General features: G+C 39.3%; 2 protein-coding genes across 19 annotated transcripts; one reads left to right on the top strand and one right to left on the bottom strand.

Moving 5' to 3' along the window:
• The first annotated feature begins 680 nt into the window (after window positions 1-680).
• LOC130420272 (uncharacterized) lies at window positions 681-19,286 on the top strand. 3 transcript variants are annotated; one of them, XM_056747436.1, is made up of 18 exons: window positions 681-758; window positions 12,003-12,115; window positions 12,304-12,421; window positions 12,498-12,563; window positions 12,775-12,843; window positions 13,184-13,531; window positions 13,597-13,698; window positions 14,311-14,543; window positions 14,627-14,805; window positions 14,885-14,978; window positions 15,066-15,416; window positions 15,513-15,630; window positions 15,768-15,859; window positions 16,002-16,119; window positions 16,608-16,712; window positions 18,041-18,199; window positions 18,566-18,748; window positions 18,894-19,286. In XM_056747436.1, the coding sequence occupies exons 2-18, from the start codon at window positions 12,056-12,058 to the stop codon at window positions 19,103-19,105; spliced, it is 2,607 nt and encodes an 868-aa protein (XP_056603414.1). In that variant the 5' UTR covers window positions 681-758; window positions 12,003-12,055; the 3' UTR covers window positions 19,106-19,286. The 3 variants fall into 3 exon arrangements, with proteins under 3 accessions (XP_056603414.1, XP_056603413.1, XP_056603415.1); XM_056747435.1 differs by having other exon boundaries at window positions 683-758; window positions 13,160-13,531; XM_056747437.1 differs by lacking the exon at window positions 681-758 and having other exon boundaries at window positions 12,296-12,421; window positions 13,160-13,531.
• Window positions 19,287-21,323: 2,037 nt separating this feature from the next.
• Window positions 21,324-54,166, bottom strand: LOC130420480 (proteoglycan 4-like). Of its 16 annotated transcripts, none has more exons than XM_056747776.1 (18): window positions 53,922-54,166; window positions 52,760-52,907; window positions 44,216-44,322; window positions 38,815-38,860; window positions 33,372-33,646; window positions 30,592-30,651; window positions 30,435-30,469; window positions 30,288-30,357; window positions 30,161-30,214; window positions 29,743-29,861; window positions 27,946-28,157; window positions 26,925-27,081; window positions 24,992-25,780; window positions 24,861-24,896; window positions 23,383-23,426; window positions 23,081-23,227; window positions 22,664-22,747; window positions 21,324-22,216 (listed from the first exon to the last, which is right to left on the bottom strand). In XM_056747776.1, the coding sequence occupies exons 11-16, from the start codon at window positions 28,153-28,155 to the stop codon at window positions 23,084-23,086; spliced, it is 1,380 nt and encodes a 459-aa protein (XP_056603754.1). In that variant the 5' UTR covers window positions 28,156-28,157; window positions 29,743-29,861; window positions 30,161-30,214; window positions 30,288-30,357; window positions 30,435-30,469; window positions 30,592-30,651; window positions 33,372-33,646; window positions 38,815-38,860; window positions 44,216-44,322; window positions 52,760-52,907; window positions 53,922-54,166; the 3' UTR covers window positions 21,324-22,216; window positions 22,664-22,747; window positions 23,081-23,083. The 16 variants fall into 16 exon arrangements, with proteins under 16 accessions (XP_056603754.1, XP_056603751.1, XP_056603756.1 ...); XM_056747773.1 differs by having other exon boundaries at window positions 39,414-44,322; XM_056747778.1 differs by lacking the exon at window positions 33,372-33,646 and having other exon boundaries at window positions 30,288-30,325; window positions 39,414-44,322.
• Window positions 54,167-72,089: the final 17,923 nt, after the last annotated feature.

Below are 72,089 nucleotides of genomic sequence, written 5' to 3' on the forward strand. Positions count from 1 at the left end.
TTGTGCGTTGCATTGCAAGGATGTCCTGTTGGCTTTCAACCAGACTTTTGTGCGATAGTCTGTGGACAAAGTATATAAGAAAATACTGTAGCTTTTAAAGTTGAGCTATTTTGCATTTGAATATTTAAATTTGATGACGTTTTCAAATTCTGAAAGTACCAGTTTGATTCATTTAACTATAAAATATACATATTTTCACCAAGGGAGGCTGGGGACATTTACATTTATTCACTTGGCAGATGCTTTTATCCAAAGCGACTAATATTGAGAAAAAACAACAAGAGATTTGTCAAAGCAAAGCAATATTCATAAGAAGTGCCAGTAATACAAAGTTTCAGATACAACATGCCAATGGACCCACCTGAGGGTCAGAGGTCCACTCCATAACTATAATCTAATAGAATCCTGTGTGAAGCCGTATGGATGTTTGCCTCAAACAACTACTTAAGCTTACTTTTTGTGTGAGTTCTGTGGCTCATTCAAGAGAAGATCTGATACTGTTGTGGAATGAAAACAAAATGTTATATGTGATACAAAAGCAGGCTTAAGTTTCAAACTACAATGCAAATTAACCAACCTGGTCTCATGGGTAAGACGTACCTCTGCACACTTTTTGCAGCGCCACTAAATACGTTCTAGCAGGTACATATTTCTACAGTTTTACGACACGAAAGTCCACTGGGGGCGCTAAAGAGAAGACCTCTGTGTGACACATCGATGACGGTCGACTCCACATACAACACGATTGACAGTCAGAGGTATGTACAGTATATCACATTATCCTAATGCTGTCTGCGTTATTTTAGTGAAATTGTAAAGTGTCACGTTGTTTTACGGAAACATGTTTGCTCTAATGGTAACTAAACTGTAACGTTAGAATCATGTGACTGCTCGTGACGCCAGTAGGACAGTTAAGTGAAGCTAACGCATGAGTAATTTAGCTAGCGTTAGCCACCGCCGACAATTAAAGTTTTTTTTTTACAATTACCGTTACGAATTCTGCGGTATATTTAGTAGCTATGTGGCTTGTTATCCGGTAAGCTTAATAAAGCTTTTGGCGACCTTTGTAAATATAAATAGATCGTTTTATAATTCAGTTTATTGTTCGCAGTGGTGGACAGTAATGACGTTTTTATCTTTTTACTCCGCTATATTACATAAAGCATATCGTTACTCCTTATTTGGAAATAAAGAAATCACGATGTGCCCCTCATGAAAGAAATGATTATTTTTAACGAACCGGGTAAATCGGTTCGCAAATCACGCCAAATGATTCATCTACGATTGTATGAACTACTCAATGATTCAAATGAGCCGTTCATAGCGAGTCTTCAGTGAACTGAATTCACGTGCGCGCTATAAGTAAGTTACTCATGTCCAGTTTAAGGATAATCTTTGTAACTGAAAATCACACTTAGGTCAAAACCTACAGTTGTTGGTGTAGTCTTAATCTGCAGACATCGTTGAATGTGGACACATCGAAGTCAATTTGAAATGTTTACGTGAAAAGACGAAATATTATAGTAACAGAAGTTAAAAAGTAATTTAAAACGCATGCATCATTCATCGTTCCAGTTGATGTGGTATTATAATGTTATGCATTTATCCATGCGTGACCCCTGTTTTTAACTTGTTTTTCAACACATTACATACGTGACAAGCACTAAGCCGAAATAACTTATTTATTTATTTATATGAAAATGTTTCTGAAAGAATGTAAACTTCTTATGTCCCCTTGTCTAACAATATTCTACGGTTGAAGAGTCTAGTCGACGGAACACACAGAGTTTCTGGATCCAGGAGACAAAGTTTGACACAGACACAAGTGCTTGTTCAATCAGAGTCCAATGTTTATTGTTTTAGGACTAATACTTATAATTTTCTCTTAGGAGGCGTCATATAAAACCACCAAAACAGTGGAAAATCACCAGACTTTCTGTTTAGTCTTATTCCTCCTGAACAATCAGATATGATCGTATTTAATATTACAATAATAAACAATCATCCATAGGCATCATTAGGAACCTTGATATGGAGAACAACAGATACTTATATCAACATAAGACAGCATGACATGATAGAACTTTCAACGAGGTTAAACAACAAGAATGAAAGGCACATCTTATATGAATAGAAGCTAATATTAATAGGAATTAATAGGAATGAATACATATGATACATGAACTTTGTATTAAACACAGATGCAATATTTGTAGAGGACAGGACGAAATCCAGATTCTCACAATGGCCACTTTCAGACCAACGGTCTTACAAGCAGTCCTGTGTCCCTTTAAAGAACAAATATATATAGAGTAGTACAAAAGGTTAATCAAAAGCTTAATACAAATTTTTTAATAAAAGGATAGTTGCATTTGCGTATTTTTATGTGGTTTTCTGGTTTGCAAGCTGCTCTTTGAGGTAAAAGATCAATCGGACTGATTTGTAATAAAAACATAACAACACCAATCACCCTCAATAAAAACGAAAACATAAACATAATTATATCTACTCTTCATCATCTACCGTGCCAATCTCAATTACCGAATCGTCAAGCCCATTATCTCCTTCCATTACATTGTCACGTCCATCAACATGTCTTGGTTCTTCTATCACCGGTATTGGTTCTGGTTCTTACTCCTGTGTTTGAACACAATCATTATCATCCTCGTCCGTATCGCTGTTATGATCAAATATGGATCCCCAAGTTTGATTCTGATCTTTCGGACGATAACCTTTAGATGTGCGTCTAACCAGCATAGCCTGGTTGACGTCAGTCGTTCTTTTTGCTAACATCATTCGATCGGTTCCTTTGGTTGTAAAGGAAGTAACAGATCTTTTAACACATCCCACCACACACTGCAACATGCATGGCAAAAATAATAACAAGGCTAAGATGGTCATCACAACTGGAATTACTGTACCGGTTATCCAATATCCCCATCCCCCGGATAGGCTGTCCAACCATTGAAACCATGTTGCATCTACCGGTGTGGGTTCACGAACTGATTCTCTCATGTGCTTCACAACGTCGGTGATATTGTCTGCATAATCTGGAATTGAAAAACAACAAGATACTCCTAGCATTTTGCACACTCCTCCTTTCTCTGCTGTTAATATATCCAAAGCAAGTCTATGTTGCACGACAGCAACTCTCATTTTCTTTAATTCGTTAGAGATTAAGTTTAAAGTTTGTGCTGTGTCATTTTCCAAAGAAAGAACTTGCCATGCCAGACCATTAATTTTATTCAGAGCAACCGTAGTACCGGTTCCTGTAAACAAACCTGCTAGGGACCATCCCACGTTCTCCCAAGGAGTAGTCCATGGATCACTAGTCTTATGGCCTGCATAATAATTTGGCAGTTTTACTTCCCTTTTATGTCTATTCAAAGATGTGGCCAGATTTGTCTTTTCCATTATGCTAGCTTCTGTGGACAAAATCGCAGCATAACAACAACCTTTCCATTCCCCTGCATCTAAATGGTAATATGCAGTTTCACCACAAACCCACACCATTCCTGGTGAACTATCTAAGTGTGAGAATGGACATTCAAATCCCTCAGTAGTTTTATTGAGATATTGTATGGTGCAATTATGATGTCTGTTATTTGATTGAGACAAAGTAATTTCATTTCTACAATCGGACATTCCTACTATATGTCTGCCTGATTTGGAACACACACATAATTCTGCGGGACGAGCATTTACATAAAATGCAGGACCTTGAAAAGGTTCTCCTGTATACGAACAGTTATAGTCTCGCATTACGGATGTTGGTGGTCTTCCTTCTCGAATATTCAGAGTCATTTGTACAATTAAAGACATTTGTTTTGGCATATTGCAATCACCCTTATCATTTACTAGCATGTCTGCTGTAAGCTCCTGCGTTCTCCACATTGAGTGGAGCTGTATACATACCCATCATTAGGATAATTTCAATGATTCAATTTGGCCCTCAATGCACCTCAGGGGAAGCTACGGAGTCAGCACTGTTGGCTCAATGGCCCTCCTATCTTCTTGCTTTGGGTGGCCCCTACCTCACAAAAGGTAGTTCTGTCCTCAGCTTAGTCAGTGCTTTCTCTACCCTGAGATGTATTAAGGTGAATCCCCTGTTGAGATTCTATGTTAAATTGGAGCTTGCCTGCTCTCCTGAAGAACACAGATTCAGTCTGGAAGCGTGTATCCACTGTGGCTAGTAGTCCGTCAGAACTCCTGTCCGTGTTACGGCAATCACAGTTGCTGGTCCGTGGTACTTTGGTTCTCCAACCTTTGTTGGCTTCAGATTCCTCACAAAGACCTTTTGTCCTGGAACAAAGTTATGAGTAGGCTGCTCTGAGGGAAGAGCAAGGCACAAAGAAACATCAGCACATATAGAATTTAACTTTTCGACTAGGGAAGTCACATAGTCCTCCTGGATCACCTTCAGATCACCTAAAGAAGAAATACCAGACCGGCCTTTGACCCACGGGGTCGGGAAAGGTCTACCCATTAGTATTTAGAACGGTTACAATTTTGTCGTGGAAGATGGGGTCATTCTTATTTCTGCCAAGACTGCGGGCAATAAATCAAGCCCCTTTCTTCCTGTATCGAGTACAGCTTTTGTTAGTCGTGTTTTCAGTGTTCGATTACATCTCTCCACGACTGCTGCACTTTGCGGAATATTAAAATGCCAATCAACAGACAATGTTTTTGCTAAGAGCTGTGTTACCTTTGACGTGAAACTCGTCCCGTTATCCGATTCCAATCTGGCCGGTACTCCCCACCTGGGCACAATCTCCTTCGTTTAGATTTTTACCACTGTTTTAGCATCTTCCTTTGCGCATGGAATGCTTCAGGCCACTTTGAGAATCGATCCACAATTACCAAAAGATATTTTAAGTTACCTATTGGCGGCATGTGCGTAAAATCAATTTGTAAATGTTGAAAAGGAGCTTCCGGATGTGTCAATGCATCATGCTTAGCTGATTTGTGCGGATTTACCTGAGCACATGTTAAGCATGCATCCAAAACAAGCTTTGCTGTTCTATGAACATCGGCTATACAGTACAATTGATTAATTGCTTGAACTACTTTTGCACAACTGGTGTGAGATAACCCATGGTAATGTCTAATTAGGATGATTAACCCTAATTTCGGTAGTGCTATTCTACCCTGTTCATCTCTTATGATCCCTTCCTTATCAGGAGTGCAAACATTTTTTCTCCAATGCTCTAAGTCTCCCTGTGTTGTTTGACTTTGCAGGAATTTCATATCAATGTCAGATACATTCGTTATGTGCACCGTCATTGCTACCTTTGATTCATTTTTTGGATGAAATGGTGATTTAATCTGAGCTTGGGCTGCTGCCTTTGCGGCTTCATCAGCCCTTCTGTTGCCTATAGTCTGTTCATCCTCCCCCGAAGCGTGACCCTTGACCTTTACTATGGCCACTTCGAGCGGAAGCTGAACTGCTTCAGTCAACTGTCCTATCAGATTTGCATGTGCTATTGGCTTTCCATCAGCAGTTTTAAAACTTCTCGCTTCCCACATTCTGGCATAATGGTGAAGAACACTCCAAGCATACCGAGAATCGGTGAGAATTGTTACTCTCTTTCCTGTCATCAGCTCACAGGCCCGTATTAATGCTATCAACTCTGCAGCTGAATTGAAATCTAGAGCAAAAGCTTCTTTTACCTCTCCTGACTCGGAAACCACAGCATAGCCACAGAGGTAGACCCCGTCAGATGGCTTTGAACAAGAACCATCAACATAAATGTGTTCTCCCCCCTCTAGGGGCGATTCCAACAGATCGAACCTAGAAGAGTAAGAGGTGGTCAGTTCAAAGATGCAATCATGTTCAACATTAAAATCTGCCATGTCTACCATACCCAAAATACCCAGCAAAGCAGGATTAACGTTTGCTGTTGGTTGAATGCTAAGATTTTTTGTTGCCAGCAGAGTAGCCTCGTAACCTGAGCGTCGTTGCGCTGTCATGTGTTGTGTTTGCATGTTGTGTAAAATTACACCTACCTGATGGGATGCATATAGTATTAAAGGGTGTGACAGCACAGTTTTCTCAGCCATCTGTACAATCAGAGCACATGCCGCTACAGCACGAAGACATGCTGGCATACCTGTGACTATGTTATCTAACTTTTTAGACAGATATGCAACTGGCCTATCTGTTGAGCCATGAAGTTGCAATAAGACCCCTAAGGCGGCACCCGCTGTCTCCCTCACATGCAAGTAAAAAGGCTTTGTGTAGTCCGGCAGGCCCAATGCTGGTGCCGTCGTGATGGCTGCTTTCAAAGCATTGAAATGTTCATCAGCTTCCGCAGTCCACTCCAATGATGTGTTTGGCGGAGCTTTGTGATCTATCAGACCCCTCAGGTGCCTATCGTGAATCGCACAGTCAGGTATCCACTGTCTACAATAGTTAATTAGTCCCAGAAAGCTTTGTAGCTCCTTTATTGTTCGTGGGGACTTAACCTTTCTGATCAGCTGGACCCTATCTGTAGATATTGCTCTGAGACCCTGCATCAACACATGTCCCAGATAGGTTACCTTGGATTGAACCCATTGCAGTTTCTCTTTCGAGGCTTTAAAACCTGTTTCGGCAAGAACATTGCAAACAATTATAGATGCTTTTTCACAGTCCTCCTCCGTCTCCCCCGACACGAGTATGTCATCTGCAAACTGAAGCACACACACGGTTGAAGGCAAATCAGTCATTTTGGCCAAAGTTCTGTGCACTGCTGCAGAAAAGACAGCGGGTGAGTCTACATAGCCCTGAGCAAGGCGTTTCCATGAATATTGCTGCCCCTTAAATGTAAAAGCTAACAAAGGCTGAGTATCTGGGTGTACAGGTACAGAGAAAAAGGCTGCACACAAATCAATTACTGTAAAATACTTGTGCGAATGTGGCACTGAATTCATAACAGTCAAAACATCAGACACAATTGGTGCGAGTGGTATGATTAACTGATTAACTGCTCTTAAATCTTGAGTTAATCTCCAAGTTTTCCCATCCGCTTTCAAAACAGGATTAATTGGTGTGTTATATGGTGAGTGTGTTTGTTCGAGGACACCCTGCTTGACAAAGTTTTCAATCACATGTTGAATGCCTTGTTCCTTATCTTTAGACAAAGGGTATTGTTTAATGTAGACAGGTTTGTTTGTTTTAAGTTTAGCCCGATGAGGACCCATGTCAATGAAACCAGTTTCATCCCTGAACTGAGACCATAACTCAACTCAACTCAACTTTATTTATATAGCGCTTTTTACAATTTTCATTGTTACAAAGCAGCTGTACATGAGACACATTTAATACAAGTATGAATTCTAAAGCAGCCCCCCCGGCCAGGCAGATAGTGCAAAACAATATGCAAACGGTGGTGAGGAACCCAAAACTCCCATCGAGAAAAAAAACCTCAGGGGAACCCAGGCCCAACCAGGGGATTCCAGTTCCCCTCTGGCAAAAGCTGCTGCCTCTGCACAAGCTCATCAGTGCTTGCACAACAAGGCTTAATAAAAATATAAAAATTAAAGATTATCATTAACAATCTAATAGCATTTGAAATGTTGTAGAAAAAAACAAAGTTGTCGCGTCCTTTATCCAGCTCTATCCTCTTAGCACTTGTCAGGTCACCGCTTCCCATTCTCAGCTCTGCCATCAGGTCTGGGCATGAACTGCATCCTGCGGTAACCTTGGAACAAAGAGACAAGACTGGCTGAGAGTAGAGTACTGTTCTGCACTCTTTGATGCAACAAGTACATCATTTGTTGTTGGATGTGTTCCTGGTTCCGGTTGATCTAAATAATGCAGCCTAAATCCTCTGAGGATTAATATTATGGAGGTGTAGTGTATGCAAGATTAAAAAGATGAGTCTTTAGTCTAGATTTAAACTGACAGAGTGTGTCTGCCTCCCGGACCGTGCAGGGAAGAATATTCCAAAGTTTAGGCGCTAGATAAGAAAAGGATCTACCACCTGCACTTGATTTTGAAATTCTAGGTATTACCAACTGACAGGACCCCTTAGAGCGTAATGTACGTGGTGGTCTGTAATACAATAGAAGTTCATTCAAATACTGCGGCGCTAGACCATGTAGGGCTTTATAGGTAATAAGCAAGATCTTAAAGTTAATGCGATGCTTTATAGGTAACCAGTGCATAACAAAGGGTTAATCATGGTGTCCGCCCCTATAGATATGCTGCTACCGGAGGGAGTTACCCTTGAGCCGCTTATCAGTCCACTCGTAGGCAGAGGATCGACGGATGCCTGTTAACTAGACAGAAAGGAAAAACAACCTTGTGATCAGTAAACTTAATGTCCATGCCTAATTTATGCATCATATCACGACCTAAAAGATTTAGTGGAGCACCTGGAATAATTGTGGATTTGTGGAAAAATGGTTTAAGACCATTGGCCTCCACATTACTCGAAAATGTTAGGGTTATCTCACATAAATTAGAACCGACATCTCTCTGTGAGTATCCCTATGCTTGATTTGAATGCCACTCAGTAGGATATGAAGCACCGGTGTTCTCATGTCTGCTCTGTGGTGTGTGTGTGTGCGAAACTTGTGCAACTGTCTGCACTCACGTTTGTAATGGCCCCTCCTTCGCAATGAAAGCAAATGACCTCAGACTTCTTCCTTTGGCTAGGGTTTACAGCTGTTAGTTCAATGTTCCTTTTTCCTAGATAGCCTGTAAACATGGCATTCTCTAAAGTCATATCATGCAAGTTATTCTGATCAATTGCACTTGTTTATGATTCATGTTATTTAACAGAGTATTGACAAATAGAGGCTTTATATCATTATTCATAGGCAATTTAGAATCTTCAACCCATGCTTTCTTAAAAAGTACAAAAAATTGAGCAGCTGAGTCTCTTGCTGCCTGTTTCAAAAGATAAGACCTGTTGACTCTCTAAAAATTTATCAAGAAACACTCTTATCTGTCAAAAAAAATATTTCAACATCTGTAAAAGTTTCCCAAACAACGCATGTGGGTTTGCCCCCATATCGCTGTTTGTGATTTTATCATTTTCAATTGATATTGTGGGGAGGGCAAACTTTTCTCAACGGTCTATCATTTAGCGTGTTTCCAGCTCTTACCCAAACCATTGAATTTTGAGGGTTTGTAGTTACATTAGGTTTATCAATTAACTTTTCCGGTTTCATCTCTATTGGTTTTATCGACAGTGATGGTGAAGAGGGAGAAGTCTGTGTTTGGCAAGGGGCAGTTTTGATTTGCATACGCAACAATTTCATGTCTTTCCATACTGCATAAGCTTTAGACATGTATTGATAATCCCATATTGGGTCTCATGCCCTTTGGCAATAACATACACTCATCAGAAAAGGACCCTTCCCTCGGATAGGGAATATAACATTTTCGGTTTTATTCCCTCCAACCATCCTGCAAGATTGCTAACATACTGGATCTGTATAAAATCCCTGATTATTTCTGTACATACAGGCGACTGGCGTTTCACCCGGCAGTGGCCTCGAAACAGAATTTTCCATCTTACACTTTCAAACCCGGCGGTGATAAGACAGTACAGTACAGACAAAACAATGAAAAACCCTCGTGTTCAATCGACCAACAGTTTCAACAGTGCTGCATGTATTATATTGTGTTCACCGTCAATATACAAGGGGGATATTATATTCACCGTCCTTTTCTGACACCAATATTTCAATACATGCAGTAACAGTGATATCAATAATATTTTCAATTTTAACTGTAAGAATGTTATCTTTTAGAATAACCATTAAACAGATTTTATTTCTTTTTATTTATTTTTTGTGAGTAACAAAGCCTTTACCTCAAAGCTAACACTTCGATCCCAAATTACAGTGTGATCAAGACTGCATTAACCATTCATATTCGTGCGTTAATAATTATTTTATTAATTACTGTTGCCAGCCTCGCTGTCACAACAATGGGAAGTCGAATCCCACTAACATGAATTGAAACCTATTCATATTCGTTAATAATTATTTATTAATTACTGTCGCCAGCCTCAGTGTTACAACAATGGGAGAATCAACTCCCACTAACATGAATTTAAACACACAAGAATCCTACAGGGTAAGCGTTAGATTTCTTTAAGTCATAAAAACTGTATAGAAAAACACTTACCCCTTTTAATGTAGGTCTGTGTCCGATCGTCAGTGTGCCAGAGGTATTTTGTTCTCTTTCGTTCAATGAGAGAAGAGTCTGTCTCCCCTCAGACGAGCCCCCAACTGAAAGAATGTAAACTTCTTATGTCCCCTTGTCTAACAATATTCTACGGTTGAAGAGTCTAGTCGACGGAACACACAGAGTTTCTGGATCCTGGAGACAAAGTTTGACACAGACACAAGTGCTTGTTCAATCAGAGTCCAATGTTTATTGTTTTAGGACTAATACTTATAATTTTCTCTTAGGAGGCGTCATATAAAACCACCTAAACAGTGGAAAATCACCAGACTTTCTGTTTAGTCTTTCCTCCTGAACAATCAGATATGATTACATATTCATTATTACAATAACAGAACAATCGTCAATAGGCATCATTAGGAACCTTGATATGGAGAACAACAGATACTTATATCAACATAAGACAGCATGACATGATAGAACTTTCAACGAGGTTAAACAACAAGAATGAAAGGCACATCTTATATGAATAGAAGCTAATATTAATAGGAATTAATAGGAATGAATACATATGATACATGAACTTTGTATTAAACACAGATGCAATATTTGTAGAGGACAGGACGAAATCCAGATTCTCACAGTTTCTAACCTGAGAAACTACATGATGGAATAAGAAAGGACGTGATGTACATACTTACTATCAGTGATACCTGCTGGGGTCGTTTTACCCCACAGACTAGGTTTAATAAATAATTATGGAAAAATATGTTCCATAAAATGTAATCCCTTAATACAGTTTGTATTCTTATGTCAAATATAACTCAGATTTTCTGCAAAACGTCAAGCTTTAAAACACTTTTCCATTAACCAATGAAAATTGGTTGTATTTGTCTATTGGCATAGTTGTAATTAGGCTAAATTACATTTTAAAATACTTTTAATCAGACTACAGGTAATTCAAAAACGTACAGTGAAACGTTGACATATCAGGTTAGTCTTTCCATGTAGCACCAACTTGTGCCAATGCCATGCTTGCATATGAGTACATATTACTACATTTATTTATGTATTGAACATGCATTTTATGTAGCAGCCGTACCTGCCACAGAATGAGTGGTGCTCGAGCTAAAGATAACTGCCCATGTGGCTGGACTTTAAAGTAACAACCTAGTTTTAAAAAGTTCATTTATGTTATAATGATATGTAACGTAACAATTTGACCCCTTTTTACTGGATCATTTTAAAGGATTTTTATGCACTTCTTGGTCTTCATGTCGTCCTTTAAAATCCTTAAAGGCATGTTTAGCCGTGGATTTTCTCCTTTCGTTAACAGCTGATCAGTCATGTCAGTTAAATGTTCACTACATCAGAATTTATTGGGCAAATCTGTTTCAATTTTGCGGTTTCCATCAACCTTTTCTAATGTGATACTTCAAAAAGTGTAGAAAAATACATTGATGAAAACATGGCTGATGAAACAGTAAACCAGTAGTAATTGTAATGGTAAATGTTAACAATAGAATCATGTGTGAGCACTCCTGATGCCAGAAAGGAGCTCCACTCTGCCTTAACCAAACAATCAAAATTTGTGTTAGAATGCAGTTCATTGACTTAAGCATTTAACATTTCGATCTACTCCCAAACCACACTCAAGTGTGGAATGGCAATAGCTCCACATCGGACAGTAAACACTCCATCAGGTGATGAAAACTGCCCAATGCATCACCGGCACCCAATTAACCATCATTGAGAACATTTACCTAGGCACTGCCTGGGTAGGAAAAAAACTTAATCAAGGAGGCCTCCCAGTTGTATGCAAACCATTACCCACATATTTTCATTTGTTTTGATGTGTCCTTTTTTTTGTGCCTCTCAGGTGTCAAAAAATAAATTACTGAGAAGGATTGTCAGCCTACAGCAGTGTAAAATATGGAGGAGAGATTAGAGCCTGATCTCGATGAAATAATGGCTGATTTGGAGGAGTTACAGGTATTTTTTATAAAATTATGTACCAGCATTCTGCATCAAGCAGTATTTCACTGTATGTGTGTGAGTGTGTGTCCCACTGTTTGTATTTTTTGCAACTTGAAAATTGATATTCAGAAACGTGTTCAACACATTCTTAAATATGTATATTTTGAAGTCGTTGTTCTACCTCTTGTGTTTGAGTAATACAGAGTGAGGAGGCAGTAAAAGAAACACCAAAAAAACGAAAAAGAAAGAAGATAAAACTCAGGTGGAAACAAAGAGACCAAAAAGGATTCTTGGTCTATGAGAAGCATAAACGAAAGACAGGTATGTTTTGATATTTTTGACCCTTTGATTTTCACTAAGTTTTTGTAAATACCATTTTTTTCCCTTTTATTTTTAGACCGATCTGAAAGACCAGTTGCCTCAACCAGTGCCTCTTCAAATAACCCTCAAGAAGTTGAGCTTGGTAAGCAATTTTTGTTTTTGTTGATTCGATGTACAATCATGTGTTCAACCAAATGCTGTTTATCTTTCACATTTATACCCTGAAGTCTGTTTATACTAACAGACAGGTAATTTGATAAAATACATTCCCATATGAGCTGCTCAACAGTCGAAAGAGTTCCCATTGCATCTGTTCTGTTCTTTGTATGCCTGCTACTGCATTAAAATTCTAGAAACTACAAACACATCTGAAGCCTCAACTACCAAACATTTTGGAGAAGTAGATGCACATCGGATTATTGGTATGCTTACTTTAAATTTGTTTTGTGTAGTAAGTTTTTACCTATCAGAACTGTCTCTGAATTAATAATAGAGCAAGCATTTTATGAAAATGTACAGATTTGCTTCAGAATATTTAGGTGTAGCACTCAAGAGATTGTTTTTTTTAAATCTTGCGATTTAAAAAATCTTGCATTATATGTTTGTGTTCTTACAAGCTTGTTCATGATAAGGAATTGTAATGTAAATTAATTTATTGCAAGATTATTGCAACTGTGTTTGTGTTCTTACAAGCTTGTTCATGATAAGGAATTGTAATGTAAATTAATTTATTGCAAGATTTACAAGTACATCTACTCCAAGATGCAATGGACTGTGATGAACCCAGATCAACAGCATCTAATGATTGGGCACTGAGGCAATCCTTGTCTGAAGAACGCTGGCAGGAAGCAAGACCAAAACTCCTTGACAGTTTGCTTGCTTCAGACTGTGTACATCTTGGTCCTTGTGATCACTGCAGCTTGAAAGAAGCAGTCATCAGGTGCAAGGACTGTTTGCCTAAACCCCGTTACTGTGGAAAGTGTGATGTTTCTACGCATCAACATCTAGTTTTTCACAACAGAGAGACTCTTATAGATGGGTTCTATAAACCTGTCCCTCCATCAACTGCTGTGCAAGACTTCAGTGGCCAAAATGTCATATATGAGCAAGGTAGGAATTACTGGAAAGCTTAAAATCATGTTATTTTTTGGTAATATATTTTTCCTTTCATCTAGTGTGCTTGCTGCCAATCACACAACCTGAAAAAGTGTGTGATTGTGACCCTCAAAACCTCTCTGTTGTCGCCGGACGATCAGTTGCACTCATTTGCATAAATGGTACTGTATGACACGCAATTTTTCTATTGTATTTGTCTATTGGCATTTAATCTTTTAATCTTTTAAAAACTTTTAATCAGGTTATTCAATTCAATTTCATCTATACCACAGAGATTTAAAAATATTTTTTTGAATAATTATTACATTTGCATGTTCATTGGTTCTCTGTCATTGGTTATGGTAAAATCGCATGTGTGTAAACAAATAAATTATTTTATTTTTTAGTAGTTTTTTATTTTAATTTTAAAATGATTTATTATAATTTAACATTTGTATTATTTAATTAATTGTTAGCCTTTCATATAAACTCTTAAACCCCCCGCAGTTCCTTCACAAATACCATTATGGAAAACCTTTACATAATATAATGTTAAGTTGTTAGTAATAACAAATGTAATATTCTTACTCTTTGTATTTTTATAATGATATGGTATAATATTATCCCATTGAAACAATATAGGTCCAAAGTTATTTAAAAGTTGTCTTATTATTACCTTAAAATGTGTCATTTAATTGGATTCAAACTACTGTGATGGTTTCCAACTACAATTTTGTTATGTAATTGGAATCAGAAATGGATAAAAAAATTTAAGTGATCTAATCTTTTTTCAGGTCGCTATGACATGTACCTGCCAGTTATGAATTGCAGAACATGTCATGCGTCATGGACACCTGAAGTGGGAGACCTGCTGTGTAGTGGTTACTGGCCGGGCACTGTGGGATTTCAAACCATATACCAGCTAGACCTTTTCATCTCTTTTGAGGACCTGAAGATCAATGCACCTGGTCTTTCAAGACAAGCATTTGTCAAAATGTTAGAACAGCGCTCACAACAATTTGGAAGGGTAACATCTGGAAGGTCATTTGTTTTCTTCATTTGTGCAAGTCTAACTGGCATGTCACTGTATTCAAATTTTTGTAATTCCAGAGAGGTTACATTTGTGGCGACATCTTCCAAAAAGCTTTCCTTGAATGGACATATTGTCTTCATGAAAGAGAAAAACTCTGCGGCATTGACCACTTCTCTTGCCCAGCTTGCACCCCAGATACAGTTGCTGTGTCTGCAGATGGAAACAGAAAATTATATAGATTCAGCAAAACAAAGGGGTATATTATTATTGATAACATTACACTGTCAAAATGTCTTGTGAATCATTTTTGCTTTTAACATATTTTATTTATGTAGGGTAGAGGAACAACCATTTTTTGATGGAGTTTTTCTGGCCAATGACAAAGCTGTAGCAACATTTGTTGATTGTGTTCGTGAGAAGATCAAGCCAGTAAGATATTTGTCAAAAGACTTACGACTGTAGTCAATAAATCAGCATTTACTTTGTGTATATATTTGATATGACTCTGTGTTACAGGTAAGTGGAAAAGGCACCTGTGGAACATCAACATGGGCTGCAGCCAGGGAGACCTCTAAGAAGACAAACTCCAAATGTGACGAAGAAGGCTTAGAGGTGGCAGTTTGCAGACACTGCATATTGCTTAGAGGTCTGAACATGTTCAGGGGGGAGATATTTGCATACCCTCTGTTTTTGCAAAATGATCTGGCCACAAAAACAAATTGCAAGTTCTTCTGCACCGACATCATGTGTAGATATTGGCCTTATCTACAAAAGGTGGCTCAAGCATTCCCAGAAATGAAAAAATTGACTCAGATGAAGCCATTTCTTTCGGTCATGCATGCAAAGGGGCATTCTACAAAATGTGAGGTAAATATATCTTCAAACAATATGGTAAGTTCTTTTCCTGTTTGACCTCCTTGAACTCAATATTTGTGGTTTGGACATCTGGTGTGCATGTTTTAGGTGCAGTGGGGTGGCAAAAACCAAACAGGGGCAGGCACTACCATTGGTGAAGAAGTTGAACAAGTCAACAGCTTTTTGTCCCGTGTGGCTCTAACTACAAAATACATGAGTAAGGCTGGTAAGTGTTTTTTTTCAGTGCTCACGGATTGTGCTTTGGTAGCATAACAATTAAAACAGCTTGCTTTTTTCAAGAATCATACTTGTAGATTAACCATCACTGCTCAAAAAGCTCATTTAATTCTTTCATCTTTACAGCACGAGTAGATATGATCACATTGCATGCCAGAGGATGGAATGAGCGAAAAAAAAGAAACCTGCACAAGTACTTGTCTACACGGTACTTGAAGGTAAGTAAAAACTAAAAAATATTCATCAAGGAAGATTACATTCCATCTGACTGATGTTCACTGATAACTTGTATGTACTCAGTATCTTATACATTTAGGATTGCCAAAGTTTTGTTTGACTTTCCATTAATTATGCTTTTAGACTATCCAGAAGACAAAGGAAGTCAAAGAGGACATTGAGGCTATAAAGGAGTCCACGCAAAGGTCTGATGAGGAACTACAACAGTGGGTTACTGATGTGAGACAGTGGGCAGTTGACAGTAAGTACTTGTTGCTGTCTCTTTTAAATAAAAAAATTATTGAACGCGTTATTTTATATATAAAATATATATTGAATACGTTATTTTTCCTTGCTGGTTTGTGTTTTAACACCTGACTCCTCTAGTGACATTGAATGACCAAACCAAACAATAAAACAATGGCATAATTGGGAGCTCTTTCTCTTTTTAAAGTAAACTAAGATGATGAAACTTTCTCCCAAAAAACTTCATAACACTTATTCACCAATTAGCAAACTGAGCAAATGTTCTCAGATTCTTTGGCAAAACATTTGTTGATATCCATTGTCAATATTTTCATATATTCTTATGACATTCTCATTGAATACTTATTTTTTCACTAAATGTTAACCACCTTATCCCTAAAAATGTCTATATTAGGTGTTTTATAGAAATAGTTTAATTGTTCTATTTTTGATGGAACAGAAAGTGCATGATATTGATTAAATACCTTTACTAAATATTTACAGCTCCAGATGACCTCCGAACAGATGATCCAGTGGCGTTGCAACATCTGATTGAAGGCCTATTTTTGGGCATCCAGCAGAAAAAGAGGGATCTGTATCGTGTAACCGGTAAGTAGGCTCCATGCCTAGGGTTGGGTATTTTGATGATTTTGATTTCCAATTCTGCTTATCGATTTCAATTGTTATCGATTCCCAGTTTTGATTCCACAGTTGAAGCAAAACTTTGACCTGTAGGGTCCTTTAAGCCTGCTTATTGACAGATTTGCCAAAAATATCGGTTTATGAGCACCATTCTGTGTACATATACACATAGCAACCATGTTTTGTCTGATTTATAAAAAAAAATTACCATAGTTTAATACCAACTACATCATGGTTAAATAAATGTGTGGTAAATTTGTATTTCATTTGCTTTATCCGAAGTTAACACATGCACATTTCTGAAAATATGCACATAGGAATTGATAAGTGTAATTTAAATTTCAAGTGTTCGATTCTTTTTCGATTCGATTCCGAATTTGAATCGAATTTTTCAATTCCTTCCCTTTCCATGCCCTCATGTACTTGTGGGGTTAATTTTAAAATGTGATATGTATTGATATTATTAAGTTATTTAAATGTTATCACATCTGAAGACTGAAGTCTCACATCTACAGCACACTGTGCATATAGAACTGTAGTAGAGTAGACGGGGCGAGACCGTGGTTCGAGTCCGGTGAGTAATTGTGAATTGGTGCCAGCTGTGCGAACACCGGGCTCGAATCACGTAGGAGATTGGGAGCATATAAAAGGAACGAGCGACCGGACCGTCGAAGAGAGAGGACCGGGCCCGAACATGTTTTACATAAAATGGAAGGAAGGAGTCGGAAACCGAAAGACATTCAAAACATTTAATAAAGTAATACAACAGCCGGTGGCCCCTCACGGACGACCGCCGGCGAACAAAACATAAATATAAATACAAACATAACACAAGTTCGGGCCCGGTCCTCTCTATTCGACGGTCCAGTCGCTCGTTCCTTTTATATGCTCCCAATCTCCTACGTGATTCGAGCCCGGTGTGTGCACAGCTGGCGCTAATTCACAAATACTCACCGGACTCGAACCACGGTCTCGCCCCGCCTATTCTACTACAAGAACCATTATTAACCTTTATACTGTGAGTGTACATTGAGTGAACTGTCCTAACTCTGCCTATATGTCCAATGTTATCAGCACCCAACTTCCTGGATAACTTGAAAATTGGTCACATTCAAGGTTATCTATTATGGTTTTATGACCACACTTTTATTATTGTAGTTTAAATATTCTACAATTGCATTTTTAATCCCTGATATTCTGTGAGCTCAATACCGTAGTTTATAAGGCGCCATTAGCACAATGACCTTCATGCGTATCCTCCTGAAACCTCTCTCTGTGGTGTTTTTGTGCTGCAGACCGTAACAAACAGCGACACAAGATCCGAAGACGGATTGGAGAGGATAAGAAAAAGCTGTTTAATGCCATATCCCAATACGACGGTCTTCCAACCACAACAGAATCTGTAGGTTCAATTGAAGACCTTCTTACAACAGAAATCTGGCCTTGGGATTCTGGTATGTAAAGTTTGACATGAATCATTTTGGTGAATCCTCTTCAAACACTTACTTCATTAAACTCTGGCTTTCAAAGGAAAGGCCCATGTGCTTATCCTTTGTTTCAGACCATAGAAATGCACAGACATCATTGCATTCTTTAAACTTTTTTTAGCTCACTCAAACTACACTCCAGAGGAAGTTACAACAGGTCACTCCTCAGAGTAATGTGTCAAGTCGGTTTGTCCTTTTGTTTTCCCACACTGTAGATCCAACACCAGTCACTTTTTGCCTGAGACATCTTTTCCACTAACATCGGATATTGCTAACAAAAGGCATTAAGATTAGTAGTATTATGTTCATTGATTTTTTTTGTTATCTTTGTAGAACCTGACACTTCTTTAGGAATGAAGAAGAAAGTTTTTGACAAGGTGATGCAGCTGGAGAGACTGATTGAGGAAGAGGCTGTACTTGTAGAGGAAATGAAACAACATTGGACACAGCTTACAAGAACCTACAGGGCCTTGAAGGACCAGGCTAGAGCAGTGTCAGATGACTTGGCCACACAGAGTGAGTACTAATTTCTAAATATTGTTTACTTAGTATAGCCTAGTTTAAATAACCTGCTTTAAAGATCATAATACCTGGAAAGTCCCAAATTGATGTAGTGGTGCATACTTCTAAACACTTTCTTATTTTCTATCCGAAATTTTAGGCTTCCCTTCAGGACTTTCTGGTGAAGCTTACCGTGGCCTATACAGTGCTGTCCTACAAAAATGTGAGGAGATCAAAAGAGACCTGGTGACTGTGAAAGAAACATATTCCCGAATAGCGTTAGGTGGCAATGATGGACCTGTTGTTGAAAAAGAAGATGAAGACCCATTTGAGCATGCCTCCACAGATGCCTCTACCGATGATGAATTATAGTTTTGACTAGAGTTTTGACTGGTCTTCTTACTCTAGGTGGCTCAAGTTTGCTGGGTGCAGTAATTTACTCCTCTCCTGTAAAAGTAGCATCTTAAATCAGACTTTCTCTGCTCTACTCAGCCACTTTGATGAATCTGTGTTTTGAAGCCATGTTTTCTCCCCATTGTAAAGAATAAAACCTTGACCCTGAATGTTCTATCACTGCCTGACTGAGTCTTGATTCCTTAATTACAAAATATCGTTTAACGTCACAGTTTGGTTATAGTTTGTAATTTTTTCTTGTACAAATTTGTTTACTACATACTTCACTACATTAACACATGGATCATTAACAGAATTACAATATAACAAAAATATTATAACATAATATAGCAATACATAAAGTTTCACCAAACTTTTTGATAATAGGCTTAATAAGTTAAATGTTCTGTGATCGTGCTTAAATATTTAATTTTGCTTAAGATGTACTTAAGATCTAACCACAAAACACATTTATATACAAACCTGATTCCAAAAAAGTTGTGACAGTACAAATTGTGAATAAAAACAGAATGCAATGATGTGGAATTTTCAAATTTCAATATTTTATTCAGAATTCAACATAGATGACACATCAAATGTTTAAACTTATAAAATATATAATTTCAAGAGAAAAATAAGTTGTGTTTTAAATTTCATGGCATCAACACATCTCAAAAAAGTTTGGACAAGGCCATGTTTACCACTGTGTGGCATTCCCTCTTCTTTCTATAACAGTCTGCAAACGTCTGGTGACTGAGAAGACAAGTTGCTCAAGTTTAGGAATAGGAATGTTGTACCATTCTTGTCTAATACAGGCTTCTAGTTGCTCTACTGTCTAAGGTCTTCTTTGTCGCATCTTCCTCTTTATGATGCACCAAATGTTTTCTATGGGTGAAGATCTGGACTTCAGGCAGGCCATTTCAGTAACCGGATTCTTCTACGCAGCCATGATGTTGTAATTGATGCATTATGTGGTCTGGCATTGTCATGTTGGAAAATGCAAGGTCTTCCCTGAAAGAGATGAGCATATGTTGTTCTAGAACTTGGATATACCTTTCAGCATTGATGGTGCCTTTCCGGATGTGTAAGCTGCCCATGCCACACTCATGCAACCCCATACCATCAGAAATGCAGGTTTCTGAACTGAGTGCTGATAACAACTTGGGTTATCTTTAGTCCGGATGACATAGCGTCCCAGTTTTCCAAAAAGAACCTCAAGTTTTGATTCGTCTGACCACAGAACAGTTTTCCACTTTGCCACAGTCCATTTTTAATGAGCCTTGGCCCAGAGAAAACGCCTACGCTTCACAATCGTGTTTAGATATAACTTCTTTTTTGACCTATAGAGTCTTAGCCGGCAACGGCGAATGGCACGGTGGATTGTGTTCACAGACAATGTTCTCTGCAAGTATTCCTGAGCCCATGTTGTGATTTGCATTACAGTAGCATTCCTGTATGTGATGCAGTGCCGTCTAAGGGCCCGAAGATAATGGGCATCCAGTATGGTTTTCCGGCCTTGACCTTTACGCTCAGAGATTGTTCCAGATTCTCTGAATCTTTGGATGATATTATGCACTGTTGATGATGATAAATTCAAACTCTTTGCAATTTTTCCCTGAGAAAGTCCTTTTTGATTTTGCTTCACTATTTTTCGCCGCAGCATTTGGGGAATTAGTGATCCTATGCCCATCTTGCCCTTTGAGAGACACTGTCACTCTGAGAGGCTCTTTTTATACCCAATCATGTTGCAAATTGGTCCTCTAGCTGTTCCTTTATATGTACACTTTTCCGGCATCTTTTTCCTACCTGTCCCAACTTTTTTGGAATGTGTACCTCTCATGAAATCCAAAATGAGCCCATATTTAGAATGACATTTCAAAATGTCTCACTTTCAACATTTGCCATTTAAACTTCGAAAATGTATTTTGTTTGGTCTTATTACAAGATTTCATTTCAATATTTCATGGAGACTGCCCGGTACCAGGCATTGTTTTAGTGAAACCTTTGGAACCCGACCTCACCCTTCATTGGCAATGCCATCAACAATGTGTTTATTAAAGTAGTGAACATATGTATGTACCACACCCAAGACTCAGTGTGCATGCATGAGTCATGAACTTGTAAGCATCTGCAGTAGTCTAAAGTCAGACAAATGTTATATTATTTTCATAGGAAGTTCACACAGCAGACATTTATGCCATTATTATTGTGTTTATTACAGCAGTGAACATATGCATAAAGACAAATTAATACATTTCTCTGTACAGTTTTACAGAATGTCAGTGAAAGTGGATTTGATTTATGTCTATATTGATGTACACTTGGATGATGCGATATGGAAATCATTATAGAAATACATCTATGATTTAAATTCCATTTGATGGGGTTCATCAACAAGTATGCTTAAACGACAAACAGCATGTATGCATCAAGACAAATGAAGACATTTCCACATTCTATTGCAATCATAGCTTACATACATACACACACACACACACAATAATACACAAAATATTTTCCCTTAAAATCTGTACAATTTAAGCGTGTGAAAAACAAATTATGCTTTGTAATAGGATTATTTAAGAAATTAGCATGATTAACTTGCTATGTAGTGACGCCAGTCTGGAGAAACTACAGCTTTGTTGTCACAAAAAAGCTGAACCAAATTAATAATAATAGTCCAATATTAGTATTTGCAAATTCCTTCTTCAATTTTTGAGTTTATCTTAATAATAGCTTAGAATTGCCATTCTATATGTGCTGGACCTTTGGCCTTGATTATCTGTAAGCTATGTGTGACAACACTTAGTAGATTTAGTTCAAAAATAAAAAATCAAAGTGCACTATTTTCAAACAGTTGGGTTTGTAATGAGCCCTATCTAGAGTAAATCACCTCAAAAAAAGGGCTGTTTAATAGAAAGGAAAGTCTTTTTTGTGCACATCTTCAGCACCGGAGAGTTGTCCTCAATGTCCTCCATAACGGCTATACTGCTGTATGCATTTACAGCCTGTTTGTGTTGACTACTGAGTAAGTGGTACCACCGATTGAGAAGACAGTTGACTGCATATCCTTTGTCAAGTCACCCAAACCTGTAGAGGAATTGTATAGAAAAACAGAAAGAAAAATCACCATACAGCAGACAATGTCCAACAAACAAGCAAATGTCAAATATTTTGAAATGTTTATGGAAAGTTCGAGCAAACAACTGCTGAATGTGTGTGACCTTCAATCAGAAACTATCCTGCTTCTGTGTCAAAAATAGCCACATGGACAATTGTTTGTATTTTTTCACATCTTTTTAGTGATAGCATTGTTTCTTTACAATGTAACCAATTCCACTATATCATACAAAGGAACTAAAATGTGGATGGAGAGCTTGTGAAATTGTGATAGTTAAGCATTTCATTTGTGATTACTTCTGCAGAATAACATGGTGATCATATCATGATTCCTTTTTACAATAATATTGGATAGTCAGTTTCTCCTGAAAAAAAGGGATTGACACAAATGTCAGATGATGTTCATCCTTTTCTTACCATCTGCCCATGCTCTCATTTCCAGGTGAAGGTGAGCATTCAGGGTTTCCAGGTCCCAAGGGGGATCTATATAGCTTTAGAAGTCTAAAATGATGAGAAGAATTATTATTATTAGTATGAATCATTATTTGTTATCTGATATTTTTATCACCATAATAAAGTTTATACTGTTCAGTCCTGTCCATTTTATGTGAAGCCATTAACATGTTTCTTGTAAATAGAAACATTTGTCTTTCTTAGGTATTCCTATTTAATGTAATTATTTGCCAATATTAAATCTTTTTGATGCTTTGAATGCATAATTATTGCACCGCCAATGAATAATAGATCAAAAGATAGAACTACAACTGCCATGGCTTCGTCTGGTCTTTTATCCAAATACTATATACTGTATGATTGCACATCTACATAGCATACCAACTACTTCTCCACTTCCTGCCCTAAGATGGAACCAGCAGCATTGTGATGTTCTCTGCTCAACGTGCCTGCAGACTGCCAACTCCAGTTGCTCCTCATAAACCTTCTTGCAGGATTTGTGGGAATTCTCTCTGGCTGCCAGAGACTCTGTCAGGCAAGCAAACTGTTATATCACTTTATGAAATATAACAATTGAAAATATTTTAACATTTCAGTGAACTATTGACATTGTTACTGTTACCCAAATATTAAAACTGTTGTATATGGTCTGTATGTAATAAACCGTCGATTGGTACACGTACCAGGTCTTGCATGGAACCCAACGAATGAGGACCTCCTCTGTTCCCTATAGAACAAACAAAAAACAAGCATGATCACAACACAACTTTCCACAACACAAAATCCAGCCATGTGTCATGGCACAAATCTTGCAATTGTGATGGTAAAATGTACAATGGTAAAGTCCTAACATATCATGTTATGTCATCATGTAACCTTTATTTAAATACTGCTTATTTACAATATAAATTGTGTAGCAGCTCTAGAAAAACGGGTGGCAATGTCCAGCATTATTAAGTTCAGTCTTTATTGATTAGTTTTTACTTTGTTTTCTTCAAAGCTGCTGTTTTGACAGATGAACTATGATGTCATGATCCAGCTCAGTAACAATCACATGAATACATTGTTGGGGCCAAATGCGTTTTTATTAAATACAAAGAATTCAAAGTGATTCAGTTTCAAGTCATGTTAACTTCACATTCAGCATGTCCAGAGTGTTATCCTTTTTTATCTATGCTCTAACATTTTCAGGGCTTCTGCAAGTTTCAACAAGTAAAATTAAAGATATTTAAGACAATTTTAAGACCATTATTAATTAAATGTAAAAATGTTTTAAAGGTTCATGTCAATACTTGCAAAAGGTATGAAGGCTATGAAGGAAAATCAAAGTATGTTAATTTACAGAACAGTGTGTAATCATAGGTTTCAACTGGTCAGACAACAACAAAGGCCTAGAACAACTAGCATTAAATAAACGGCAACATAACTACACAGTCAACACATGAGGTCATGGGATGATCATAGTGATGTCACCATGTTATTATGTTAGTAATATGTTAGCTCAATGTGAATTTATTTTATTGAGTCACCATTATGGTGATGAGTGTATGCTTTAGCTGGACTATTCACCCTTATCTTTTACATAATAGTTTTTCTTTGCCTGTTGTCATTGTTGGTTTATGAATCACAATTGTTATACCAAAGAAAAAACCTGAAGTTAATCCAATCTGAAAATACTGGGTAGAGTGGTTCATCTCATGTTGTATTTTTAGTCTGGTTATCAATTTTACAATTTGACGCTAAGCAGTGTTGCGGCAGATGAGATGGTTGGAAGGATTTTAAGCAGATTTTTTAAGTAGTCTATGACTGCAAGTACATCGATATAATGCAAGACTGTGTGAAAATGCTTTGGAAAGACAAACCTCTCTCACTCTTTTTTTCAAAACCTTGGAGTAATCAAAGTTGTTTTGGCTCACTCTCCTACAGCATTCTGGACACTCATTTCAAAATAATATTGCCTATCTTTCAGATAAGTATATTGCTACAAATAAAACCAAACAGCGACTGCAGAATCAAAGAGTAGTTAATAAATCATATTAATGTACATTTACATTTATTCATTTGGAAGACGCTTTTATCCAAAGCTGTTAATGCAAAGCTCTTACCAATGGGCTACAGGAAAGCTACTGATGCAAATGTATATACAGAAAATGTACTTAACACTTTTTCTTGCTGGCTTCCATCTGTTGGACTGGATCTGTATCAAGACATCACACTTTATTATACAGTAAGTTATTACTTCTTAAGAATGTCAAGAGTTCAGACACACTTTACTGAGTATTAAGGACATACAGTGTACTTCATTTCTTGGTCTATTTTTGGCCTTCTGGGCCTGGGGTCTTGTGGCTTCTGATGAGCCTGTGATATCAATACCGGTAGCTTCTGGGGGGCTGGTGGCAGTGGCTTCTGGAGGGCTGGTGGCTTCTTGGGGGCTGGTGGCAGTGGCTTCTGGAGGGCTGGTGGCAGTAGCTTCTTGGGGGCTGGTGGCAGCAGCTTCTGGGGGAATGGGGGCAGCGGCTTCTGGGGGGCTGGTGGGAGCGGCTTCTGGGGGGTTGGTGGCAGCGGCTTCTGGGGGGCAGGTGGGAGCGGCTTCTGGGGGGCAGGTGGCAGCGGCTTCTGGGGGGCAGGTGGCAGCGGCTTCTGGGGGGCTGGTGGCAGCGGCTTCTGGGGGGCTGGTGGCAGCGGCTTCTGGGGGAATGGGGGCAGCAGCTTCTGGGGGGCTGGTGGGAGCAGCTTCTGGGGGGTTGGTGGCAGCAGCTTCTGGGGGGCTGGTGGCAGCAGCTTCTGGGGGGCTGGTGGCAGCAGCTTCTGGGGGGCTGGTGGCAGCAGCTTCTGGGGGGCTGGTGGCAGCAGCTTCTGGGGGGCTGGTGGCAGCAGCTTCTGGGGGGCTGGTGGCAGCAGCTTCTGGGGGGTTGGTGGCAGCAGCTTCTGGAGGGCTGGTGGCAGTAGCTTCTGGAGGGCTGGTGGCAGTAGCTTCTGGAGGGCTGATGGCAGTAGCTTCTGGAGGGCTGGTGGCAGTAGCTTCTGGAGGGTCAGTAGTTTCTTTGTCAAAGACAGAAGAAGGCCACAAGTAGCAATGAACTTGCAGACAAGACAAAGATCAAAATTAAGAACTTTGCATATGACTAATTATTAAAAACACAAAGATGATCTGAATGCAAGTGTAAGAGGCTAGTTTTTATAATAGAATTGGTTTCTACATTACATGTGTGTTGTGTTATGTTATGATTGAAAAGAGCCATTAAGGATCTACGGTATATGTCAAGAGATCTAGTCATCAAGGCAATACTGTACTTAGCTTTTGATCAGAGCATTCTAAATTTTCATGATTATGACAGGGGGATAATGCTAAAGAAGCTGCAACTAGTTGTATATAAAGAGGAGGTATCCAACCCCAAAATATTAAATGTATTCTCATGCTTCTATCACTTTTTAGAACCAAATTTCTCCAAAGGTGTTTAAGGTGAAGTCTCAACAGGATAAATAGTCAAGCAGAGTTTATACTTAAATTAATATTACATTTTCTGTTTCTCCCACAAGACAACATTGGTGTTTGTGAAGGAGGCTGAAATTTTCCTAACTAATTTATGAGAAGAAGACTGTTCAAAGCTGTTGTGGAGAGGGAAATGTAGTAGATCTTTCTTTTTATCTACGGTAAAAGTTTACAATAGAGTTCCTCATATCTTTTCTGTCTCAAACTGATTGTTTTAAGGAAATGGAGCAAAATCTGTGATTAAATGGATACATAAATGAAACAATAACGAGATTACATCCAGGTCTCCTGAGCTATCAATGATCTGGCCCATGGCCAAAATTTAAAGAACGCTAGCTTCAGAACATTGTTTCCACAGGAAGATCAATTCTTACCAAAGGCTATGAGCCAGAAAGCATAAACTACATGTGCAGTATACTGCCCCTATCAGGAATAGGTAGATCATTTTTTACCCTTAACTTAAATCAGGGGCAATTCATAGACCTAAAACATGTCTTCTCCCATCAATTGTAATTATTGTCACAAAACAGTCTGCCTAATACTGTTTATCTATTTTGTTGACTTCAGGCAATAGTATTGTTTTGCAATAGAGCCACCACATGCTGCTTTATCCTATTATGGCTAAATGTAATGGTTCACCCTTTGCATCCATATGAAAAATAAAGAGAATGAAACATGTGGATTATCAGTGTTTCCAGATTACAGACCTTAATATTAGTAAAAAAAACTTACTCTTTAGCACTGCTTCATACATCAATTTAACCCTCTGAAACAAATCGGGATCCAAAACGTAATCCCCTCCAAGGATGGCATCGGCCACCAACTTTCCCTTTAATTTCTTTCCCAAAAGTAGTATGGGGAAGAAATCAAGGGCAGCAAGTTTGTCAAGCTGAAATAAAAACTTTAAATTAAAAAAACATGCATAGAATGAAAAAATTTGACTAAAATATTAATTTCATTTCATTTTTATGGTCATTTGAAAAAACCTCTTAAAATGTGGCACTTATACATAGACATGGGCCGCATACCGGTTTCAAGGTATACCAAGGTTTAAAAGAGTTAAGGTTTCAAAACCACAAAAAAAATTATGCGATACAGTTTCTAAGGTAAGAGCTGTGTTTGCATAAGAATAGATTGTTTAATCATGTAATTCAATGTTTGATGTTTATGTCTAATATATATATATATATATATTTTTTTTTAAGAATATTTTAATTTTAAGGCTTTATTTTTACCTGACACACAAGTTATGGTTCAAACTGAAATGAATTGTGTCCAGTCTCTATGTATATGCATACATTTGAAGGTAACACATTTTAGTGTTGTAATAGCAATACCGTGAAACCATGGTATTCATTGAGCAAGGTTATTATAGCACCAAAATCTCATACCAGCCCATGTCTACTTATATCAAGAAATTAATTACTACTGGTTTGTAACTAAATATTCACCAAAATGCTATCACTGTCATATTTATTTCTGCTTCATCAGCCATGTTTTCATCAATGTATTTTTCCCGGGGGGGGAACGGGACGGCCTCATGGCGGGAGGATCCCGTTGCAGGAATTTATTCACTCAAAACCAGTTGATGGAAACACATGTGATTCATATTTTCTTTTTTTTTTCACATTTCATAAAAGTTTACTTGACAGCTGCATGGAAACATGACAATTGACCGTTTAACTTTACTACGTTTACTGAGTTGACCCCATGAATCACCCTATTTGTATGCTTATCCCTGACCTAAACTTACCATTACATGGCAGCTATTAAGTACAACTGTCCTGTTGTTGTTTTTCTCGATTGACTTCTTCCATTCAGCCTTCTTATTTTGAAAGTTGCATCTCTTTTTTGCAACTTTTGTTTTGTACGGCTGGAGTTGTTTGCAAAGTGGGCATGTCTTGAATGCAACACTTATCAGGGTGTTGCACCCGGGGCACAATTCCTGTGTGTTTCCCGGCATCTCTAAACAAAAGAAAAAAGTAATACAAAATATTTTTGTACCATATGATCCAGTAAAAAGGGGTCAAATTGTTACGTTACATATCATTATAACATAAATGAACTTTTTAAAACTAGGTTGTTACTTTAAAGTCCAGCCACATGGGCAGTTATCTTTAGCTCGAGCACCACTCATTCTGTGGCAGGTACGGCTGCTACATAAAATGCATGTTCAATACATAAATAAATGTAGTAATATGTACTCATATGCAAGCATGGCATTGGCACAAGTTGGTGCTACATGGAAAGACTAACCTGATATGTCAACGTTTCACTGTACGTTTTTGAATTACCTGTAGTCTGATTAAAAGTATTTTAAAATGTAATTTAGCCTAATTACAACTATGCCAATAGACAAATACAACCAATTTTCATTGGTTAATGGAAAAGTGTTTTAAAGCTTGACGTTTTGCAGAAAATCTGAGTTATATTTGACATAAGAATACAAACTGTATTAAGGGATTACATTTTATGGAACATATTTTTCCATAATTATTTATTAAACCTAGTCTGTGGGGTAAAACGACCCCGGCAGGTATCAGTGATAGTAAGTATGTACATCACGTCCTTTCTTATTCCATCATGTAGTTTCTCAGGTTAGAAACATTTTCATATAAATAAATAAATAAGTTATTTCGGCTTAGTGCTTGTCACGTATGTAATGTGTTGAAAAACAAGTTAAAAACAGGGGTCACGCATGGATAAATGCATAACATTATAATACCACATCAACTGGAACGATGAATGATGCATGCGTTTTAAATTACTTTTTAACTTCTGTTACTATAATATTTCGTCTTTTCACGTAAACATTTCAAATTGACTTCGATGTGTCCACATTCAACGATGTCTGCAGATTAAGACTACACCAACAACTGTAGGTTTTGACCTAAGTGTGATTTTCAGTTACAAAGATTATCCTTAAACTGGACATGAGTAACTTACTTATAGCGCGCACGTGAATTCAGTTCACTGAAGACTCGCTATGAACGGCTCATTTGAATCATTGAGTAGTTCATACAATCGTAGATGAATCATTTGGCGTGATTTGCGAACCGATTTACCCGGTTCGTTAAAAATAATCATTTCTTTCATGAGGGGCACATCGTGATTTCTTTATTTCCAAATAAGGAGTAACGATATGCTTTATGTAATATAGCGGAGTAAAAAGATAAAAACGTCATTACTGTCCACCACTGCGAACAATAAACTGAATTATAAAACGATCTATTTATATTTTCAAAGGTCGCCAAAAGCTTTATTAAGCTTACCGGATAACAAGCCACATACCTACTAACCCTACCGCAGAATTCGTAACGGTAATTGTAAAAAAAAAACTTTAATTGTCGGCGGTGGCTAACGCTAGCTAAATTACTCATGCGTTAGCTTCACTTAACTGTCCTACTGGCGTCACGAGCAGTCACATGATTCTAACGTTACAGTTTAGTTACCATTAGAGCAAACATGTTTCCGTAAAACAACGTGACACTTTACAATTTAACTAAACTAACGCAGACAGCATTAGGATAATGTGATATACTGTACATACCTCTGACTGTCAATCGTGTTGTATGTGGAGTCGACCGTCATCGATGTGTCACACAGAGGTCTTCTCTTTAGCGCCCCCAGTGGACTTTCGTGTCGTAAAACTGTAGAAATATGTACCTGCTAGAACGTATTTAGTGGCGCTTAGGGTATGGGTAAGAGGTACGTCTTACCCATGAGACCAGGTTGAAATTAACAGGCATCAAAGTTAGATTTCAACGTTTTATTTTACTCCGATTTCAATCTTTAATATGGCATTAAACTGTCAATATCAACAATATAAATTGAATGTTTTCACAGAATGTTATTTATATTATGTAGAATTGTTTTTATGTAAAATACATCTAAAAAGACTTTAACTGGGTTTTCACAGGCACATAAAACTAGTTATAATTGTAACTCATTGAAAATTTGTTACACACCTTGATGGAGCGGTGACATATTTGTCAGTGAGCACTCCGGCAATGATTCATCTGCTTTAGGAAATGTATTATTTTAGATAGAGCTGGTATGGATAAACATCGAAAACATTTAAAGACGTCTTCTTACAGAATAAATCTGGTGATCTTGTCTTTTGTTGTCGCTCTCTGGATGAGACAGAAAACACTTCAAGCCAAATCTATTTTAAAAGATATCTTACATTTTGATACACATAGTAAATGCATATATATACGTAAATATCTATATTTTGCTAACCCATGTCTTGTGGGATTTTTTAGGCAATGGCTGATCTGAAAGTAGGCGAAAAACAGACAATTAAAAGACATCCATAGCTTGCTTTTGATTTTTACCACTTTTGAAAGACAAAAAGATAATTAAATAGATTATTGATGTGACTCATGCAACAACTTACATTTGAGTGGAACAGGTTTTGATATTTTAGTTTTCTTTATTGGAGTATCTCTGCTGTCATCTAAAGAACAAATGAGTATATATATGACCAATTCTAGTTCATAGAGTCATGAAAGACAAACACATAAGTCAAACCATTCAAAAATCTAAATTAAACATAAAAAAGCCTTACAAAAAGTAAAATGCTGAAGAATGTGATGCAATGTTCGGAGATTTAATCTTTTGTCTGGGTAAAATATGCAGGGTAAATGTAGATCTGGAATAAGAGCCCAAGTGGGCGTTTCTGAAAACTGTTATCTTATCATGCCAGGCTTATCGTCTTAAGGGTTTTCTCTATTTTCTTAAATAATCATGTTTTGGGCAAAACGTGCGGTAAATCAATCCAAGGATCATCTCCCATTTCCATTTAAGAGATGGTTTTTGTTCACGCCATGGCGGATTTTGCCGGGACAAAGATTGGACGCTTCTCCAAAGAGGAAACGCATCTGCTCATGGAAGGGGTCGAATAACACAAGCAGACTATCTACAGAACAATTTAGATTTTTTATCGTTATTTGCACAATAATAGTATTTTTTTTTACATTGTAGTCCATTTATTTTTAATACTTGAATAACAAAACAAATATTGCGCCATTGAAGCAATAGATCAGGTTTGAGTAAGTCTATGGCGCAGTCTATTTTCAGTTCCTCAAAATTGCTACCCCCAATAATGCACCTGAACACACCTCTTTTTAGACCAACACACCCACGGGCGCACAAATAGGCGCAAATGCATTTTCTGTTCAAACAATGTAAAATAAGAACTGCGGGTGTACAATAGGGCCCCTGCTGATGTTTACCGGTGACAATCATCATGTTCATTTGGTCATACTAATATTGTGATACTACTGCCCGAAATCCAACAGTATTATAACGATAAGATATTCCAAAAAATAAAAAAGGCATTAAATGATATACAGAATAATTGTTTCATCGATAGACACAAGAAATCAGCACATCAGAAAATCACGAAAAATTGTTAAAATGTATTTATGCCAAAATTCATGTTGTGGCGAGATTAAAAATGTACAGCACTTGCTTTGGAGCATTTGGAACTGTGCAACTTATTGGACTTTGTGAATTTTGCTGTGTGATGTTCAGAGTTATGTTTATCTGAAGAGGTTGTTGATTGTCACCATTGTTAAGGTTATGATAAATTTTGATGTCTATATGTTTCTCAAATGATATACATTTACATTTACATTTAGGCATTTGGCAGACGCTTTTGTCCAAAGTGACTTACATTGCTTTTTCCTATACATTTATACATAGGTATTTGCAATCCCCTGAGATCGAACCCACAACCTTGCAATGTTAACGCAATGCTCTTACCACTGAGCTACAGGAGAGCTAATATATAATTATATATAATTTAACAAGTCTTTTTCCTTATTCTGCTGACAGCTTTAACAGTATGAATCATAATAATAAACTTTATTTTATATAGCGCCTGTAAAAGTTGCAAGAGAGCGGTCTGCCCGGTAAGGGTTTTACGGGCTTACATTGATCGCACGGCCGGCTTTTCGCAGTTAGAACAGCTCTTTGTCTGTTTTGGTGGGGGAACTAAAGGTCGGGCTGTATCAAAGCAGAGACTCTCTCACTGGGTTGTGGACGCTATTACCTTAGCGTATGAGAGTCAGGGACAGAACTGCCCCTTCGGTATCAGAGCTCATTCGACTAGGGCTATCGCCTCTTCGTGGGCCTGGTCTAAGGGCACATCTATTCAGGACATATGCTGTGCGGCTGGCTGGTCTTCGCAGAACACTTTCGCCAGGTTCTACAGATTGGACGTGTCCTCTTTGTCGTCTCAAGTCCTCTCGGTGAGTGCTGATCACTCTGTATCTTCTACATTATAATCGCTTATATTACACAGTTGTTGCCGCGTTGCTGTTTACGCTGTGCTTGGTGTACTTTTATATATCTGTTATATCCGCCCGGGATACCGTGCTGGCTCATACTGTTGTGGTGTCTGCCCTGTTTCAGCGCAGCCCGCTGCATTTGATGGGTTTGGATATGCAAATTTGGCAGGAGCCCGATCTAGCAGTTCATTGGCCGGTTCAGTGATTTAGCAGTTCATTGGCCGATTTAAGCCAATCAGCTGTTGACGATTGGTGACCTCGTGAATGGTTAAAATAGTATGCTTCCCATGCTTGTGTGTTTTAACCCAGTTTTTCTGGCTGATTTTGCAAGCTCTCACGGCGGGATTGTACTACCGTTCCATATGCGGTTCTCCTCAATGTCGAAGTGACCGCTCTCGAAAGGGAACGTCTCCGGTTACTTCCGTAACCTCGGTTCCCTGAGAAGCGGGAACGAGACATTGCGGAGATCGCCGTGCTCGCCGCTTATCACCGTGCAGGCGTTCTCTCGTAGATTCTGAGGATTGTCGTCACATGCACTGTATTTATACTGTCTGGATTCGTCAGTATGTGCATACAGTTGCATTCTTGCGACAATTGGCCAGTTTTTTTACTGGCGTTATCCTATAAGACTTCAGGAAAAGTGAAAAAGGGGAGGAGTTTCATATGCGGTTCTCCGCAATGTCTCGTTCCCGCTTCTCAGGGAACCGCGGTTACGGAAGTAACCGGAGACGTTTTTATGTGCTTTGGAAGACTAAATTGTATAATTATAGTAGGTTATTTGGTGATCCCTACAACACCATCGTTATAAGGCAATGCACATTAAAGCAACAACCTTAAAATAATCTCTATAAAATGATTTTAGTGGTACGACTATATCATTGACCTGTTTGTAGCTAAATCTTCTTTATGGGGTGCCGCCTCCACTTTTGCTTGTCAGGCATTGCATTCTTTTTTACCAACTTCCTTGTGTTAGTAAATGTCAAGTAACAGAATGTTCCCTGTAAAAAGGTTACATATCAGTATTGTAAGTTAATGTTTTATTAAGGTTTTTTAAAGACAAATGCAAACTTCGATGGCTTCCTCCAACCATGTGGTTGGGACAATTTCTATGGAATTGTCATCGGCAAATTCCACAACCGCAAAAGTTTTTTTCTCCATCTGTTGAGAGACAAATAAACACATCAATTTCATTATGTCTTTCTAACATATATTGTCAATATTAAAGTTACATTCTCAAAACTCTGCAAACAGTCAGGGAAACAGAAGTGTCTGTTGACTACATTGTGAATAATTTTTCATTGGTTTCACAAAAAATGCATCCATGGACCACATCTTCCAAAATTCTATTCGTACTTTGCCACCTGCAAAGTCACTTTTCCCTCATTTTTCAGCACATTTATTAAATGCTTCAACAGTTGATTAAAAAAAGATTGAAAACATTCTAAACATAGCTGTAGTAGAGTAGGCGGGGCGAGACCGTGGTTCGAGGCCGGTAAGTGATTGTTAATTAGCGCCAGTGGTGCGCGCACCGGCCTCGCACCACGTAGGAGATTGGGAGCGTATAAAGAAACAATGGCGACCGGACCGTCGAAGAGAGAGGACCGGGCCCGAACTTGTGTTTGTGTTTGTGTTAATGTTATTGCGCCGGCGGTCGTCCGTGAGGGGCCGCCGGCTATTATTACTTTATTAAATGTTTGTTTAAATGTCTTCCGGTTCCCGACTCCTTCCTTCCATACTTAAATCTTATTACAATAGCAAATGCGATTTCAGCTGGAAGCCCTATGCAGCATGTCTTTGTTTACTCTCATCACCGTTATTAAGTGAAAGAGCTTTGCAAAAATGGCTTTGATGATTATTTTGTTTGGAAATATGTAGACGATGGAGGGGGAAATAAGCAGTAGAAAATGGACTGAAAGACCAAGAGCAGCGTCCTCTTATATGAAAAGGGTCACAGTAAGTTACTGTGAGAATCTGATTTCGTCCTGTCCTCCACAAATACTGCACTGACGATCGGTCACAGACCTACATTAAAAGGGGTAAGTGTTTTTTCTATACAGTTCTTTATGACTTACAGAAATCTAACGCTTACCCTGTAGGATTCTTGTGTGTTTAAATTCATGTTAGTGGGAGTTGATTCTCCCATTGTTGTACCAGTGAGGCTGGCAACAGTAATTAATAAAATAATTATTAATGCACGAATGTGAATGGTTAATGCAGTCTTGATCGCACTGTAATTTGGGATCGAAGTGTTGGCTTTGAGGAGGCTTTGTTACTCACAAAAGAAAAAAAAATCTGTTTAATGGTTATTCTAAAAGATAACATTCTTACAGTAAAAATTGAAGATATTATTGATATCACTGTTACTGCATGTATTGAAATATTGTTGTCAGAAAAGGAGGGTGAACTTAATATCACCCTCTGATCACAATATAATACATGCAGCACTGTTGAAACTGTTGGTCGATTGAACACGAGGGTTTTTCTTTGTTTTGTCTGTACTGTACTGTCTTATCACCGCCGGGTTTGTGTAAGATGGGGAATTCTGTTTCGAGGCCACTGCCGGGCTAAACGCCAGTCGCATTTATTTACAGAAATAATAAGGGATTTTATACAGATCCATATGTTAGCAATCTCACAGGATGGTCGGAGGGAATAAAACCGAAAATTGATATTCCCTATCCATTTAAGGTTCATTTTCTGATGAGTGTATGTTATTGGCAAAGGGCATGTCACATGGAGGTTGGGGAGACCCAACATGGGATTATTCATACATGAATAAAGTTTTTGCAGTATGGAAAGACATGAAAAAGGTTTGGGACCAAGGTCCGGAAAAATAAAAAATTATTGCGTATGCAAATCAAAACCGGTGGCCATCAGAAAAGCCGCCGGGATACACAAACCCTTGCCAAAAACAGACTTCTCCCTCTGCACCATCACTGTCGATAAAACCAAAAGACATGAAACCAAAAATAAATTAATTGATAATAAACCTGACATAAGTACAAACCCTCAAAATTCAATGGTTTGGGTACGCGCTGGAAACACACTAAATGTTAGACCGTTAAGAATGTCTGATATTGAAGGAATCTGTAAAAGTTAGATTATCCCACAATTATCAACTGAAAATGATAAAATCACAAACAGCGATACGGGGGCAAACCCACATGCGTTGTTTGGGAAACTTTTACAGATGTTGAAATATTTTTTTAGACAGATAAGAGTGTTTCTTGATAAATGTCTAGGGAGTCAACAGGTCTTATCTTTTGAAACAGGCAGCAAGAGAGACTCAGCTGCTCAATTTTTTGTGTGTTTTAAGAAAGAATTGATCGAAGATTCTAAATTGCCATTAAATAATGACATAAAGCCTCTGTTTTTTAGCACTCTGATCAGAGCGCAATTGATCAGAATAACGACTTCAAACTTGCATGATATGGCTTTAGAGAATGCCATGTTTATAGTCTATCCAGGAAAAAGGTACATTGAACAAACGTCTGTAAATCCGCAATTGCCGCATCCTAGCCAAAGGAAGAAGTCAGAAATAATCTGCTTTCATTGCGTAGGAGAGGCCATTACAAACGAGAGTGCAGACAGTTGCGCAAGCCGATTTCTGGGGAGACGCACACACAACAGCACACACCACAGAGCAAACATGAGAACACGGGTGCTCCCCTAAATCTTTTAGGTCGTGATATGATGCATAAATTAGGCATGGATATTAAGTTTACTGATAACAAGGCTGTTTTTTCTTTTCTGTCTAGTTTACAGGCATCCGTCAATCCTCTGCCTACAACTGGAGTGATAAGATCAAGGGTACCTGTCTCCGGTGGCAGCATGTCTACACGGGTAGACTCCATGATTAACCCTTTGTTATGGTCTCAGTTCAGGGATGAAACTGGTTTCATTGACATGGAACCTTACAGGGCTAAACTTAAAACAAACAAGCCTGTCTACATTAAACAATACCCTTTGTCTAAAGATAAGGAACAAGGCATTCAACATGTGATTGAAAACTTTGTCAAGCAGGGTGTCCTCGAACAAACACACTCACCATATAACACACCAATTAATCCTGTTATGAAAGCTGATGGGAAAACTTGGAGATTAACTCAAGATTTAAGGGCAGTTAATCAGTTAATCATACCACTCGCACCAATTGTGCCTGATGTTTTGACTGTTATGAATTCAGTGCCACATTCGCACAAGTATTTCACAGTAATAGATTTGTGTGCAGCCTTTTTCTCTGTACCTGTACACCCAGATACTCAGCCTTTGTTAGCTTTTACATTTAAGTGGCAGCAATATTCATGGAAACGCCTTGCACAGGGCTATGTAGACTCACCCGCTGTCTTTTCTGCAGCAGTGCACAGAACTTTGGCCAAAATGACTGATTTGCCTTCAACAGTGTGTGTGCTTCAGTTTGCAGATGACATACTCGTGTCGGGGGAGACGGATGAGGACTGTGAAAAAGCATCTATAATTGTTTGCAATGTACTTGCCGAAACAGGTTTTAAAGCCTTGAAAGAAAATCTGCAATGGGTTCAATCTAAGGTAACCTATTTGGGACATGTGCTGATGCAGGGTCTCAGAGCAATATCCACAGATAGGGTCCAGCTGATCAGAAAGGTTCACATCACTTGAAGAGTGGGTTGAGTCATCCGAAATTATTTTCAGATTTTCTAAATTTACTATTTATAGATATGTGTTTCAGTAATATAATCGTTTTTGTTTCATTCGGTGAACTAGTGACACCACAGTGTTCCCTGACAGCAAGAAACCAATGAATCAATGTAAAACACTGTTGATTTGTCAATATTAATTTCACCGAATCATTTATCACCGAAAGTACACTGTCACTTTTGGTCCTTTAATTACAGTTGATTTTTTTTTACAATTTCAACAAACTTTCATTATTGTGATCAGTTTTTGCTGGTTTTTAATGTTAGGGTTTGTTCGGATGTCCATGTGCCTTAAAACATTTGTTATGGCAGCAACGTACAGCGCCACCTGCGCTTTGAATATAGGATGTTATGCGCAAAAAAACAACAACGAAGAAGAGGCCTCCAACACACCCACAAGTCAGTGTTTGGATGGGTGGCATGACAGCTCCTTGGTTCCAGTGCTTTTCGGATATAAGTTGACTGGTGACAGGTGAGCATTTTCTGCTTTCTTATTTTAATGTACGTTACTGTGAATGCTGTAGTGTTTTTAGTAACATTAAAAATACATTAAAAAGTGCAGCCGTTTTATAAATGTAACATACATTCGGAAAGTGCAGCTGCTTTAAGAAGAACAAAACCTAAGTTACGATCAGCATTGCAAAAGTACATCCATACACATGAGCCGCGTCCACTTACTGTAAACTGTGGTAATGTTAGATTTTTGTTTTTCCAATTGATTGCTTCATAATTAACGTAGAACTCCGTTATTCAAACATCGTTCTCCTATGAAAATTGACGATAGTTTTACTTTGGTCATTGTAGTAAAACAATGATCACAAAATAAACATGGTTTTGAAAACCATGTTCTTTGTAAAACCCATAGTAAATGATGGTTACTGTTGTTAAACCATGGTTTTGTTATAAGTAATCATTGCACCAAAAAAACATGGTTACTACACTTGTACCACAAAAGAACGATGTTTTTTTGAGATTTGATGATTTGAGTTCTTTGTGTCCGGCGGGGGAATGCTTGCGATGAGTAAATTGTACCTTTTTCAACATACCCATACATGTGTCCGGGTTATCAACTTCCAAATTTAGCTTAGTGGCATGACACAAACGATGATGTTTTATGGTTCAAGACTTTTTAATTTGTCAGCTTTTGATGCCATTTTTTACTTATTTGTGTGTTCATTATTCTGCTCAACTGAGATTTTATTATAAACTCAGGAGAAATTTTATGTCTTATATTTATAACATTGTATGTATGTATTTTTTGCAAGTTCCTGGTCTGGATATTTTTTTGATGGCTGACAGCCTTTGGAGACTCTGGCTGTTGACTGGGGATGGTCAGTGATTGTCCTCAAAACACATTTACATAAACTAAATGAACAAAGTAAATCTTTATAAAGAGAAATGTAAATTGTACGTTTGTCTTTCTCCGTTTAGTTAGCTAAAGGGGATTCTATGGTCTTTTGCTCAATATTAAATACCATTCCTAAGGCTACAAAAATGTAAAAGGATAAAAACAACCTTTCTTGTGTTTCATAGTCTTTGGACATAGCCTTTTTCAGAGAGTTATCCCATCAAAAATGTAACCAAGATGACTACATGAATGATAAAAAATAATAAGAGCACATTTAAGTGAACCCGAAGAATAGTATTTACCTTGAAATGGAAAGTGTCCGAAAATTGTGGAAACAACAGTGAAGATCTAAAAAACAAAAGAGTAGATCAAATATTACTTGCAATTGTTAACATGACAGTACAGTCTTTGGCAAATGTTGCAGTTGTGCTGCAAATTATAAAAATATATTTTTTATGTAATATGTGATCAAATTAAGAATGATCTAAATTAAATCAATTTAAGCACACACGTGTCTGACAGCTAGATAAGTCTGTAAAATTGAGATTATTAATTCAAAATTATTATTGACATATTGTCATGAATATGCAAAAGCTAAACACAATATGACACAGTTTATGATTGGCAAGGTAAGAAGCTTGCATTGTTATCCAGAATCACTTTAAGATCAGAAACAAATAGGGTGTTTGCACCTGACATCACGTGACTGAGTTTCTGTATTGTGAAATGCAGAAGAAGGGTAGGGAGGCCTCTTCTGCATAATCCACAATCAAAAACTCAAAATTTTGATGTAGAATGTTTAAATATGAAGAATTATGTCTATATCACCGATGACTAACAGGCTTTATAACCTTGAACCCATATACAGAGGAGGTATCTGACAGTCAAAATGTATACTTACAAAGCCAAAGATGCTCTGGTCGGGGCTCTTAAAAGAGCCTTTGGGTCTTGTATAGCTGATGTTAACCCAAAAAAGGCAGACAAAGAGCAAACATGACTGAGTTCTAACAGACATCTCACATTTAGTTTCATCAGTGACCTTTAATTAAATGCTATGTATATGATGAACATGTCAAATATTAAATGCACATTGACATTTGTATTTATCACTTACAGTACAATATTCTGACACCAAGTGATGCTGGAAAAGAAGATAATAATTATTTGAACAGTATAAATTTAATAAAGGCTCCTGTTTTTGTTTTTGTTGTATTTTGCTCCAAACACTTGATAAAAACTGAAACGGGAAGTTCTGCTGGACCTGGGGTGGTTATACTTTTCAAAGTGGTCCATAGATCCCAATGAAGGATATTTTTAGACCAGTGTGGTGAATATTTTACAGGTCTTTAAAATTATAAATATTCAAATGGGGACAAAAAACATAAACAAAAAAACATATTAATTTTACACAGTGCCAGTTTGGTTTCTTCAGTTTAAACTTAAATAGCATAGTTAAATGTCTATGATCTGCATGATACAAAGAATTCTTTTTTTAAGTAAATATATGACGAAGTTATCAGTAATTCTTGCAACGTGTAAATATGCTTATACCGTGCTATGCTGCGAAAATACATTATAGATTCCAGGTCGTCATTACTAGGATGTTGCCAAATATAGACGAGTCGTGGTGGAAGAGAGAGGCACCCCCTTGTCTCGTCCGTTCTAAAGTCTGCCGCCAGGTGCCAGTGAAGGGCCACTGAGGGATTTGCACACACACAAACGCGGTCTTAGCACGCTCGAATATTTAAAGCGAAAATGTAATTGTCCATTTGTAAATTGTCCATAATGGTATTTTGATGGCCACCATTAGTATGGTTTGTATTGGGGTTTTTTTCAGCAGGGGTGTGCGAAAGAAAATGAAAAATGCTAGCTCGCGCATGAATATAATGTACTCATATTCCTACTACACTACACTACTTCTGCAAAATAACCGGTGTTCGAATTCATTGTTTCTTTATGGGCACACAGCTTAATGAGTTTAATCTGTCTTTCTTTCTAGGTGCACTCGTCAACGTGTCTGCCCAGACAGCAATGACACGTGGGGCCCAGATGGGTTAACTACGGGTTCCATGGATACTGTGTGGGCACGGGCTGTGGCTGGGTGAAATCAACGGGTCCCATGAAGGTTTTGTAGTACAAGTCCCACATAGGAAGCCAATATGAGCTGATTACATGGGCCCCCTAAGGGACAGGCATGGGCCAAGTGGGCATGGGTTTGATCTGGGAACACATATATGGGTCTTGACTGGCATATTTATGGGCCAAGTGGGCATGGGTTTGATCTGGGAACACATATATGGGTCTTGAATGGCATATTTATGGGCCAAGTGGACATGGGTTTGAACTGGGAATACACATATGGGTCCTGCATAGAATTTTTATGGGCCAAGTGGGCATGGGTTTGAACTGGGAACACATATATGGGTCTTGAATGGCATATTTATGGGCCAAGTGGACATGGGTTTGAACTGGGAATGCACATATGGGTCCTGCATAGAATTTTTATGGGCCAAGTGGGCATGGGTTTGAACTGGGAACACATATATGGGTCTTGAATGGCATATTTATGGGCCAAGTGGACATGGGTTTGAAATGGGAATGCACATATGGGTCCTGCATAGAATTTTTATGGGCCAAGTGGGCATGGGTTTGAACTGGGAATGCACATATGGGTCCTGCATAGAATATTTATGGGCCAAGTGGGCATGGGTTTGAACTGGGAACACATATATGGGTCTTGAATGGCATATTTATGGGCCAAGTGGACATGGGTTTGGGTGATTGGTTCAGGTCCAGCAATATTTGTAATGCTCATCTACAAACAAGCATCAAAAATAAATAAAATAAGCTTAACTTAGGATATCAAGGGGAGCCTTATCATTCAAGCTCCTCTTGGCAAAGCAAAATCTGCTCGTCACAACATGGCAGACAGAGCATCATTCTGCTTGCTTCGATGCTGGACAGAACAAGTGGAAAAAAGAAAAAAAGGACTTTCAGGAGGCCTCATCATCAATCTGTCTGCCACTTCTGTTTTGTTAGATGTCCTTGGACCAAGGAGTAGCATGTGTTTCTATCAAGGTGTAGCTCATACACCAACAATGACTGATGTGTTGGCTGTAAGAGGTACAGTAGATCTGTTTGGTTAGGCTATCTGAAGATCTTCAGGATGCATTGACATATACATGGTTTATGGTTTAAGACGGTAAAGGGAGCGGCTGAGGTAGTTAAAGACGTAGGCGGGTAAGGACAGAGGCCCTTTCAATTTAAGTAAAAGAATAAAGCTTCAGAAAGCCTTCCGACAGTGCATGGAGCATTCACATAAACACTTTCATTGGTGCAGTGACCCAGATTGGGACAGATTTATGGGGATAAGTGTAAAGGAGACAGCATTGCTACTGCTGTCATTTGAATATTTACAATATTTCTATTGTATGAATATTTTGCTAACTTAACATAAGTTGCTTATAACATATAGTTGCCTGTAGAATGTTGGGTAAATGCCTCCCTGATGCCTCATAGGACCCATTTTGCTATTGGCGTTTGGTCAGTTTGCACAGCCATCTACCACGCCGGATACCCAGATTCAAGACCCGCTTGGGGAGTGGTTTCTGGTATCTCAGGTGGAAGTCATTAATTACAAATACTCAGATTACTGTAAGTAGTTTTTGGGGGTACTTGTACTTTTATGAGTAGATTTTCAAGCCTTTACTTTTACTTGTAATATTCATTAATCCATGTAATCTACTAAATTACTTTTAAAATCATAGATGATTACTGATCTATATCCAAACCATTTATCTGCATTTTTGTAGCTAGTAAGGTGATTTGATAGCAAACAAGCCGATGAAAACCGGGTCGTGAGGACGGAAAACAAAACAAAACAAAAAAAGGACGTTATTGATCTTTCATTCTGAATGAAGAATTTAACCAGTTAAAAATGTATTCATGGATATTTAATCAATAGTTGTGGCTCCTCAAAATTTAGTTTTTTGTCTGTCGGAGACATTTGCTTAATAAGGAAATAAAAACTTAAATGAGAAAAATATGAGGGAAAAACACTTGTTTTGCATCTTATCAATTATTAATGAATAATAGATTGTTGGCATGTTAACTTCTGGTAAAGGAAAACACACAATTTCCAGCCCTAGTCTGGAGAAGTGACGGTGACATCAGTGGTTAAAAGTAACTAATACTCTGAATATTTTTGTCTTTTTTTACAAACTGTACTTTTACCTGAGTATTTCTCTAACACCGGTACTTTTACTCGTAATTGAGTAATATTTTAGCAATGCACTTAATTGTACTTGACTACAGATTTTCAGTAGTCTCCACCACACTGCCTGTTATGCACAACAACACCTAATTAGGCTCATTCATAATGAAGCCAGCGAAGTAGTTAAATCGTTTGTTAATTCTCTCACATATCCTTAATTTACGAATTTTACTGTATTAAACTGTAATTTGGTCAGGCAGTTCGGACATCTCTGGGGCCTGTAGGCAAAGGCCATGTTTCACGCTCAAAACGTTAACTGTCCATTCAGAATCGGAAAGCAAGCTGGCTGTGACTTGGAGGTGAAGTGCATTTTTCTTCCGACCAACACCGAATTTCCATAAAATTAAGGTAAGTTGAAATATTATGTTGCCATAAAAATAACACTGCAGATTGTACAGTAGTCTGTATTTTTGGTTTGTGCTGTTTAATCTGATGTAGAATCTAACCAAAAGGGAAAACAGCAGGTTTGGTTTAGCTATAGGGCCGGACAATAATTTAGTATCAATATACCACAGTATACTTTATTCAATAACGGTGATATGATATAAAATATATTCATCATTATTTCACTTCAAATTCATCTGAGTCAATATCAGATTCAGAGTTTGGTTCTGTCCCAAACCCTTCCTCATGCTTTAAACATAAAAACATAATGCACATATTGAATAACACATACTTCAACATATTGCACTGTCCCCACCTTTTGCTCTAAGAATAAATTGGAACAAATCAAATCAAACTAAATGTGTAAGCAAACAGTCTCAAATGTTTTGGGCTTGTAAACATCATAATGTCGGTCTCCCTGGTCTCCCTCTGCATCTTGCTGGCTTCTATCGTTAGTTGTAGTGTTGCAGTTACAACTGCACTAGCAGCTAATACAAAATGAAGGATAAATATTGACTAAGGTTGAATTTTGTTTGCTTGCATAACCCAAAGAGCAAATATAGCAGCAGATATCTTATTATAAAAATATAAGAATTAATAAAACTCGTAAAATATTCTGACAAAGGTGCTAAATAAATGATAATTGTATAATTACCTACATTTTAAGTATATTAAAGTAAAGGTTCTCTCTCCCGAATGTGTTCGCTGGAAGCACAGGCTCACAGCACGTTTTCTGCTGAAAAGGGGGCAGAGACTAGCAGCTCACTTGCACTTAAAGAGACACACACACCAAAACAGCGCGTTCCTCCTCACATGCAAAATTGGGAATGTAGCGCATGGTAAATTAAAAGATCTGTGGTGTATTATGAGCTGAAACTTCCCAGACACATTATGTGGAGCCCTATGTTTTATATTACATTTGTGTAAAACTAGAAAAAAAAAAATTCACCCTTTTAAATAAACTGATGTGCCTTGCCGGTGTCTTAGCTCGGTGGAGTCGCGCTGGAAGAGTCGCAGGTCTTAACACTCGGTCTTCACACACTTACCTCTTCTGGACGATTTCCTTGCTGACCAATTTCGCGCAGCTTTTCTGCAGAGACCCGATGTACGGCAGCTCTTTGCTCTGCATGAGGTCGGTGTTGACCGTGTGGTACTGGAGAAAGAATGACAAGCGTTTAAGTCATGACACGCATTTAAAGGTACAGTTTGTAGCATTTTGAAGGATTTATTTACCAAATGTAATCTATAACATTTACATTTAGTCATTTAGCAGACGCTTTTATCCAAAGCGACTTACAGGTGGGGTAGGCAATGGAAGCAATTGGGACAGCATAAGTACAACAAAAGCATAAGTGCAATCAAAAAAGAAGACTGGTCTCATATAACCTAACACAGTATACACAATAATTAGAGTAGAGAAGAAAATAGAGTTAGAACAGATCAGTCAGATGTTGAGGAAAGAGATGTGTTTTCAGACGTTTCTAGTAGGAGATTTTATACCTTTTTGGGATGGGACCACAAGAAGCTGTTCGTTTGCAGAGGGTAGGGATCTGGCGGGTACATATGTCTGCAGTAGCGAGTGAAGATAAGGTGGTGCCGAACCAGTGGTGGTCTTGTAGGCCAGGAGCAGAGTCTTGAATTTGATGCGAGCGACTATTGGGAGCCAATGTAGCTTAATGAGTAGAGGAGTGACGTGTGCTCTCTTTGGTTCATTAAAGATAACTCTTGCAGCAGCATTCTGGATCATCTGTAGAGGTTTGGTTGTGCAAGCTGGAAGTCCTCCCAGTAGTGCATTGCAGTAGTCCAGTCTGGACAGGACCAGAGCCTGTACTAGGACTTGCGTAGCATGCTCTGATAGGAAGGGTCTAATTTTCCTAATATTGTAGAGGATGAATCAACAGGACCGGGCGGTGCTGGCAACTTGATCTGTGAAGTAGAGCTGATCATCGATCACCACTCCCAGGTTTCTTGCCTTTCTGGAAGGTGTGATGGTTGATGAGCCCAGTTGAATGGAGAGGCTGTGATGAGTCTTTTTATCGGCCGGGATTGCAAGCGGTTCTGTTTTTGAAAGGTTCAGCTGTAGGTGATGGCCGTTCAACTCAACTCAACTCAACTTTATTTATATAGCGCTTTTTTCAATTTTCATTGTTACAAAGCAGCTGTTCATCCAGAGCGAGATGTCGGCTAGGCAAGCTGAGGTGCGTGCAGAATCTTTTCGTCTGGGCGAAAAGAAAGGTAGAGTTGTGTATCATCCGCATAGCAGTGATAGGAAAAGCCATGTTTCCGGATGACAGAGCCTAGGCATGACATGTATACAGAGAATAGCAAGGGACCAAGCACTGAGACCTGAGAAACACCTGTGTCGAGATGTTGGGACTGTGACACCTCACCTCTCCAATATAATACAAAACTATGTTGTGAGTGGTGAAGAAATACGTTAAAAAATGAACCGAAATGGTTATATTTCCTTTCAATGAGCCATTTTATGTATATACACCGCGGGCACACCCTTACATGTAATTTATCAAATTGCACGGCCATGTTTCTATAGAAGCACTACGCGGACAAACTGAGCGCGTTTTGTAAAACGAAGGATGCACGGGACTATGTTCTTCTTCTTCGGCTGTGTTTAGGCGGCAGCTTGTAAAGCCACTACATAGAAGGATAAGCAGAAGAAGTGGAAGAACAATATCAAAATTTACTTGTCGTGTTTTTTATTAGAAATAGAAACGGTTCTTTGTTGCTGTAAGAAGTGAAATTTGCGCTAATGGCGGACCACACATACTCTGCACACGAGCCGACAGAGCGTCAATCTGTGTCGTCAAAAAATAGAAAATGCGATGCAGCAAGGCCAAGTCGAGACAAAAAACGGCAGAAAACCCGAATAAACATTATGGTGGTTTTTCTATTATAGTGTGAGTTTTCTTAGGCAAGGCAAGGCAAGGCAAGGCAAGGCAATTTTATTTATATAGCACATTTCATACACAGTGGCAATTCAAAGTGCTTTACATAGAAGAAATTAAAATAATAAAAAGAAATAAGAGTAATTAAAACAGTTTATAAAAGTAAAATACAGTACAGTACAGACAGTCGGACGAACATTGGCAACAGTGCTCATTCATTAAATGCATAGCTAAACAGATGCGTTTTGAGTCTGGATTTGAAAGTGACTATTGTAGGAGCACATCTGATCTCCTCTGGAAGCTGGTTCCAGCTGCGGCTGGCATAATAGCTAAAAGCAGATTCGCCATGCTTTGAGTGAACCCTTGGTATTTCTAGCTGATATGATCCTAGTGATCTGAGTGATCTGTTGGGTTTATATTCATTGAGCATATCTGCAATGTATTGAGGTCCTAGGCCATTGAATGATTTATATACCAGTAATAATACTTTAAAATCAATCCTAAATTTAACTGGGAGCCAGTGTAAAGACCTGAGGACTGGTGTGATATGTTCATATTTTCTAGTTCTGCTCAGAATCCTGGCGGCAGCGTTCTGTATGAGCTGCAACTGTCTAATGGTCTTTTTGGAAAGGCCAGTGAGGAGTCCGTTACAGTAATCCACCCTGCTGGTGATGAAAGCATGAACAAGTTTCTCTAAGTCTTGTCTGGAAACAAAGCATCTAATTCTTGCAATATTTTTCAGATGGTAGTATGCTGATTTGGTTATTGCTTTGACATGACTACTGAAACTAAGGTCTGACTCTAGTGTCACACCAAGATTCCTGACTTGATTTTTAATTGTTTGACCCCTAGAGTGAAGGTATGCGTTCACCTTGAGAACTTCATCTTTGTTTCCAAATGCAATTGCTTCAGTTTTGTCTTTGTTTAATTGAAGAAAGTTTTGACACATCCAATTGTTGACTTCATCGATGCATTGGCACAGGGAGTCAATGGGGCTGTAATCGTTAGGCGATAGAGCTAAGTAGATCTGTGTGTCGTCTGCATAGCTGTGGTAAGCAATTTTGTTCTTTCTCATTATTTGGCTCATTGGGAGCATATACAGGTTGAACAGGATTGGCGCAAGAATTGAGCCTTGAGGGACTCCGCATGTCATGGATGTCCACTCAGACTTATGATCTCCTATACTCACATAATAACCTCTCCCATCTAAGTATGACCTGAACCATTTTAGGACTATCCCAGAAAGCCCCACCCAGTTTTCCAGCCTGTCAAGAAGTATGTTATGATCGACAGTGTCAAATGCAGCACTGAGGTCGAGTAGTATCAGCACTGATAATTTGCCTGAATCAGTATTTAAGCGAATATCGTTTATTATCTTTATGAGCGCTGTCTCTGTGCTGTGATGCGGTCGGAAACCAGATTGAAAATTGTCAAAGTATCCATTCGCGCATAAGAATTTATTCAGCTGATTGAAGACAACTTTTTCAATGATCTTGCCTATGAAAGGAAGATTTGAGATCGGTCTATAGCTGCTTAATATGGTCTTATCCAGATTGTTCTTTTTCAGGAGGGGCTTTACAACTGCAGTTTACAGGGATTTTGGAAAACTCCCAGAGAGAAGTGAGGCATTTACCACTTTTAGAAGATCTGCTTCTAAGCTGTTTAACACACTTTTGAAAAATGATGTGGGAAGGGTGTCAAGAGAACAGGTTGATGTTTTAAGGTGTTGTACGGTTTCTTCCAAAATTGTGCCATCAATTTCTTTGAAGTCAGACATAGTAACAACTTTCTCAGGTGGTTTGATTATCTGTCTAACCCCAGGGCAACTCAAGGATGTGCTGATCACCTTTCTGATATTATTGATTTTCTCACAGAAGAAAGAAGCAAACTCACTGCACTTGTTGTCTGAGAGCATTTCACTGGGAATCTGGTTTGGCGGGTTTGTCAGTCTCTCTACAGTAGCAAAAAGAGTGCGTGTGTTGTTTAAATTACTGTTTATAATATTTGAGAAGAAAGTCTGTCTAGCTTTGCCTAGTTCCATATTAAAAGCATGTAGGCTGTCTTTGTAGATGTTATAATGGACTACAAGTTTTGTCTTCCGCCATATGCGTTCTGCTTTTCTGCATTGTCTTTTCATATTTTGCACTGCTGTTGAGTTTCTCCAAGGTGCTTTTTGTCTGCCACTCTTCTTCCTGACTTTCACAGGAGCAATATCATCAATTACAGTTTTAACTTTTGAGTTAAAGGAATCAAGGAGAAAATCAACAGAGTCTGCAGATATGCTTGGTGTTAAGGATATAGCCTTCATAAATAGTACACTAGTGTTCTCATTTAAGCATCTCTTCTTGACAGACACAGACCTAGCTTCAGTGGCAGGAGAGATCAATATATCAAAGAAAATACAGAAATGATCAGACAGTGCTAAATCCTTGATAACAATCGATGAAATGTTTAGACCCTTACTGATAAGTAAATCTAGAGTGTGCCCACGATTGTGTGTGGGTGCATGTACATGCGGAGTAAGATCAAAAGTTTTTAAAACAGTATTGATTTCTTTTGCCATATTGGTTTCTGCATTATCTAAGTGGATGTTAAAATCTCCAGCAATGGCAAAACAGTTAAACTCTGAGGTAATTGTCGATAACAGTTCTGTAAAGTCCTCAGCAAAGGCTGGAGAGTATTTTGGAGGCCTGTAAATAATGATAAGTAAAATGCGTGGAGCAGCTTTTAACACAATACCCAGATATTCGAAAGACAAATAATTCCCAGATGATTTTTGCTTACATTGATAGATATCTTTAAAAAGAGCAGCTAGACCCCCACCTCTCTTAGCAGCTCTGCAAACACTCATAAAAGTAAAGTTAGGGGGGGCTGCTTCATTTAGGATTGTTGCACTGCAGCTGTCTTCTAGCCAGGTTTCATTCAGAAGCATAAAATCCAGATTGTTTGTGGTTATTAAGTCGTTGACTAGAAGTGATTTATTTTTAAGTGAGCGGATGTTAAGGAGTGCTAACTTAACAGTCTTACTTATCCCCACAGCAATATTAGTTCGACGTGTAATAGGCACCAGGTTAGTTAGGTTTGCAGTACGGCTATTGAAGGCCTTAGACTTTCTATCTTGTAATAGAACAGCAATAGAGGAAGATGCAGGCACACTGGGTTCCCGCTTGTTCTGTAAACATTTGAGAAAGTTACTGTTATCAAAACGGGGACCCGACATACATCACTGAGAGCTGGTATCAGTTGTTTTCGGTTCACCTCGAGCAGATGAAGGAAGGTGTGGGGCCTGGCGTTGTGGCAGAGGCCGAAGAATTCTCACAGGAGCGGTAGGGCGAGCTGGGCCCGCAAGCTTTGCTGCAGGCTTCGAAGTCGGTGGTAATGGAGCCTGTCTTTTTTTGGTTGTTATCTGGGGGCTTGCAGCAAAAGAGTGGGATAGTCTGGTTCCAGCATACACCAGTTCTTCCATTTTCTGTGAGAAGCACAGAAGGGGCGAGGCTGGTGAGAGGGAAAAGGTGTCTGGTGAAAGGTCCCGTTGCTCTGCTGTTATCGGAGGTTGTGATATGCTGTCCTGGCTTCCCTGGCTGTTTTCCAGGAAGTCGTCCTTGGGTGCTGAATCTTCAAGCAGTTCTGATATGTCTGTCTGTGATGAGCTCTGTGGGCAGGGCTCAGCTGAGATTGTGTCCATGAGCAGAGGTTGTTGTGGCGGAGTGGTGTTATCATGTCCATTTTGCTGCTGAAGTGAAGTCCCATGGTCATTCATACTGTGTCCAGATGTGTGTGTGCCGTTCAGATTGAGTGGATTGGCACAAACTGCAGAAGGATGATTGAGGGAGAAGTAAATATTATCCTTTAACACCATTGAACCAAGTTTGTTTGGGTGATGCCCATCCCGATGAAAGAGTTGTCTCTGACTCCAGAAAAGATTGAAATTGTCAATGAAGTTCACTCCTTTTATATTGCAGGTTTTTTGCAGCCACGTATTTAGCCCAAGTAACCGTGAAAACCTGTTTGTTCCTCTTGCTGGGAGAGGTCCACTGATGAATGTTTGAACTTTCAGTCTTTCAAGTGTTTCAAAAAGTTCATTGAAATCCTTCTTAAGGAGTTCTGACTGCTCTTTATGAATATCATTCTTCCCCACATGAATGATGAGTTGATTTGCAGTCTTATGTTTCATCAGAATATTCTGAAGTTCCCTGTTAACATCAGAAGTTGTTGCTTGTGGAAGGCAGCACGTAGTTGTATCCCTGCCGCTAATGTTTCTGATTATGGAGTCCCCCACTATCAGAGTCCTGGGATCTGCTGCTCTCTGAGCGGAGTGCCGGTGTCTGCTCAACCTTGAGCGCCAGTTAGCATCAGTGTTAGCTACTGGCCCATTCAGTCTGTGTTCGATCACATTCATCACGTTTGGGGATTCCTCATTTACATTCATTAGCACTTCAAATCTGTTCTGAAGATGTATAGGCGGTGGTAGGAGACTAGTGTTTGCAATCCTTGTCAGAGCTGTATCTGGGGTAGAGGATGCTACTGCAGTAATATGTGATGCTCGTGACAGTCTGATGTCTCGAGTGCCTTTGGGTCTCGCTCCCTGTTTGTGCCATCGATTAATAAGTCGATCGGCTTGTTTCTCTACCTGTCGAGGAGCACTAGTTTTATGGGACTCACCGGTATGCTGAGGGTGTCCATGACGAAGCTCCGTTGTGTGCTCTGTCTGGTTTGGTGGTCTCGTAAGTAACTTTGTTTCAAGAACTGCAATCCTTTGTAAAAGTCTGTGGCAGTTTGTGCAGCAAGTAGATTCCAGAAGAGGCATTTTCTCTTATCCTTTGGGCAGTTGTGTTTTCCTTTCCCGGAATGTAAGCTGGCCGGGTAAAAGAATTCTCAGTTTTTGTAGTAATCCAAACTTTGACGTATGAGCACTGTGCTGATTTGCTAAAGTTAAAATTAGGTGATAAAAGGAGATAAAATAAAAGAAGAAATAGGGGATAAAATGTCAAAGCGATAGAGCAAAGCGCGGAGCAGTAAGCGTGAGCGTCCGAACAGTAGCGAAGCAGGAAGTATGGATCTTATATAAAATAATACATTTAGTTAGTTATAGGTTTCATGTATTCTTATGAAACAATATTGGGCCTCATGTATAAGTATGAGCTGATGAACATCTGCACACACGCCATATATCTTTTAGAACTAAGACGTACACCCCACACATTTTTGTAGGGAAGTTTAAGTAAATAACATACCACCAAGGACACCGGGAAGCTTATTATCGCTAAACCATGAGTTCACCTTTGATAGGAACATGGTTAAATCATGTATCGCCCCCGAAACCCCCAGGAAAGTGTTAAGAGAAGAGGCGCCTGTTTTTGAGGAGTTCACGCCACCATTAAATCTTAATAGGGTAGGCCGGAACTATGAGGGCAGAGGGACGGGCTAATGAAAAAGTGATGTCATATGAAACCTGATTGGAAGAAGACGATGTCATGCACACATGATTGGTTTAAACTGTGATAACAACTTGAAAACAATGTATAAAAGATGGAGTCAGATATGTATTCGTTGGATCCCTTCAGATGAACTCTGAATATCCCACTTTGTTTGTCCGGGCAAATAAAGTTTAAACTCTTGGCACCTGGAACCCTTGTCTCTGAGATTTCTTTCTGCGATGGAAGGCCGATTCGCCACAACAACATCGGCGTGGTTCTTTTCAAAAAGGAAGGCACTGAAGCAGGAAACAGGTTTGCTAAGCGACGCCGAAGTTGCCAGCTTTCTGCTGGACCGGTAAGTTTGTCTAATTTCCACAATGTAAGTGAACTGTTTTTTTGATAGCTTTGGCTAATAGATGAGCTGATCATCAAGTGAAGCAGCGTTTTTCCTTGTAAATTTTTAGCACTTTAATTGTATCATAAGTCCTTGTTGCATGGCCGTGTGGAAATCAAGTTAGAAATCATGTTTACAATCATAATTTGTATAAATCGGGTGTAAATTATATTATAATACTGCTTAGCTTCCACATCCTCTCTGGTGCAGTCCTCCCGGGTAACGTTAGCTCCTCTGCCTCTCCTCGCCCTGCCTGCATCTCCAACACCCCTACCTCTCCGCCCTCTTCCTCTCCCTCTTACTACCTGTTTTAAGTCCTCTGATTGACTCTGTGATGATGAGAAAAAACGTCTGCTTAGACTTTCGCGTTAGATTACACGCCTTTAGCATTAGCAAGCCGTTTCAATATGCTGTAAATTACGAACCAAGTTACCGTGCCAAAAAATGCTAAGCAAAATAAGCGAATAAATCACTGACACAATGTTAAAAAAGTAACAATAATATTCACTATAACGATTAGAGTAAATTTAATTTATTTATTTTTCTTTGTAAATAAATCTTGCCACTTGTCTTGCAAAGGTTACTCTCAGCTGTCTCAGACGACGACATCTTTGTCCTGTGTCTGTAACTTCAGTCTGTTGTTCGACTGTGAGACGTAGATTGCAATTATCAACACCACCGATAATGGCCGCTATCACTTACGGAACCCTTTTGTCCTGTGACGGCAACCGTAGCTTCTCTAATGGGAGGGAGAGGGGGTAGCGGAGCTGTAGGTTGCAATTTCCTACATCGCCAATAGTGGCCTCTGAAACTTACACACAGAACCTTTAAGCCCAATGAAGTGTCCAAATATAAAAAAACATCCAACATACTAACCTTTTCAGGCTCTTAAGGTAGTTGAGCGGAGTCTGTTTGGTCGATTTGGCCTCAGTGAGCTCACAGAGATCAAGCAGAGATCACAGAGAAGGCCATGGCCTTCTCCACCAGCTCAGCGATGGCCTCAGATGTGTGAATGAAGCTGCAGCTTGATATAATGATCATGTGAATGGAGACATTAGCGAGTCAGAATCAGTCCAGGGCCGATCAAATTATGACTGACTTACGGCTATTAAATAAATGAATTAAAAAACACTGTTAACCATTTCTGTAGACATTACAGTATTACTGGCAGTAGTTTGATCAAAGATAACTGAACATTAAACATCGACAAATATTTATCTTGACAGAAAAAAAAGTTTGTTACTTTCACCCATTTGAAACCCTTTTAAGCTCTTGAAAATTGGGAGGGGCTTCATCAATCATGTCAGTTTCAAACAAGATTTAAAATAAAGTGAAATGAATTTATAGTACATATTCTTGTATTTTTGTTAAAGTGACTTTTTTTGTACAATTTTACCAAACCAAGTGAGTGCACATGAGCCTCAGTTTCACCAGACTTTGGACCTAATGAACAAAGGGTCACGAAGTGTTGTATCAAGTTTGGTCATGATACAGCACATTATTTTTGGAGGGGTCTGTGAGTTTTTTAGCCGCCCTACCACCAAAATCCACTAGGGGGCCCATAGGCTTCCATTGGTTTTAACACTTGGTCTGAAATTTTACCACAACAGACATTGAGATGCTTTTTGTTTATTATTTTTTTAATTTTCCAATTAACAGACACATTGAAAAATAAAAAAGCACAGAAACAATATAAAACAATACATTTGTATGAAACTATACTTTTGATGCACACTAATTTATGAATCAATTATCATTTCTGAATCAACTTCTCTTCCGAAATAGATTATTATTCGAGACACTGATCAGATGTGTATTCAAGAGTCTCAGAGCTTTCCAATAATATATAGTTTGTCGTGATTCGATTAGAAATTAACGCACAATATTGACGCAAACTTCGCGTTATGTTTCCCATATACGGGACAATGACAGTTAACAAAAACAAGTACAATAACCTAACACAAGAATGATTCATAGTTCATGTTGTGCTCTTTGTGTTTTTTTATTTTCGACATTCACTAAAACAAATGATTCTTACCTTAAAGTTGTGTTGTGGGTTGTTTGTAATTCAGGCACGGGCGACGCCATGTTTGTTTACGCGGCAGCATTCTGGGAATTGTAGTACCTCCGTGCTAGTAAAGACGTTAGGTCAGCAAGTCGCTTTTTATTCAACGTATATATAATGAACTACTAAATATATTTATATATCGCAAATGTGCATTGGACTACGTGCACAAACAATGATTTACTGCGTTCGCCTCTTATTTCCCCACACTCAAATTCCCAGAATGCTTTGCAGCGTAAACAAGCATTGCGGCGCCCTTGAATGAAGGAATTTGAACGAATGAACAGTACAAACAGTAAAACACGAGAGAAACCAAGCGTGTAGATAAACCAGAAACAACGTCGGAGTGTCTTTAAACCCCTCCGGTTTTAAAGGAAATGGGGAACTACTTTCTTCCGCCACGAATCCAAACCCAGCATACCTCCGCTACCGAGGCCAAACAATCACTTCCTTTATATTTGCGCTGTGCTGAGAGAGACTTTTAAAAGTCAACTCACCAGGAATGTGTTAATCCCATTTCTATTCTCTTGATCGAGACCCTCGCGTCCCACTCTGTAACATTTTTAAACAATGAGTGCAGAGCGCTGTCAATCAATTGCTATAGACACCGCCAACACGTCCTCCAATTATCATGGTGTTTTTCCGCCACCTAGTGGCCATTTTCCAGTATTGAAGTTTGCGCAGTGTTGTGATTTACAGGTGAAACTCGAATAATTCGAATATCGAGCAAAAGTTCATTTATTTCACTAATGCAACTTAAAAGGTGAAACTAATATATGAGATAGACTCATTACATGCAAAGCAAGATAGTTCAAGCCGTGATTTGTCATAATTGTGATGATTATGGCTTCATGAAAACCCCAAATCCACAATCTCAGAAAATGAGAATATTGTGAAAAGGTGCAATATTCTAGACTAAAAGTGTCCCACTCGAATCAGCTGATTAAGCCAAAACACCTGCAAAGGGTTCCTGAGCCTTTAAATGGTCTCTCAGTCTGGATCAGTATGAATCACAATCATGGGAAAGACTGCTGACCTGACAGTTGTGCAGAAAACCATCATTGACACCCTCCATAAGGAGGGAAAGCCTCAAAAGGTAATTGCAGAAGAAGTTGGATGTTCCCAAAGTGCTGTATCAAAGCACATTAATAGAAAGTTATGTGGAAGGGAAAAGTGTGGAAGAAAAAGGTGCACAAGCAGCCTGGAGAGGATTGTCAGGAAAAGGCCATTCACAAGTGTTGGGGACTTTCACAAGGAGTGGACTGAGGCTGGAGTCAGTGCATCAAGAGCCACCACACACAGACGGATCCTGGACATGGGCTTCCAATGTCGTATTCCTCTTGTCAATGTAAGGTGGTGAAATATGTGAGAAAAGAAGAACCACCAACCACCCACTGGCCCAATGGCGGAGTCCAAGTGGCATGGCGAAGGCATGCGCGCGTTCTGTCTTTCCAGCGCTCTGGGTTGTTATAGTTAATGTTATTTTAACTTTGCATAACTTATCTGACTCCAAAAGATAAAAAGGAAACCTTGTTGAATGATATTATTTGTATATGATTATTATACGTGATAATAATCATGCAATTTTGGTCAATGTTTGATTCTTCTGCCTTATTGTAAATTACACTCCTTCATCCGATTCATGCTTAGAGTCTCGCGCCGGCCGTTACACGCGGATCTCACGGTCACAAACTCGTCAGTCTTGGTCACTGCCAGAGGTTCTATGACTAGTAATACTCAGAAAGCATTATTTTATCTAGTTCCCTTAGACTATAAAAACTTAATCAAAGTAATGATTATTTCTAACCAGAGGTCATGACCACTCCATAGAGATAAATAGACCAATCTTACTACCTCTGATGGTAGCTTTGTATAATCATGCCATAGTTTCCTATGTACACTTAGTTAGAATAATATTCCAATAACCAGAGGTTTGAGACTTTTCTCATTTAGATTGGTCAGACAACATATGTGCTGTTCTAAAGGGAAACATTGGCCCCTACGGTCTAAGTACACTTAACTAATGCCAAGTAGTTAGCCGGAGCTCTAAAATCTCAGCTGGCGTGCCCCAATACTCCACCTAATAGAGGATTTTAGTCCGTCACTAACCTGAACGTAGATTTGCGCTAACAAAGGATATAGTGTGATCTACTAAAGTTCATAAACTCAGAATATTGCAGAACAAACTCAAACATGGCAATTTATTAGTCAGGTAAATGTCTCTTGCCAATTACAATTCAATTCAGAGAATAAAAAAAAAAAAACATCAATTTCTCAAAGATTAGTCTACGAGTCTAAGACGCATACCTGACAGTAGAAAAAGATGCGATCGGAAAAAAACACAGTTCTGTGTGTCTGAAGGCACCATGAGGTTCATCTTAGTAAGAATGCCCCAGAACATTTGACCAGCTTCCCTTAAATACTCAGACCAAAATATCCTTCCTCTCTGACATCCATGTCTGCAGGATAGTTAGATCTATCAGTTTTGGCATATGAACAATATGGAACACTACTATGCTATCATTTGGATCAATAACAAGATAGTCAAATCTATCAGATCTATCATACCGAGTGGTGACATCTGACTTATCAATGTGTTCAAATCTTTGGTAAACTATTTGTCTTTGGAAAAACTAAATTTTTTCATCCTGAGATTGACAATTGCAAGAATTGCCCATAACCATGATGGCCAACCAAAGAATATTGGGTTTTAATCAACTCAGTACGCCCAAAGGGGTCTAAAGAGAGACTTTTGCTCTTTAAGGCCAAAGGATTCAAAGTTATAACCAGTTGTACACTTTTCAGGACCAATAGATGGATCTGTGTATAGTCTTCAATTACATATGTGTTTTGTATCATTTTTTATCATTCGTTGTGAAATTAGTAAGAATTGAAATAATGAAATCATGAAATCTAGCACATGTGGTATGGAAGGATAGTAACATTTCTAAATATTGCTTCAAAACAAACTTTTAGTGTATATTTAAGATTGGGACATTAACAAATGAATCAACAGATGAAAAAACACACACAAAACCAGAATTTACAATGCCACCAAAGAGCAAAACAACAAACATATAGATGTAAAATCTTTTATCTCACCAGTGCTTGTCAGCTGTCGGGCTTTGCCTTTAGTTTTATTTTATTTTTTGGTTGGTGTTTTTCTTTTCTGCTGTATTTTGTCCTTTGTATATTTATGTCGTCTGGTACCCTGTTTAGCCTCCTTGCTTTGTTAATTACCCTCACCTGTTCCTCATTTGTGTTTCCCTCTATTTTAGCTTGGCTGTGCCAGCTCTCTTTGTGGCGATGTAATTATTTGTTACCGTGGGTCTCTAGCTGTGCTTGGTGCTTAACCTTTTCATTATATTTGTAGGAATGTGGCAACCCGTGAGCCAGTTAACCCTCACAGCTCTTTTTTGGTTCCGTTCCTGTTTACCTTTTGCTGGATTTCTTTGTTCTTCTCAGAGAGCTCAGCCAGCTGTGTACCTGTGTGTTGGTCAGGAGTTCCCTGCCTATGTTTTTGTTGCTGTTGTGGAGCCCTGTCTAATAAACTGTGTTGACCTTACCTGCATCGGAGTCCTTTTGTGCAACCGTGACCGTACATCGCCACCAAAGATGGACTCCGCAGGAGAGGTTGATGTTTGCCAAGCCATCGCAAGCCAGGGAGTGCTTTTAGAAGGTCAGCAGCAGGAGGTAGCAGAGATTCATCTTTGCATCTCTACTCTCTCCCAACAACTCGCTGCTATCGCTCAGCACCTGGACCAGACCCAGGCTATACAAAAGCGTCAGCTTCTGTAAGTGCAGCACCGGTCGAGATGGACACAGTCTCTCTCTGAGGCCTAAGCCTCGTCTCAATCCTCCAGTTCCCTACGCCGGTGAGCCCACTTCCTATCGCTCATTTCTCTCACAATGTTCTCTGACCTTCTCCCTACAGCCCTCCTGCTATTCTACCGAGCAGTCGAAGGTAGCGTTCGTGGTCATGCAGCTGAAGGGTGTCGCCAGGGAATGGGGTACGGCACTCTGGGACAATAATCATGCCTGCTGCGGTTCTTTTGAGTTGTTCTACCAGTAGCTTAGGAAGGTATTTGTTCGGTCTGCACTTAACCGTGAGGCAGCTCTGTTGTTGTCCCTCTTTCAACAAGGTTGCAGGACAGTTTCTGAGTACTCCATTGAGTTTCGCACTTAGGCTTCGTCTTGCAGCTGGAACGACAAGGCTCTCTGGGAACGGCTCTTGCATGGATTAGTGTATCGTGTGCTGGATGAGATTTATTCGCTGGAGCTTCTTCCGATGCTTGATGGGCTGATACAGCTCGCTCTCCAGGTCTACTTTCTTCTGGGACTCCGTTCTCAGCGACGCTGGAGGGGATCTTTGGATGGGGAGTCCTCTGGGGCATTCTGTGATGTTGTCCAATCACCTTCTGTTGCTCCGCCCCTGGAGGAGCCCATTCAGATCAGCCGCGCCTAGCTCTCCAACTACAAACGTCATCGGCGCCGGGCTAACAACTTGTGCCTCTATTGTGGTAACCCTGGACATTTGGTGATGGGATTTCCACGTATTTTGGATCGCCCTGGCAGCTCGTCTTCCCGTAGGGTAGGTGCGGAGGGTTATTTTATTGATATTGAGCTGGCCAAGAGGTGGAGGATTCCTGTAGTTCCATTCACTCAATCCATCGCGGCTGAGATGCTCTGCAGCACGCCTCTCACCGACATTTCTTACACCACTGAATCTGTTTTGCTCCCCATTTCTGGTAATCACACGGAGATGCGTAAGTTTCTCCTGATTCAGTCTCCCTCCGCTCCTATTGTGTTGGGTGACGCCTGGCTTTCTAAGCAAAACCCCCCATATTGACTGGAGGAAGAATGTTGTTTGTGAATTGAGTTTTTTTGTGCCTCTAATTGTTTGAATACTGCTCTCTCTCCTTTGATCTCTTCCCCTCTGTTTCAGGAGAAGCCTGTAGACCTTACGGGGGTACCTAGAGTCTCATGATCTGAGAGCGGTTTTTAGTAAGTCTTGAGCGACATCCCTACCTCCGCACCGCCCGTACGACTGTGCGATCGACCTTTTACCCGGCACTTCTTCACCTAAGGGTTGCCTTTAACCTCTTTCTGGTCCTGAGAGGGAGGCCATGAAAGGTATGTGGCCGATTCTTTGTTGTCCGGCATTATCCGTCCCCGTTCCTCTCTGGCTTGGGTGGGGTTTTTCTTTGTGGAGGAGGATGGTTCCCTTCGCCCCTGCATTGATTACCGGGGGCTGAACGATATCACTGTCAAGAATAGCCATCCCTTGCCGTTGATGTCGTCCGCTTTCGGTCTCTTGCAGGGTGCTACCATCCGCTTTCGGTCTCTTGCAGGGTGCTACCATCTTTACGAAGTTAGATTTTCACAGTGCTTATCACCTGGTCAGGATAAGGGAGGGGGATGAGTGGATGACTGCCTTTAACACTCCCACATGCCACTTTGAGTATCGTGTTATGGCTTTTGGCCTGTCGAATGCTCCGGCGGTTTTCCAGAGACTGGTCAATGACATGTTTCTTATAGCTTGCAGTGCTTAAGGTTGTTAGGATTGTATCTGTATCGTGCATGCATAACTCTGCATATGGAATATGCATGTGGATTGACACCACTGAGTTTATTGCGGTTTTATTTTATATGGAAACTATAACGTATTGTTTGAAACAGGTTTCGAAGTACAATTTGCTTTAATGTCATCTCTTTATCGGACTACAAAACAAATGATTTCTAATTGACCTATGTTCTGTTAACAATTTAATTCTGTTTCTGTATTCCTGAGGTTCTTTGAGACTCTTGGGTTGTTTGCTTTGGTTCAGTGATCACTGTCTGTCATGTCTGCTACCTTGGAATGTTGCAGTTTTTTAAGTTTCTCTTCCTTGTTTCTTATCACTTGCAGCACTTCGTAATCTTTAAAGTTGAAGCCGCTTTTTTTTTTTTTTTTTTTTTCTCCCCATCTCAAAGCCTTTGTTAGGTGAAGCAACTTGTATTGCCATTCGTGGTGTATGTTTGGGAAAACAAATGTAGTGTGCTTGTTTAGAAGAATTGTCTCAGTGCAGCACATCTACCTGCTGGAGTCCACAATTGTCACTATAAATTGCTTTCTTTAAATTGCTTTCCATTTGTTCACAGCAGTTAATCGATCAATTCAACTTTTGGCTGTTAGTGTTTGTTTTTCTTCTCTCTCTGCTTTAAAGCTGTTCAATCTTGCTCTTGGAATTTTATATCCAACTGTAGAGTTTCGACCCAACAGTTAATACTGTAAGAGTGTGGTTGGCAGCTTCAGATGCGTTTACAGTTCATATGTGTAATGTGGTTTTAGCTAAACTCTTTAGGAAGGTAAATGTTATGGTTGAGGGAAAATTACACTTTGTTCTCTGAACTGTGTATGTTTTACATTTTCTACTTCAGATCTATGGACTTTTTCATGATTTAGTGAGTAGTCCTTTTCAAGCTCGTTTTCAGAAATTTCCAGATTGTCAGTGAATGTATTTGGTCAGTTCCTCAAACACAAGTGTGTTTTATTTGTTCAAGACTTTAAATGTGGTAGGTTACATACATTGACTTAAGCCAATGTTTTTCACCATTTAATAAAATGAATGAGTTAAATGCAATTCAACAGAATTTATGTAGTTCTGTCATTCCAGAGCAGCTCATCATATGGTATGGTTCAGTATCAGACTTCTGCTCTGTGCTCATCACGTACACTCTAAGAACTGGACTGAACACACCACACCACATAAATGCTTTCTGGAGATCTATCTTCATAAATAGTTAGGCTTATTATGTACTCTGTGATAATCTGCCCGTTGTATTACGATTTTATCCTTGATTAACCAACTTCGTCAAATATATATAACTACTTGTATATGACTGACTGGTGTCTTGATGCTGTTTGTTCTGGAGAAGCATTTAGTCTCTGTTAACAGTAGCTATATTGGGTGCTTGGTCACTTGACTCTTGTAGTTTGATGTGATTGTATCCTTGCTCAATGGAAGCAACAAAATACCAAGACCGTTTATTATTTTTTGTGTTGTCATGATTTTAATGTGCGTTTCAGTTGATTTGTAAGACTGCCAGTTGATTTGAACTGTTGTTTTGGAAATTATCTCTAGCTTATTTTTCCTTCACTACTAACACATCCTTGCTTGTGTAGATCTAAACTGAAAGCTTGGTTTATTGCTTCAGATGGGTTTAAAGATGACAATTACATCAGATGGGTTAGTTTGTGATTTCTACAATAATCGCTCTTCATGTACAGAAGCCATTCTTTTTGTTACAAGTACCGTTAGGGAGGTAACAAGTACCATTTTGAGGGTTGATTGTAGGAATTATAAATTTATGTCCTCAACTTGTTCACTGATTCATGTTTCATGTGGAAGAATTTTGTCCACAGTCATTTGTTTGCTCAATGGGAGCAATAACCTTGTGAATACTTTACTTGTCTAAAGTCCTGCATGTGTATGGCCTGTATTGTTTAACTTATTGCAAGGTCTGATTATTAAGTGATTTGATTGTTTGATTCAAGTGAATCTCCAAATAAAACAGTTTAATGGACAGTTGTTTTGCAGAAGTGTTTGCCAAATATGTGAATGACCAGTGAAACATTTTTTTATGCAAATAAGTGCATATAAAGTTGCTAGTGTTTCCCCACTGCTTATTGTGCTTATTGTTTTCCTTTTTACCCGAAGAGCTGCAGGTGCCTTGATTGCACAGGAAGAACTGTCTGTTTTCTCAAGGTCATATGTGTTTTCCAATCACAAATGTTTAGTGGCATTCGCTTCATGGCTTCAAAAAACATGAATTTAAAAAGCTACTGAATGGGAAGATGTCTTTAGGTTTGTTAACTCTGAAAATGTTATTTATAGAACATAAAATTCCAGAGAAGTGTAGGTTTTATTTCTTTTCAGGGTTTGTTACTGGAGTGTGGTTTGGGATTGGATTTTCTCTAGCATTTTAAAATGTATAGACAAGAATTGATGATTTTCAGATTTCCCCTATATTCCTCCATAACACATTGAGCTCTACTGTGTGTCTGTAACAACTTGCTGACATTGGCACAATCTCTAAAGCATTTACTGCAGTGTTAAGTTGTGGTTCTTCATCAGGAGTGTGTCTGGAAGGCTTTTCTATCATGTTGCCTTCATTATTAATCCATCCCAAACAAAAGTCTTGTCCCATTTGTTTTGATGATATTTCGAAGACTAACTTTGTGTTTGTCCTGTCTAAGTGGCACTTCTATCCCTGTTTAACTGCAGAATGAATCGATTTTTGGGTTGTTGTGCTTTTGCACTGGTGCAAAAGTTATGAAACACAAGTGGGTTTTTTTTCAGTTGATTCGGTGCTAGTTATGGAATTTAATCTTTAAAATGCTTTTTTTATTTAAATCAAGTTGAAGCGGAGCTAGAAAAATTTAAGTATTTGCATTGTGGGTAGAGTAAAGTGGTTTGTGCATCTCATGGTAGTGTAATTGTTGGCCATTTTTGTCTATTTAAATGTCAGTTAGTTTTATGTAGCAAGGGTCTCTAACTTTCACATTAATATTGTGTGAAAGTGTACCAACTTGAAAATATGTGCTATATTAATTTTCGAGTGCTGAATCTGGATAGAACAATGGGCGTATCTGTAATTTGTATCTTGTTAAAGTCAGATTTACTTTTTTGTTTCAATCTGTAATCTTTTTTGTTTGTGGCACAAAGATTCACCAAAACCTTTTTGAATTACTAAAAACAAATTAAAATTAAAGTTTTTATAAATCAAGATGAATATTTGCATTGATTTGCCAGTGAATTTCAGTTCTTGTCCTTGTTTTTTACCTTCATCCTAGTTTGCTTTTTTAATATATCCAATGTTGTATTTTGAATTTGTTGCTTATCATTGTATTCTGTTGTATTTTTTCCATTGTTTTATTACATTCTTGTTTAACATCCTTGTTCTTATCTGGACATTAAACTACATTCTTGAAGTTTCTTATTTTTATATGCAAAAGTTTAGGTCTGACATTTTTCAGACTTTGTTAGGATGTATATTGTTGATCCTCTTGTATGTGATGTTCTTTTGCGGATGAACTTTTTACACGCTAGGTATATACACTTTTTATTTTCTTTAGCATATTTTGTTTGTTTTCCATAAATTTTATGTAGTTTAAAGTCACTATGTGCTTGAGTGGGATTTTGTTCATGGCTTAATTTGTTAAATAAGGTCAATTTACTAACTGCATTTTGAGGCTTTACAGGTGTGTGGTGAAATTAAATTATCAACATTTTGTTTCACTTGATAAATGTTCTTTTGAATTCCCAATCAGATCTTTAATATGTCTTGGTTTTCACACTGAGTGTATAAGACTCATGTCATTCTTGTTCATGCTGCAGTGTAGAAGTAAAAAAACTTTTCTGAGCGTTGATACATTTAAGGTATTTTTTACCCATTTTAAGATGCAAGTTGAGAATAGCAGTAATTCACAAACGATCAGTTTAAATAAATCTAAATCCAGTTCTCCCTCAATTTTAAAACTCACCTTATGAAACTCCCTTGGCCTTAAAAGTGTGAAATGTTTTCATGTAGCTCAGTGGTAAGCGCATTGTAGGTTGTGGGTTTGATCCCAGGGAATTGCAAATACCTTTAGTAATATGTATAGGATAAAGCAATGGAAGTCGCTTTGGATAAAAAAAAAGCTGCCAAATGCCTAAATGTAAAAAGATGCAATAATCAGTGCTCCCTATAGACATGTACAGCATAATTTAAGATTATTTGTATTTCTTTGAACCCTGGACTTTTTTCCCCATGCAAGAACCTTGAGCAAAGCCACAAGATTGTAATTGATTGTTCCAACACTGTCTCCAAGTTCTTTCTTACATTTATTGCCCCAGGTTGTGAGAACCCCTTATTTCTAAACAAAACAAACCGTCAACATTTCACCTCTTACCCCATCTCACACTTATTTTTTGCTGATTTTCCATGAACCTGCCCCTTTTATTCTCATGCCCTTAATGTCTTGAACCATTTACAGTTACTTGGCCATATCTTTAAATAGGCATTAGGTCTGACAAAAAAAGATGTTTCCACACTCTGTAATGTAATTTTGTATTTGAATGTAGTTTCCTGCCATTTCTGTTTTGAAGAGTGGTGCAAATCTTCTTTAGCATGTTGCATTTCCTTTCCTAGGGGGAAACTGATGGTTGACGTTTAATGCATCTGCCAGTGATGGCTTTTGACCCAAATGACCTGGATACCTAGCGGTGTTATTGAAAGGCTGTTTGCAATTACAGAAGGACTACTTTGCCTAGTGACTGTTTTACATCTGTATCTCGTTTTATACTTCAAAAAATGTTGCTACTTGTTCTGTACCTCATTTTATATCATGTTCTCATTTACATGGTTCACTTGTGGTCTTTGATATTTTGTTTCTTATCCTTCGTCAAAACAGGCCAAGCGGTTTTACATGTAACTTTGTTTCTGCCAGGTTTTTTTTGGGCATGTGGTCTACATTTGAATTAGCTCTGGACTTATCTGTAATAGGACTGGTCTGTGATGAAGCTTTGTATGTATTGTTCTACAGTGCGATTAAGATTTTTTTTTTGTAAAATAACTAGTACTACACCAATGATATTATTTACTTTTGTGTGTGTTTGAGTTCAGCAGTTCAACCAAACCCTATGGTCCCCATATGGTCTTTATTTCCCTTCAGCTGTACCAAAGAATGATTTGTTTACTTCTATGCAGCTTTTGTTGAAGTGAGTTTGCCATCCCACTTAAATGCAATTGGTTTTAAATTTGAATTTTACGCCAACCTCTAAACGGTCTTACTAAAAGACAATTGTAATTCTGTTGAGAATATATATATATTTTTTTTGCATCTTTATTCAGGTTACATTCGGCTTTACTCCCCGTGTGGTTTGCAATCTTGCATTCCTTTCATTCAGCTTTACACAATGTATATTACATTTTTTTTTTTTAGGGATTATTTTCAACGGGTGCATGTTATCACCAAACATGCAGATGTTAAACTGTTATTTAAAGTGTTTTACATTCACTTGATTTGAAACTTTTTGGTGTGCAGAATATTTCTGTGGGAAAGTGTGTGCGCCATTATAAGATTTAATTAAACTTGGTTCCTAAATGAATTTAAATTGCCTTGAGTTTGTATGTAAACCTTTAGATGCTGAATCACTGCATGTATTGAATGTTATTCAAGTAATTAATTCTTATATTGAATTTATTGCTTGATATTGAATGCGTTTTTGTTTTTATTGTTTTCGGTGTACAGATGTGAATTTAAAAGAAATTTTACAAGTTGTGCTCATTTTTTGTAAAATTGCTCGTAGAAGCTTGCTTTTATGTAGCCATCTGTACGGACTCTACCTGAAAACCCTGAATACCTTGCGGTGTTAACGAAAGGCTTTGACGAAGGGTCTGTCCAATTAAATGGTAATTAAACTCTGAACTGCTCTGAACACTAAGATCATACTAAATTACAAATTAAAATAAATATTGTAGGAGTTTCAGTGTTTGCAGAGGAAATCTTTGTGTAATTGATGGTCATTTACATTTTCTGCAATCTTAACAATGTAATTTTCTTTAGCAAGACAATGAAGGCAACTGAAGATATTTGTATTTCCTTATTGAGGATATTCTTCCATGCACATTGCTTTTATTGTCTTTCATTTTACTCTGCCAGGAATATTGTACTAGAGCATCAATGTCTTTCTCTTTATTTTTCTTCTGTAAATTCCTTGCTAGAGTTCTTTACATACCTTGCCTCAAGTTGTAAGAGGTTCCAACTCTTAAATCAAATTAATCCTGAACACTTTCCCTCTTACTTCACCTCACACTTATTATATTGCGGAGTTTCTACCAACATGCTTAATTCATTGATAGGCCCTAAATATTATCTTGCCCTTTGTAATAAGAATTTTTCATTGACCCAAATGCATCAAAATTTCCCAGAATATGTTTTGTAGATTTGGATTATAGCCATGTAATTTAAATGTGAAATGTAGTTTCTTGAAGTGTTATGTTTGTTGTTTTAAAGAGTTGAAAAGTGGTGTAAACAGTTTTATTGATCATTGCTTTTATTTCATATCTTTTGTCTTCAGTATTGCTGGAAGAAGCTTTATGCAACTGCCAGTGAAGGCTCTTGATCCAAATAGTCTGGATACCTTGCGGTGTTAACGAAGGCCTATTTGGTGAAAGCAGCTAAAGGAACTTTTTTTTTTCTAAATACTGGTAGCCCATTTATAAATAGAGACCCGTTACTTGTGTTATACCATATTTTTCATTAGGTGTTTGATAAATTGTTACTTTTGTTGCTTAATGGTTTCTTATGTTGAACACTGCATTTGTGGTTTTGATTTACATGTTATGACGGGTCTAAAATGAATGTGTTGTTACACAAAACATGTTTTTTGATGTTGAAGGTTTCATTAAATGAAAGTAATTTTAGCCATGTTATAATCTCACTTATAGGATATTCAATGTTGTTTGTTTTGAAGAGAAATAATTATGTATACAGTTTTGGTCAAAACAGGGTTTTATGACTAAGTTGGGGAGGCCCCTTGTTCCTTGGCGTTAGGGTTGGTGCATAAGTTGGGGAGGCCCCTTGTTCCTTGGCGTTAGGGTTGGTGCATAAGTTGGGGAGGCCCCTTGTTCCTTGGCGTTAGGGTTGGTGCATAAGTTGGGGAGGCCCCTTGTTCCTTGGCGTTAGGGTTGGTGCATAAGTTGGGGAGGCCCCTTGTTCCTTGGCGTTAGGGTTGGTGCATAAGTTGGGGAGGCCCCTTGTTCCTTGGCGTTAGGGTTGGTGCATAAGTTGGGGAGGCCCCTTGTTCCTTGGCGTTAGGGTTGGTGCATAAGTTGGGGAGGCCCCTTGTTCCTTGGCGTTAGGGTTGGTGCATAAGTTGGGGAGGCCCCTTGTTCCTTGGCGTTAGGGTTGGTGCATAAGTTGGGGAGGCCCCTTGTTCCTTGGCGTTAGGGTTGGTGCATAAGTTGGGGAGGCCCCTTGTTCCTTGGCGTTAGGGTTGGTGCATAAGTTGGGGAGGCCCCTTGTTCCTTGGCGTTAGGGTTGGTGCATAAGTTGGGGAGGCCCCTTGTTCCTTGGCGTTAGGGTTGGTGCATAAGTTGGGGAGGCCCCTTGTTCCTTGGCGTTAGGGTTGGTGCATAAGTTGGGGAGGCCCCTTGTTCCTTGGCGTTAGGGTTGGTGCATAAGTTGGGGAGGCCCCTTGTTCCTTGGCGTTAGGGTTGGTGCATAAGTTGGGGAGGCCCCTTGTTCCTTGGCGTTAGGGTTGGTGCATAAGTTGGGGAGGCCCCTTGTTCCTTGGCGTTAGGGTTGGTGCATAAGTTGGGGAGGCCCCTTGTTCCTTGGCGTTAGGGTTGGTGCATAAGTTGGGGAGGCCCCTTGTTCCTTGGCGTTAGGGTTGGTGCATAAGTTGGGGAGGCCCCTTGTTCCTTGGCGTTAGGGTTGGTGCATAAGTTGGGGAGGCCCCTTGTTCCTTGGCGTTAGGGTTGGTGCATAAGTTGGGGAGGCCCCTTGTTCCTTGGCGTTAGGGTTGGTGCATAAGTTGGGGAGGCCCCTTGTTCCTTGGCGTTAGGGTTGGTGCATAAGTTGGGGAGGCCCCTTGTTCCTTGGCGTTAGGGTTGGTGCATAAGTTGGGGAGGCCCCTTGTTCCTTGGCGTTAGGGTTGGTGCATAAGTTGGGGAGGCCCCTTGTTCCTTGGCGTTAGGGTTGGTGCATAAGTTGGGGAGGCCCCTTGTTCCTTGGCGTTAGGGTTGGTGCATAAGTTGGGGAGGCCCCTTGTTCCTTGGCGTTAGGGTTGGTGCATAAGTTGGGGAGGCCCCTTGTTCCTTGGCGTTAGGGTTGGTGCATAAGTTGGGGAGGCCCCTTGTTCCTTGGCGTTAGGGTTGGTGCATAAGTTGGGGAGGCCCCTTGTTCCTTGGCGTTAGGGTTGGTGCATAAGTTGGGGAGGCCCCTTGTTCCTTGGCGTTAGGGTTGGTGCATAAGTTGGGGAGGCCCCTTGTTCCTTGGCGTTAGGGTTGGTGCATAAGTTGGGGAGGCCCCTTGTTCCTTGGCGTTAGGGTTGGTGCATAAGTTGGGGAGGCCCCTTGTTCCTTGGCGTTAGGGTTGGTGCATAAGTTGGGGAGGCCCCTTGTTCCTTGGCGTTAGGGTTGGTGCATAAGTTGGGGAGGCCCCTTGTTCCTTGGCGTTAGGGTTGGTGCATAAGTTGGGGAGGCCCCTTGTTCCTTGGCGTTAGGGTTGGTGCATAAGTTGGGGAGGCCCCTTGTTCCTTGGCGTTAGGGTTGGTGCATAAGTTGGGGAGGCCCCTTGTTCCTTGGCGTTAGGGTTGGTGCATAAGTTGGGGAGGCCCCTTGTTCCTTGGCGTTAGGGTTGGTGCATAAGTTGGGGAGGCCCCTTGTTCCTTGGCGTTAGGGTTGGTGCATAAGTTGGGGAGGCCCCTTGTTCCTTGGCGTTAGGGTTGGTGCATAAGTTGGGGAGGCCCCTTGTTCCTTGGCGTTAGGGTTGGTGCATAAGTTGGGGAGGCCCCTTGTTCCTTGGCGTTAGGGTTGGTGCATAAGTTGGGGAGGCCCCTTGTTCCTTGGCGTTAGGGTTGGTGCATAAGTTGGGGAGGCCCCTTGTTCCTTGGCGTTAGGGTTGGTGCATAAGTTGGGGAGGCCCCTTGTTCCTTGGCGTTAGGGTTGGTGCATAAGTTGGGGAGGCCCCTTGTTCCTTGGCGTTAGGGTTGGTGCATAAGTTGGGGAGGCCCCTTGTTCCTTGGCGTTAGGGTTGGTGCATAAGTTGGGGAGGCCCCTTGTTCCTTGGCGTTAGGGTTGGTGCATAAGTTGGGGAGGCCCCTTGTTCCTTGGCGTTAGGGTTGGTGCATAAGTTGGGGAGGCCCCTTGTTCCTTGGCGTTAGGGTTGGTGCATAAGTTGGGGAGGCCCCTTGTTCCTTGGCGTTAGGGTTGGTGCATAAGTTGGGGAGGCCCCTTGTTCCTTGGCGTTAGGGTTGGTGCATAAGTTGGGGAGGCCCCTTGTTCCTTGGCGTTAGGGTTGGTGCATAAGTTGGGGAGGCCCCTTGTTCCTTGGCGTTAGGGTTGGTGCATAAGTTGGGGAGGCCCCTTGTTCCTTGGCGTTAGGGTTGGTGCATAAGTTGGGGAGGCCCCTTGTTCCTTGGCGTTAGGGTTGGTGCATAAGTTGGGGAGGCCCCTTGTTCCTTGGCGTTAGGGTTGGTGCATAAGTTGGGGAGGCCCCTTGTTCCTTGGCGTTAGGGTTGGTGCATAAGTTGGGGAGGCCCCTTGTTCCTTGGCGTTAGGGTTGGTGCATAAGTTGGGGAGGCCCCTTGTTCCTTGGCGTTAGGGTTGGTGCATAAGTTGGGGAGGCCCCTTGTTCCTTGGCGTTAGGGTTGGTGCATAAGTTGGGGAGGCCCCTTGTTCCTTGGCGTTAGGGTTGGTGCATAAGTTGGGGAGGCCCCTTGTTCCTTGGCGTTAGGGTTGGTGCATAAGTTGGGGAGGCCCCTTGTTCCTTGGCGTTAGGGTTGGTGCATAAGTTGGGGAGGCCCCTTGTTCCTTGGCGTTAGGGTTGGTGCATAAGTTGGGGAGGCCCCTTGTTCCTTGGCGTTAGGGTTGGTGCATAAGTTGGGGAGGCCCCTTGTTCCTTGGCGTTAGGGTTGGTGCATAAGTTGGGGAGGCCCCTTGTTCCTTGGCGTTAGGGTTGGTGCATAAGTTGGGGAGGCCCCTTGTTCCTTGGCGTTAGGGTTGGTGCATAAGTTGGGGAGGCCCCTTGTTCCTTGGCGTTAGGGGAATAAACATCTCACACCCCAAACAATGTCCAGGGATGAGTTTTGCACTCTCCATCTCCAGTCCACGAAAGACCCCGGCTTATGATCAGGTTAAACATTTTTTTGTTTTTTCAGCGTTTTGGTAGGGAGGGTCCAAATTTTTAGGTTTCTAGAATTTAAAAGATGTCTCCATTTAGGTTTTAGTTTCAGAGTTTCGGTAGGGTGGGTCCCGATTGTTAGGTTACATCATTTTAAGGGGGTCTCTTTTTAGGTTTAGGTGTTAGGAACAGTTTTGGTAGGGTGGGTCCACATTTTTAGGTTTCTGGAATTTTAAAGATGCTCCATTTTGGTTTTAGGTTCAGAGTTTCGGTTGGGTGGGTCCAAATTGTTAGGTTACATAATTTTAAGGGGGTCTCCTTTTAGGTTTAGGTGCAGAGTTGTAGTAGGGTGGGTCCAAATTTTGAGGGTATAGGATTTTTAAGGGGTCTCCATTTTAGGTTTAGGGTCAGAGTTTCGGTAAAGTGGGTCCAAATTGTTAGGTTAGAGAATTTTTAGGGGCGTCTCCTTTTAGGTTTAGAGTTGTAGTAGGGTGGGTCCAAATTTTGAGGGTATAGGATTTTTAAGGGGTCTCCATTTTAGGTTTAGGGTCAGAGTTTCGGTAAAGTGGGTCCAAATTGTTAGGTTAGAGAATTTTAGAGGGGTCTCCATTTTAGGTTTAGGGAGGAAGTTTTGGTAGGGTGGGTCCAAATTGGGTTAGGGTCATTATTTTGTAGGGGTTTAATTTTAGGTGTCAAGGTCCGGATTGGGGATGGTGGGTCCAAGTTATTGCTCTTAGCATGAGTACTTTTTTGGTTTCAGTCGTTCAGACCTCTCGGAAAACGAGTTTCTAGTTTGTTGATCCATCTTGTTTCTGCCATTAATCTGTCTTTTAATGTCCAATGTGTGTTTGACTCTAGACCTGTGACTCTTAAGGATGAGATATCGTGTTTAATAAAATGGTTGACAATGTGTGTGTTTCTCTCCTCTTTTTTTGTGATGTTCTGTATGTGACGATGCATTCTTATTCGAATGGAATTTTTTGTTTGTCCCACATATTGTTTGGCACATTTGTGGCATGAAATTATGTATACACAATTTTCGGTCTGAGGACTGAGGGGTCTTTTTAATTTGAAAATGTGTTTTGTGTAGTGACTGGTGATCCAATTTTTGGTTTCATAATATTTAGGTGTGGTCCCTCTTTTGCCCTGTTTTGTGTTTATCGGGGTTAATTTGCTTTTGACCAAAAGATCCTTGAGATTCTTATTTCTCCTAAATGCGGAAATGATTTTGTGTTCTTTAAGATATGGTGTATGTGACAAAAACTTCTGGAAATTTGCTTTAGTTTCTAGGTTGAGTTGGACACTCATTTCCGAAAATGTATTTACAAACGGTATGATCTTGTCGTCTTTTTTTGCATATTGAGTTTTCTGTTTGAATTGTTTAAAGGCTTTTCTCAAAAATGTCCTCGTGTACCCTCTGATTCTTAGGGCCTTAAAAAGAGTCCTGGTTGCGTCCATGAAATGTTTTTCATTATTACAGATTTTGTAGAATCTCAATAGTTGTGATTTGACGATTCCTTTGAACGTATGTCGGGGATGGTAGCTGTTTTTGTGTAGGAGTGAGTGCGTGTCTGTCGATTTAAAGTACACCTTGAAATCTAACTGTCCGGTTTCTTGAAATCGTGTTCCTTTGAATGAGATTAGGTCCAAAAAATTCACCGAAGTATCATTGATGACGTGTTTTATTTTAATTGATCTTTGATGTGTATTTAAGTGTTGTGCGAATTGTAGAAATTGTTCCTCGGAATACGTCCAGATTCCCCAGATGTCATCGAGGAATCTATAGTAGTGAAGGGGTTTCAACGGGGCCGATGCCAGAGCAGATTCTTCCCATTCAGCCATGAATATGTTGGCGTATGAGGGCGCAAATTTCTTACCCATGGCCGTGCCTTTTCGTTGTAAGTAGAATTGAGAGTCGAATTCGAAATCGTTTTTGGTCAAGTTGATTTTTAGGAGTTCCATTAATTGTTTTGTAGGTCTTCGTGGGTTTGGGTATTTTTCAAAACACTTTTGTACTGCCCGCAATCCCGCTTCGGTTTCAATGTTTGTGTACAAGCTGTCTACGTCCATTGTGAATAAGAATGCATTAGGGGGAATCTTTATTTTGCCAATTTTTTCAATAAAATCGTACGTATCTTTCAGATAGCTAGGGTGCTTCCGTGAGATCGGGCCAAGAAAGTATTCAATGTACTCCGCGGTACAGTAAGATTCGCTGTCGCAGTCCGAGACTATGGGTCTGCCGGGGGGGATTTCGTTTGGTGTACTCCAGG

This window comes from Triplophysa dalaica, chromosome 5 (assembly GCF_015846415.1).
Source record: "Triplophysa dalaica isolate WHDGS20190420 chromosome 5, ASM1584641v1, whole genome shotgun sequence".
Lineage (NCBI taxonomy): Eukaryota > Metazoa > Chordata > Actinopteri > Cypriniformes > Nemacheilidae > Triplophysa > Triplophysa dalaica.

Bases quoted from the DNA above. Each gene is read 5' to 3' on its own strand.
- LOC130420272 (XM_056747435.1), top strand. From the start codon at position 12,056: ATGGAGGAGAGATTAGAGCCTGATCTCGATGAAATAATGGCTGATTTG. The intron at 13,699-14,310 runs GTACTGTATGAC...ATCTTTTTTCAG, and splicing joins TGCACTCATTTGCATAAATG to GTCGCTATGACATGTACCTG. The intron at 16,120-16,607 runs GTAAGTACTTGT...AAATATTTACAG, and splicing joins GAGACAGTGGGCAGTTGACA to CTCCAGATGACCTCCGAACA.
- LOC130420480 (XM_056747776.1), bottom strand. From the start codon at position 28,155: ATGCCGGGAAACACACAGGAATTGTGCCCCGGGTGCAACACCCTGATA. The intron at 24,897-24,991 runs GTATGTCCTTAA...GTCTTGATACAG, and splicing joins ACCAAGAAATGAAGTACACT to ATCCAGTCCAACAGATGGAA. The intron at 23,228-23,382 runs GTACGTGTACCA...CTTGCCTGACAG, and splicing joins TGGGTTCCATGCAAGACCTG to AGTCTCTGGCAGCCAGAGAG.